Here is a 72,089-nt window from a genome sequence, read left to right as displayed (position 1 = left end):
AATTTGACAATTCTGACATTGGGAGCTGTTAATGATTTCTGTTTTTCACATAACTATATAGTGATGTGATCAGTCAAAGCAAATTAAAAGATGCTGCTATTTACTGAACACAACTGAGTAATTCTACAAGGATGTTATTGCAGTCTTCCTCAGTATTAACTACACCCCCCAATTTAGTGTCATCAGCAAATTTTGAAATTGTACTTCTGATTCCCAAGTCCAAATCATTCATGTAAATGATGAACAACAGTGGTCCCAGCACCGATCCCCGTGGAACACCACTTCCCACCTTCCGCCCGTCTGAGTAAATACCTTTAACTCATCCCGTCACTATAACTGGACTTGTCTCCATTCCCGTACCGAGGGGATTGCTGTACCAGATGGGAGGGGCAACATTTGGGGACTCTCGATTCTCCACCAATTCCCATTCCCCTTCTTTCTGGTGGATAATGGAGGTGCCACTGTGTGTAATGTGCAAGTCAGTAAGAATTGTCAGCAAGGTTTAAGCAGCACTTTCTAATTGGAGATGTTAATCAGTGGAACCTTTCAGGCATTGAATTGTACATTTTGTACCAAAGATTAATATACGATTGAAGTGAAAGTCCATAATTTTATTGTAAAATAATTCAGGGACTCTCATCAGAAATTAAGGGGAAAGATCAGACAGCGGTTCTTAAATGAACACTGCAGCCCCAACAAGTCAATCAACTTATATCCAGAATATTAAACTCCAGCCCAGTTATAGGGGTTATTAATACCAGCAGAAACAAATCCCAACTGTCAGAATGAACATGGTTCAGTCCTGGATGTGATTAACAGCAGCAACAACACCAGAATCCAACCTCTGCAGTCACTTGTGAACTTGCTGGTGTCTCAGAAGGGTGGATGACCGGGTGAATCCGTTCCCACACGCGGAGCAGGTGAACGGCCTCTCCCCAGTGTGAACTCGCTGGTGTGTCAGCAGGTGAGATAACTGAGTGAATCCATTCCCACACACGGAGCAGGTGAACGACCTCTCCCCAGTGTGAACTCGCTGGTGTAGAATGAGGTTGGATGACTGCTTGAATCTCTTCCCACAGTGAGTGCAGCTGAATGGTCTCTCATCAGTGTGAACTCGCAGATGTGTCTGGAGAATGCACAAGCGAGTGAATCCCTTCCCACACACGGAGCAGGTGAATGGCCTCTCCCTGGTGTGACAGCATTGATGATTTGTCAGCTCAGACGGGTAATTGAATCCTTTCCCACACACAGAGCAGGTGAACGGCCTCTCCCCTGTGTGAATGCGCCGATGAGTTTCCAGCTTGGATGGGTAATTGAATCCCTTTCCACAGTCCCCACATTTCCACGGTTACTCCATGGTGCGGGTGTCCTTGTGTCTCTCCAGGTTGGACGATCAGTTGAAGCCTCGTCCACATACAGAACACATGTACGGTTTCTCCCCGCTGTGAACTGTGCGATGTTTTTTCAGGCTGTGTAACTGGTTAAAGCTCTTTCCACAGTCAGCGCACTGGAACACTCTCACTCGGGTGTGGGTGTCTCGGTGCTTTTCCAGTCACAATGATGTTTGAAATCTTTTCCCACAGACAGAACAGACAAACATTTCTCCTTCCACATTCAAAGGCTGATGATATTCAGGTCCTGATGAACTGATTGACGTGATGTTTGGTTTGAGTTTCACGTCTGCAAATCCTCCCCTTCTAATACCCTGTAAAAGGGGTTTACAAAAGTCATCACTGTAAGTACAGGATAGAAATTCAGAACAGACAATTCTAGTTTCTATGGAACATTCTTTCCTCTCTTGTTCCCCCAATGCTGTAAATCCCCATCCCACACACTCTCCCTCCTCCCTGTGCTGAAATCCAAACCCATCGCACCATCTCCAACATTTCTTTCCTCGACTCCCAGTTTTCCCCCACTCCCAGTTTTCCCCCTCCCTCTACTCTGGATGGGTTCAGTTCTACACCCGCTGTGTGCAGAGTGAGAATAAAATCAATAAGTCAATGATTGTCTCTCCTGGTCACTGGGACCCTGAAGCCCCGCCCACTCCCTGTTCCTGCCCAAGATGGCTGCACATGCGCCGTGATCCCACCCTGTCCAAGATGGCGGCCGCTGACCCGGGCGGCCGGGCCTGTCACCGCGGGGCTAACACAGGGCCTGTGGACTCTTATTCGGGGCTTGAGGCCTACACCAGGTGTTCCTGAAGCTTCCCAGCCCACCCGCGGCTCCAATTCCTCCCCGAGCCCACAATCTCCTACCACCTGCCGGAAACGTGTCTCCCGATTCAATCCATCGAGACCACTCGCACTGCGCATGCTCAGAGCACTGCCCGGTCCTGTGCCTGCGCAGTGGGCTCCTGTAGTCATAGATAGGCACATTCTGCCACGCAGGGGATTCTGGGTAAAGGCCCCACGATTGAAAGCCCCAATTGGTGCAAAGAACATTTTTTATCATCCCATCGAGATTGAGGCCGGAGGGGCAATAAACAAAATTAATTTAAAAAAAGAGCCTGGTCCCTCAGCAATCGTGCAACCCTTATACTCGCTGGAGTTCAGAAGAATGAGAGGGGATCTCATTGAAACTTATAAAATTCTAACAGGACTGGACAGACTAGATGCAGGAAGGATGTTCCCGATGGTCAGGGGGTCCAGAACCAGGGGTCACAGTCTAAGGATAAGGGGTAAGCCATTTAGGACAGAGATGAGGAGGAATTTCTTCACCCAGTGTGTGGTGAACCTGTAGAATTCTCTGTCACAGAATGCAGTTGAGGCCAATTCATTAAATATATTCAAGAAGGAGTTAGATATATTTCTTAAGGCTAAAGGGATCAAGGGATATGGAGAGAAGACAGGGACAGGGTACTGAATTTGAATGATCAGCCATGATCTCATTGAATGGCGGAGCAGGCTCGAGGGGCCGAATGGCCTACTCCTGCTCCTATCTTCTATGTTTCTATGAAATGTGCTTCCGACCACACATCCGCAGCATAACAAAGACCGCCTACTTCCACCTCTGTAACATTGCCTGTCTCCACCCTTGCCTCAGCTCATCCACTGCTGAATCCCTCATCCATGTCTTTGCTACCTCTAGACTTGACTATTCCAATGAACTCCTGGCTGGCCACCCACATTCCACCCTATGTAAACTTAAGGTCATTCAAAACTTGGCTGCCTGTGTCCTAACTGGCACCAAGTCCTGTTCGCCCATCACCCATGTGCTCGCTAACCTACATTGGCTCCCAGTTAAGCAGCACCTCAATTTCAAAATTCTCATCCTTGTTTTCAAATCCCTCCATGGCCTCACCCCTCCCAATCTCTGTAATCTCCTTCAGCCCCACAACCCCCTGAGATATCTGCGCTCCTCTAATTCTGCTCTCTTGAGCATCACTGATTATAATCTCTCAGCCTTTGGTGGCCGTGCCTTTTGCTGCCTAGGCCCTAAGCACTGGAATTCCCTGCCTAAACCTGTCCACCTCACTACCTCTCTTTCCTCCTTTAAGATGCTCCTTAAAACCTACCTCTTTGTCCAAGCTTTTTGTCACCTGCCCTAATTTATCTTTATGTAGATCGGTGTCAAATTTTTTGTCTTAAAAAACTCCTGTGCAGCACCTTGGGATGTTTCACTACGTTAAATGTGCCATATAAATAAAAGTTGTTGTTGTTGTTGAAGTACGCTGGCCGCCAATTTTCAGTTATCAACTCCTACCTCAGGCTCCGCCCAGTCTGGTGTAACTTTTTTTTATTCGTCATGGGATCTGGGCGTCGCTGGCAAGGCCAGCCTTTATTGCACATCCCTAATTGCACTTGAGAAGGTGGTGATGAGCTACCTTCTTGAACTGCTGCAGTCCATGTGATGAAGGTACACACACAGTGCTGTTAGGGAGGGACCCAGCAACGATGAAGGATCGGTGATATACTTCTAAGTCAGGGTGGTGTGTGACTTGGAGGGGAACTTGGAGGTGGTGGTGTTCCCAAGCACCTGCTGTCCTTGTCTTTCTAGGTGGAAGAGGTCACGGGTTTGGGAGGTGCTGCCGAAGAAGCCTTGGCGAGTTGTTGCAGTGCATCTTGTAGATGGTACACACTGCAGCCACGGTACACCGGTGGTGGAGGGAGTGAATGTTTAAGGTGGTGGATGGGGTGCCAATCAAGTGGGCTGCTTTGTCCTGGATGGTGTCGAGCTTCTTGAGTGTTGTTGGAGCTGCACTCATCCAGGCAAGTGGAGAGTATTCCATCACACTCCTTACTTGTGCCTTGTAGATGGTGGAAAGGCTTTGGGGAGTCGGGAGGTGAGACACTCACAGCAGAATGCCTAGCCTCTGACATGCTCTTGTTGCCACAGCAATTATGTGGCTGGTCCAGTTAAGTTTCTGGTTAATGGTGACCCCCAGGATGTTGATAGTGTGGGATTCGGTGATGGTAATGCCATTGAATGTCAAGGGGCGGTGATTAGACTCTCACTTGTTGGAGATAGTCATTGCCTGGCACTTTTGTGGCACGAATGTTACCTGCCACTTATCAGCCCAAGCCTGAACGTCGTCCAGGTCTCGTTGCATGCGGGCATGGACTTCTTCATTATCTGTGGAGTTGTGAATGGCGCTGAACACTGTGCAATCATCAGCGAACATCCCCATTTCTGACCTTATGTTGGAGGGAAGCTCATTGATGAAGCAGCTGAAGATGGTTGGGCCTAGGACACTGCCCTGAGGAACTCCTGCAGCGATGTCCTGAGGCTGTGATGATTGACCTGCAACAACCACAACCATCTTCCTTTGTGCTAGGTATGACTCCAGCCAGTGGAGCATTTCCCCCCTGATTCTCATTGACTTCCATTTTACTAGGGCTCCTTGATGCCAGACACGGTCAAATGCTGCCTTGATGTCTTGGCGGAACCCAAACTGGGCATCAGTGAACAGGTTATTGGTGAGTAAGTGCTGCTTGATAGCACTGTCGATGACACCTTCCATCACTTTGCTGATGATTGAGAGTAGACTGATGGGGTGGTAATTGGCCGTGTTGGATTTGTCCTGCTTTTTGTGGACAGGACATACCTGGGCAGTTTTCCACATTGTTGGATAGATGCCAGTGTTGTAGCTGTACTGGAATAGTCTTCTCTTTTCCAGGGAAAAGAGCCACTGGCTGCTCAATCTTGCTTGATAGTTGCATCCTCCTAATTCTGGTAACATCCTTGTAAATCTTTCCTGCACTTTCTCCAGTGCTTCAATCACATTTTTGTAGTATGTAGACCAGAACTACATGCAGTGCTCCAACTGTGGTCAAACACAGGATCCATATAAAGTTAACATTACCTCCCTGCTTTTTTATTCTATTCTAGAAATTAATTCCTCTACATTCTTTGCACTCTTTATAGCCTTATCAACGAGTAGATGGAGAAATGGTACAGATCACCCAAGATCTAATTGAATGGTGAAACAAGCTAGATGGACTCAATGGCCTCCTCCTGTTCCTATGGACATCCATTTTATGATCCAAATGATTGTGAACAAAAGTGGTCCCAGCACGACACCACTTTTCACTTTCTGCCAGTCCCGTTACTACTTCCCGCTGATTTCTGTTTTGTAGCGAAAGTTCCATCCATTCTGCTCATTGGCCCTTGAATCCAAACGGCCTGATTTTGGTCATCTTGCAGATTGTGCATACCGCAGGGTTCGGGCACTGTTTTACAAAAAGAAAGTTATTTATTACTTTTATTTATTTCCCATCCGGCCCCAAACTCGATGGTTTGACAAAAAAAATTCTGTTCAACAACTGGAGCTTTCAATGGCGGGATATTTACCCAGACACCCCCGCGCAGCAGAATGTGCCCTATTATTGACGAGGAGCCCAGTGCGCAGGCGCGGGACCAGGCAGTGCTCTGAGCATGCGCAGTCCGAGTGTTCTCGATGGTCTGAAACGGAAGAGACGGTTCTGGGAGTCGGTAGGAAATTGTGGGCTGGGGGAGGAATTGGAGCCGCGGGTGGGCTGGGAAGCTTCATAGCCACCCGCTGTAGGCCTCAAGCCCCGAATAGGAGCCCACAGGCCCCGTGTTTGCCCCGCGGTGACAGGCCCGACCGCCCAGGTCAGCGGGGTCGCTGGCCGCCATTTTGGACAGGGCGGGGTCACGGCGCATGCGCGGCTATCTTGGCCAGGAACACAGAGTGGGCGGGGCTTCAGGGCCTCTGTTCCCAACCGGGTCCCAGTGCCCGGGAGATGGAGCATCCTGGGCAACAGGTTTTTAATCACCTTCACCCACTCCCAGGCCGCATGTGATGTTTGCGGCCTAGAGGAGTCCATGGGCCGTGTATATATTCAGTGTGAGAGGTTGCAGCCCCTGTATAGTTACCTGAAGGGGCTGCTCCTCAACTCTTGGTTACACTTTAGCCCCACGCTCCTAATGTTTCGCCGCTCAGTGCGGAGTGGGGTGGGTAAGTCAGAGGATCTTCTCCTGGACCTACTCTTGGGCCTGGCGAAAACAGCAATTTGTAGGTCCAGAATGGGTGGGGCCCATGGGGGGGGGGGTCACTCTGGCTGCCTGCCTCCCGTGGTCAAGAAAGGAGGGAGAGAGAAAACGGGGAACTACAGGCCAGTTAGCCTGACATCAGTCATTGGGAAAATGCTGCAATCCATTATTAAGGAAGTGGTAACTGGGCACTTGGAAAATCATAATATGATTAGGCAGAGTCAACATGGTTTTATGAAAGGGCAATCATGTTTAACAAGTTTATTAGAGAATTTTGAGGATATAACTAGCAGGGTGGGTAAAGGGGAACCAGTGGATGTAGTATATTTGGATTTCCAAAAGGCATTTGATATGATGCCACATAAAAGGTTGCTATGCAAGAGAGCTCAGGGAGTTGGGAGTAATATATTAGCATGAATAGTGGATTGGTTAATGGACAGAAAACCGATAGTAAGGATAAACTAGTTATTTTCCGGTTGGCAGGCTGTAACTAGTGGGGTGCTGCAAGGATCAGTGTTGGGGCCTCAGCTATTTACAATCTATATTAATGACCTAGATGAAGGGACCGAGTGTAATGTATCCAAGTTTGCTGATGATACAAAGCTAGGTGGGACAGTAAGCTGTGAGGAGAACACAAAGAGGCTGCAAAGGGATATAGATAGACTAAGTGAGTGGGCAATAAGGTGGCAGATGGAGTATAATGTCGGGAAATGTGAGGTTATTCACTTTAGTAGGAAGAATAGAACAACAGAATATTTTTTTAAATGATAAAAACTAACAAATGTTGGTGTTCAGAGAGGTGTCCTCGTACAGGAAACACAGAAAGTTAACATGCGGGTACAGCATTAGGAAGGCAAATGGCATATTGGCCTTTATTGCAAGGTGGTTGGAGTATAAGAGTAAGGAAGTCTTGCTCCAATTGTACAGGGCCTTGGTGAGACCACACCTGGAGTACTGTGCACAGTTCTGGTCTCCTTATCTAAGGAAGGATACACTTGCCTTGGAGGCGGTGCAACAAAGGTTCACTAGATTGATTCCTGGGATGAGAAGGCTGTCCTATGATGAGAGATTGTGTAGAATGGGCCAATACTCTCTGGAGTTTAGAAGAATGTGAGGTGATCTCATTCAAACATACAAGATTCTGAGGGGGATTGACAGGGTAGATGCTGAGAATTTGTTTCCCCTGGCTGGAGTGTCTAGAACTAGGGGTCATAGTCTGAGGATAAGGGGTCGGCCATTTAAGACTAATATAAAAAGGAATTTCTTCTCTCAGAGGGTTGTGAATTGTTGGCATTCTCTACCCCAAAGGACTGTGGATGCTGAATTGTTGAGTATATTCAAGGCTGAGAGAGAGAAATTTTTGGACTCTAGGGGAATCAAGTGTTATGGAGATCCGGCAGGAAGGTGGAGTGAAGGTCAAAGATCAGCCATGATCTTATTAAATGGCGGAGCAGGCTCGAGGGGCCGTATGATCTATTCCTGCGCCTAATTCTTATCGCCTTTTGTCTTGTCCATGCCCGAGAGGCCCTGGAGAGGGAACATTCGGTGTCCACGGGTTCACTTGATACCTTCCTCGACCGGTGGGCACCTCAGGGTACAGAATGTCTCTCAGATACTGGTAACAGCATTCTGGTTCAGTTGGAAAGGTCCCTTTGCTTTTGTTGGGACTTTGTTGCTTATTTTGGCTTCTTTTAGTTTGATTGGACCACATGTTTGTGGGAACAAGAGAAGAATGAATGTTCCATAGAAACTAAAATTGTCTGTTCTGAATTTATACCCTGTACTTACAGTGATGACTTTTGTAAACTCCTTTTACAGAGTATTAGAAGGGGAGGATTTACAGACAGGAAACTCAAACCAAACATCACATCAAGACCTGACGGAGTCACTCGATTCATCAGGACCTGAATAGTATCGGCCTTTGAATGTGGAAGGAGAAATGTTTGTCTGTTCTGTCTGTGGGAAAAGATTTCAAACATCCATGTGACTGGAAAGGCACCGAGACTCTCACACCCGAGTAAGAGTGTTCCAGTGCACTGACTGTGGAAAGAGCTTTAATCTGTTACACAGCCTGAAAAAACATCGCACCATTCACAGCGGGGAGAAACCGTACACGTGTGTGGGCGAGGCTTCAATCGATCGATCAATCTGGAGAGACACAAGGACACCCACACCACGGAGAAACCGTGGAAATGTGGGGACTGTGGGAAGGGATTCAGTTCCCCATCCCACCTGGAAACTCATCGACGTAGTCACACTGGGGAGAGGCCGTTCACCTGCTCTGTGTGTGGGAAGGGATTCACTCAATCATCCCAGCTTCTGACACACCAGCAAGTTCACACTGGGGAGAGGCCGTTCACCTGCATTGAATGTGGGAAGGGATTTAATGCTTCATCAAACCTCCTGGCACACCAGCGAGTTCACACTGATAACAGACCTTTTAAATGTTTTTACTGTGAGAAGAGCTTTAAAAGCACTAATGGTCTGCTGAGACACCAACGCAGTCACACTGGGGAGAGGCCGTTCACCTGCTCCGTGTGTGGGATGGGATTCCCTCTGTCATATACCCTGGTGAGACACCAGCGAATTCACACCGGGGAGAGGCCGTTCACCTGCTCCACGTGTGGGAAGAAATTCACTCTGTCACACCACCTGCTGAGACACCAGCGAGTTCATGCAGAGGAGAGGCCGTTCACCTGCTCCGTGTGTGGGAAGGGATTCAATCAGTCGTTCACCCTGCTGAGACACCAGCGAGTTCACAAGTGACTGCAGGGATTGGATTCTGCTGTTATTGCTGCTGTTAATCAAACCCAGGACTGAACCATGTTCATTCTGACAGTTGGGGTTTGTTTCTGCTGATGTTAAATTCCAGCCCAGTTATAGGGGTTATTAATATTCTGGCAATCTGTTTGCTTTAATCTGTAACCTTTACTCTTCAAATAAAGTCACCCTCTTCGGTCTATTCTCTAGGTTTCTTGGGATGAAACCGAACATTGATTTACTTGTACTCCTTGCAATTTAGTATATTGTATTCGCTGCTCACGATGTGGTCTCCTCTACATTGAGGAGACCAAACGCCCATTGAGTGATCCTTTTGCTGAACACCTCCATTCTCCGCTCCACTCCCACTCTGACCTCTCTGTCCTCGGCCTCCTACACAGTTCCAATGAAGCTCAACGGAAGCTCGAGGAACAACACCTCATCTTTCGATTGGGCACTTTACAACCTTCTGGACTCAACATTGAGTTCAACAATTTCTGTACCAGCCGAGAGTTGTCAGGGTCTGGAACGCTCGACCTGAAAAGGTCATGGAACCTGAATTCATTAATAATTTTAAAAGGGTGCTGGACAGGTACTTGAGGATGAGGAACAAAAGGTGTGTGTGTGGGCCTGAGCACAACTACTCCTTCAAAGACACAGGCATGACAGGTCGAATGATCTCCTGTGCTGTATGTTCCTGTGATTCGAGGAGTTGGCCATTCAATGAGATCATGGCTGACCTGGGAGGGTTCAGGTGAAGGGGAATTTAGAAAGTCAAAGAGAAAGGAGAAGGCAATAGAGCAGGGTGGGGATAGGGTTAATGTTAACCAGAGTGTGACAGGAGGAGACAGAGCGTACCAACATAAGCGGGCACCAGCAAATAGAGTCAGAGTAGGGAAAAATGGTGTAAAGAAAAAATTTAAAGCTCTTTATCTGAATGCACACAGCATTCATAACAAGATAGATGAGTTGATGGCACAAATAGAAATAAATGGGTTTGATCTGATAGCCATTACAGAGACATGGTTGCAAGGTGACCAAGGCTGGGAACTGAATATTCAGAGGTATTTGACATTTCAGAAGGATAGGCAGAAAGGAAAAGGAGGTGGGGTAGCTCTTTATCCTTAATAGAGGATGAGATCAGTACAGTGGTGAGAAATGATATTGGCTTAGAAGATCAAGATGTAGAATCAGTTTGGGTGGAGATAAGAAATAGTAAGGGAAAGAAGTCACTGGTCTACAGGCCCCCTAACAGTAGCTACACTGTAGGACAGAGTATAAATCAAGAAATAATAGGGGCTTGTAAGAAACATCATCTCCCTTTGATTTCTATTTCTGACACCAGGCAACAGAAAAAGGTCATTACAACACGACATAAATATTTCAATTTCAATGTTATTGGTCACATAACTAAATACAAGAAGTGTAATCTAGTCAGTGAAATGCTTTTTTCTTGACGAGCCGAGAGCACCAAGCAGCAAGAACACTTAGCTGCCTGGTACGCACGGAGCTCGCAAGGACGGCAGCCATCTTCATCGGCGCCATGACAAAAAAACACATACCGACATATACACGCATACATACTTTAAATATAAATAAAGCAGACATAAAATAAATAAAAGACATAAAAAGACAGCATATAAAATGAACAAGCAATAATGTAAAAAAAGTAATTTTTACAGTAATTACATTGATATTTCTACCCAGGCTTCTAGAATAATCTCTGGTTACAGGGTGGCCGCACTGGGAGAGCATCGTGAGGAACTCACAACTTATAATTAAATAAATTTAATTAATTAATTAATAAAATAAAATAAATAAAGTGCCCCCTCAGTCTTTCTCGATATTTCCATCTTGGTCTCTCGATGTTTCCCCTCTCTCTCGATGTTTCCTCTGTCTTTCTCAATGTTTCCTCTCGGTTTTTCTCGATGTTTCCCCTCGGTTTCTTCCACACACCTGGCCTGCACATTACCCCTGGCTGTCCAACTTGGCATCCTGGTAACTGGGTTCCGCTCCAGCTCTCATCCTTCAAACTGTCTCTCCAGCTCTCGACCTTCAAACTGTCTCTCCAGCTCTCGACCTTCAAACTGTCTCTCCAGCTCTCGCTCCTTCAAACTGTCTCTCCAGCTCTCGACCTTCAAACTGTCTCTCCAGCTCTCAACCTTCAAACTGTCTCTCCAGCTCTCGACCTTCAAACGGTCTCTCCAGCTCTCGACCTTCAAACTGTCTCTCTAGCTCTCGACCTTCAAACTGTCTCTCCAGCTCTCGCTCCTTCAAACTGTCTCTCCAGCTCTCGACCTTTAAACTGTCTCTCCAGCTCTCGACCTTCAAACTGTCACTCCAGCTCTCGACCTTCAAACTGTCTCTCCAGCTCTCAACCTTCAAACTGTCTCTCCAGCTCTCGACCTTCAAACTGTCACTCCAGCTGTCGACCTTCAAACTGTAACTCCAGCTCGCGACCTTCAAACTGTCACTCCAGCTCTCGACCTTCAAACTGTCACTCCAGCTCTCGACCTTCAAACTGTCACTCCAGCTCTCGACCTTCAAACTGTCACTCCAGCTCGCAACCTTCAAACTGTCACTCCAGCTCTCAACCTTCAAACTGTCACTCCAGCTCTCGACCTTCAAACTGTCTCTCCAGCTCTCGACCTTCAAACTGTCACTCCAGCTCTCGACCTTCAAACTGTCTCTCCAGCTCTCGACCTTCAATAAGGGCAGATCTCTTGCAAGATTGATTCTGGGAGCAGAGAAGAACTGCGAAATTGCACCAAAGGACAATCGTCATTCAGAAATAATTGTCAACTTTAACTTCTGTGTACAAGGGGCATGGTTCTTGCAATAATGCTGAGAGAGTTTTGCATGCAGAGTGTGAAGTTTCATTGATGCAAATTGTGTAGATGCTTTGGCCCGATACAGAATGTTGAGATATAGCTTTGCTTCATATAAATATACTCTTCAGGTGTGAGACATCAGACTTCAGAACAACACGTCTGCCAGCTCTGGCCACAAACCTCAGTACAGTCAACCTTTCAGCAGCTGCAGCCCTGATTAAATAACTAGTAGTCTAACATGCCTAGTAGAGCTTTTGTATCAAAATAGAAGAAATGTATTTTTGACACACACACAAATAATAATTCAATCACAATGTGATTGTGAGGATCGATTATCACCTCTTGATACCTTCCGTGCCCACCGGTCGAGGCAGGTATCAAGTGAACCAGTGGACACCGCCTGCTCCCTCTCCAGGGCCACCTGGGCAGGGACAAGACCACGGGAGAGAGGCAGGCAGCCAGAGTGACCCCCCCATGGGCCCCGTCCATCCTGGGCCTACAAATTGCTGTTTTTGCCAGGCCCAAGAGCAGGTCCAGGAGATGTTCTGCTGACTTATCCACCCCCCTCCGCACCGGGCTGCGAAAGATTAGGAGCATGGGGCAAAGTGTAACCAAGAGTTGAGGAGCAGCCCCTTCAGGTAACTATACAGGGGCTGCAACCTCTCACACTGAAAATATACACGGCCCGTGGACTCCTCTAGGCCGCAGAAAACACATCTGGCCTTGGAGTCCGGAAAGGAGCTTAAAAACTGTTGCTCACGACTGCTCCTTGTGACAGTCTCCACCCCAGATCCCCAATGGTGCAGGGAAGGACCCCCGCGTAGAGAGCCCTCCATTGGGGAACCTCGCCTCCGCCGGACAGCAAGATCACCCGCCAGTCTGATTGAGATTGGGCAATAAACTAAATGAATCAATAAATGATACAGAAACCTGAGTCCCCGGGTCCTCAGCCCTGGTGTGAAGTACGCTGGCCACCAATTTTCCGTTACTAACTCGCACCTCAGGCCCCGCCCAGTCTGGTTTAATTACTAAATGTTTTCTAACTCGGGTTCAGGCCTGTCGTTCTGAGGGAAACAAGGCCTCATTTATTGGTGTGTCCCACCCGAGCGGCTGTTAATGGCTTTAATAAACTGGCAGCAAGGTTGTTTTTTAAAGGTGGAAACTGGTGAAAAACGCCACTAGCGATGCCTCAAAACTCGTGGACAGAGAAATCCACTTCATCAGCGCCCCTGCCACAGGACTCAATCTCCACCACTGGTGCACTGTGTCTGCAGTATGTACGATCTACAAGATGACCACGGTCAGGCCGTGTGGAGTCAAAGGTCAGGTAAAAGAATGGATGGACAGATCGCTACAAACTTCCCTTAACTCCAACCCTCTGATTTCTGTTTTGTAGCCAGCTTTCCATCCATTCTGCTGCCTGGCCCTTCACACAGCCTGACCTTGGTCATCTTGTCGATCTTACAAACTGTTTATGGATAACAAGCTGGTTACAAAACAGGTAACAGTGAGTAGGGGTTGGGAGTAGCTAATCAGACTGACAAAAGGTGCAAAGTGGTGTTCCACAGGGATTGGTGCTGGGACCACTGTTGTTCACCATTTACAGAAACGATTTGGACTCGGGAATCAGAAGAACAATTTCAAAATTTGTCGAGGACACCAAATTGGGAGGTAGAGTTAATACTGAGGAAGACAAAATGCAAGAAGATATTAATAAATTTGAGAATGAGGGTGTAATTGGCAAATGAATTTCACTATAGATCAGTGTGAGGTGGTGTGTTTTGGTGGGAAGAATAAGGAGGCCACACACTGCTTGGACAACAAGGGGGTGAAATTGGGTTGCTTTGTGCCTCCTGCGATATTCAGCGGGAGGTTAGCGGCGGCGGTAGCCGGTAGCGCCCCGTGGCACTGCACCGCCAGCAATGACGTCATCGCCATGCGCAGCACCCCGGCTGCAACCTTGGATTGCGACCCCTGAACTATCGCCGGACGATATGTCCGACAGGGTCAGGGGTCGTTCCTGCAGCCGCAGCGCCGCCACTTAAAGGGTGGGTGTTGGGCGGCAACTTTTTATTTTGGCCGACTGCCAGCACCTGCCCCCTTCCCCTTTCTTCTTCGGGGTGTCGGCTGCGATCGCTCAGCCCGGTGCTCCTCTTGATCCGACACCTCGCTCCCGGTGGTCCAGCAGGGCCCTGGTGTGTGCAGTGCTAGGCTCCTCCCCTTTAATCAGGGAGGGAGGTCTGCTATGACGCGGTGCTATGTGCCGACGGGCGTGGCGCTGTTACATGAAGCGCTGCGAAATTCACTGGTAGCACCTCAAGAGGGAGGGGAGCGCTTCCAGTAGCACCCCGCCTCCTGCCTGGGGCGCTACCACTGAATTTAATGCACAGGGGCGCTAACTTTTTCGGGGTGCTAAAATTAGCCCCGGTGACGTTAGCGACCCAAAGGGGGCGCCACTGAATTTTCCCCCTAAGAGTCTAAATGGGCTGGAGGAGCAGAGGGATCCAGGGATACAGATACACAAATCACTAAAAGTAGCGACACACGTTAATAAGGCCATTAAAAAAAAAGCACTGGGGTACATTCCTAAAGGAGCCTTCTGTTCCATGCCTAGGCGCTCTGAACCATTGCAGAGAGTGGCTGGGACACATTTCTCACACGCCGCAAGATTAACCCACACGACGACTTTGCTGTCGGTGAAGAGAGACGAGAAAGACCAAAGTGCCGTTTGCCCCTCTCATTGTGGCCCTGAAGGACTGTGTCCAGGCTGCAGTTCTGTTCCCGCCGTACGATCCTCCCCCAGATTGTCCTTTCTGAGATCCAGCCAGGTGATGCTAAACACTCAGGTGGGAAAGACAAAAATCTACAACAATGTGTTTAAAACAAAGCTGGTTTATTTGACATATATCGAGGATATTAAACTCCAGCCCAGTTACAAGAGTTATCAACATCAGCAGAAACAAACCCCAACTGTCAAAATGAACATGGTTCAGTCCAGGATGTGATTAACAGCAACAATAACAGCAGAATCCAACCTGCGCAGTCACTTGTGAACTCGCTGGTGTCTCAGCAGGTGAGATGACTGAGTGAATCCCTTCCCACACACGGAGCAGGTGAACGGCCTCTCCCCAGTGTGAACTCGCTGGTGTCTCAGCAGGTGAGATGAATTAGTAAATCACTTCCCACACTCAGAGCAGGTGAACGGCCTCTCCCCAGTGTGAATGTGCTGGTGTGTCAGAAGGTTGGATGACTGAGTGAATCCCTTCCCACACTCAGAGCAGGTGACCGGCCTCTCCCCAGTGTGAACTCGCTGGTGTCTCAGTAGGTGAGATGAACTAGTGAATCCCTTCCCACACTCAGAGCAGGTGAATGGCCTCTCCCCGGTGTGACTGCGCTTGTTTGTCGATAGGCCAGAGGATTGGCTGAAGCCTCGTCCACACACAGAACACGTGTACGGTTTCTCCCCACTGTGAACGGTGCTTTTTGCTTACATGTTCAGAGGCCGATGATATTCAGGTCCAATGAGTCGAGTGACTCTGTCAGGTCTTGATGTGATGTTTGGTTTGAGCTTCCCGTCTATAAATCCTCCCTTTCTAATACCCTGTAAAATTAATATAAAACAGGGAGCGTGAGAGACAACCCAGAAAAACAAAGGCAGGTTGTGAAAATGTAGGCCGCAAGCCTACATTTCGTTGTACTGCACTTGTGCACTAACAATGACAATAAAAGTTGATTTGATTTGATTTGATTTGAAATTGAGCTCAATTAATCTGGTCATTTGTGGGGCCGGCACTAGAGAAAAGTGACCATGAAAGCTGACTGATTGTCATAAAAACCCAACTGCTTCACTAATGTCCCTCAGGGAAGGGAATCCGCCACCTGGTCTGGGCTACACATGACTCTAGCCTCTTTGGGAGGAGAGAGAGAGGTGGGAGTGGGAGTGGGAGGGGGCGAAGGAAAGGAACTTTACACATCTGCAACTCGACCAGAACTTTGACAGAACCTCCAAAACCTGCAGCCTCCACCACCTAGAAGGACAAGGGCAGCTGTTGCATGGGAGAACCATCATCTCCAAGTTCCCCTCCAAGTCACACACCATCCTGACTTAGGCATATTCATCGTTGCTGGGTCAAAATCCTGGAACTCCTTACCTAACAACATTGTGGGAGTACCTTCACCACATGGACTGCAGCAGTTCAAGAAGGCAACTCACCACCACCTTCTCAACGGGCAACTGGGGATTGGCCATATTTGCTGCTCTTGCGAGCAACGCCCACATCCCAAGAATGAATTAAAGCAAATCTGTAGATGTAAACTGGATTAAAAGCCTGTACAGAAATACTTGTTCCTAAAACAATACTCTTTTACATTGTGGGGACAGTGTCTGTTTAACAACCTAATCTCCCCTAGAATCCACCTCCCTTGACAGTCTCACATTGGAAATTGTTGGGTCCTCCTGGGCTCAGAAGTACTGGGGGTTAAACCCAGCAGCTCCTCCTCCATCTCCACTCCAGCTCAAACTGATGCAACAAATAGACCTACACAGGCGGCCAGGGACCTACCTTCCGTCAGCCTGCAATAAAACTCTTCCCGACAGCTGCTGACTAATGGCAGCCGCAGCATCCACATTACCAGCGCCCCAGAAACCGCTCTATCCAACGCGCCGATTTCCCCGCTGAGAGTGCGCATGCTCCCCGGGGCCGTGGGCCATTCTGGGAGCCTGGCTCCTGTCCTTTTCCCAAGTCGGACTTGGTGGAACCGGCTGAAGAAACCGGGAAGCGGTGGCTCGGATAGGGGAGGCGCTGTACCCTGGGTTTCCTGGTGCCATTGGAGTATTGTGTCGAATTCTAGGCACTGCACTTTAGGAAGAATGAAAAGGCCTTAGAGATGGTGCAGAATAGATTTACAAGAATGGTTCCAGGGATAAGGGATGAGGGACTTCAGTTACGTGGCTAGACTGGAGAAGCTGGGGTGGTTCTCCTTAGAGCAGGGAAGGTTGAGAGGAGATTTAAGAGAGTGTTCAAAATCATGAGGGTTCTGGACAGAGTAGATAGAGAGAAACTGTTACCATTGGCGGAAGGGCCGAGAACCAGAGGACACAGATTTAAGGTGATTGGCAGAAGAACCAAAGGCAACATGAGGAAAAACTTTTTTACGCAGCGAGTGGTTAGGATCTGGAATGCACTGCCTGAAAGGGTGGTGGAGGCAGATTCAATCATGGCTTTCAAAAGGGAATTGGATAAGTACCTGAAGTAAAGAAATGTGCAGGGTTACGGGGAAAGGGCGGAGAGTGGGACTTGCTGAAGTGATCTTGCAGTGAGCCGGCACGGGCTCGATGGGCCGAATGGCCTCCTTCTGTGCTGTAACCATTCTATGATTCTATAAAATATTAGAAAGTTTTTTCCACAGAAGCACGGGGTTTATCTGCTTTTATTGATGAATTTAAAAAGTCTCTATTAAAACCTGAGCCAGTGTGTTGTGAGACAAAGAGCCTTGTGTCCAATAAGGGGAATAAAGGCCCACAGCCTCCCCTGGCCCTGGGCCCTGAACAAGGGACTGGAGAAACTCGCTGCCCTGCGGATCAGACAATCAGCTGGCGCTAGTCCCACCCCTCAGGCTCCCCGATTGGTTGGAGGACCGGCCGCCGGCTTGCTCCTCCAGCCCCGCCCGCTCCCTATTGGTCGGAAGCTCCCGTCAATCAGGCCGCGGGCCCGGGTCACGTGTCCTCGAGGAGATCACGTGAACCGTCCAACTGACGCCGCTTGGTCCGGGGCCTCGCGGACTCTAAGGTTTTTCTCTTTCTCTTTATTCTCCCCGATCCACCCCACCCCCCAAACCCCGCACGATTCTCCACCCAATCGGAACGGAGAAAACTCACTTTGCGTCACCGATCACGACTCTGGAAATGACACCAAGGCCTTTCCCCGGAATGCCCCGCGCCGACTCCGTCCGACAGGATCCGAGTGCGCAGGCGCAGCTCCGAGTGGGGGAGGGGGTTGTTCTCCTCTGGGCATGCGCGGTTATTACCCTTGGTGACCGGGAGGGGTCGCTGTGCCAGACTCAGCAGAAACCGCCGTCCCACATGCGCATGCGCGGACTTTCGGCTGTCAATCAACCATCAGCCAGAAGAGGTCGCTGGTGAGACCAGTGAAGAAAGAAAGACTTGCATTTATATAGCGCCTTTCACCGCCGGACGTCCCAAAGTGCTTTACAGCCAATGAAGTACTTTTGAAATGTTGTCACTGTTGTAATGTAGGAAACGTGGCAGTCAATTAGCGCACAGCAAGCTCCCACAAACAGCAATCTGATAATGACCAGATAGTCTATCTTCTTGTTATGTTAATTGAGGGATAAATATTGGCTAGGACACTGGGGAGAACTCCCCTGCTCTTTCCCACATTACAACAGTGACTACACTCCAAAAGTACTTCATTGGCTGTAAAGCACTTCAAGACGTCTGCTGGTCATGAAAGGCACTATATAAATGCAAGTCTTTCTTTCACAAAATAGTGTCATGGGATCTTTTACATCCACCTGAGAGAGCAGATGGGGCCTCAGTTTAACGTCTCATCCAAAAGATGGCAGCTCCGACAGTGCCGCACTCCCTCAGCACTGCACTGGAGTGTCAGCCTAGATTTTTGTGCTCAAGTCTCTGGGCTGGGACTTGAACCCACAACGTTCTGACTCAGAGGCGAGAGTGCTACCAACTGAGTCACAGCTGACACTAAAGAACAAGCAGTTCTGACGACAGGTCATTGGCCTGAAACGTTAACTCTGTTTCTGTCTCCACAGATGCTGCCTGACCTGCTGAGTATTTCCAGCATTTTCTGTTTTTATTAAAGAAACGAGGGAGTGATTGCTGACAGGAAGAATGTTGGGTCATCCTGCGCATGTGCACCTCCCTGACGGCTGAGGCGAAACACCGACTCGCCCCCATCTGAGCCGCGCACGCGTACCAGATGTTGTGGCTCCGCATGCGCGCCCGATGTTCCAACCGCGGGGTTTTGTGCGCTGAGCATGCATGTTGCGGACTGATTGGGACGGGTGATTGTGGAGGAGGAGGGAGAGCGTGGGGGCCATGAGCACATGCACGGGACTCAGTCAACAGAGCGCTTTCTGGAGCGCGGGGGCTTGTGGGTATTACAGCCGCCATTTACTGCTGATCCTTTCAACCAACCTGTGCAGAAGCTGGAGCTTGAAAATCAGCTTCACTGCCCCTCGGGTCGGAAAGAGGAAAATTAAACAACAGTTTGCCTCTGATCCTTTTCTGAACTCAATTTACGGGGTTATAGAAGTGGAGCAGTTACAGACGGGAAGCTCAGACCAAACATCATGTCAAGATCTGACAGAGTCGCTCGATTCATCCGGACCTGAATATCATCGGCCTTTGCACATGGAAGGAGAAAGCAGCGATCGCAGCGATGACAAACCGCACACGTGTTCGGTGTGTGGACGTGGATTCAGCCGATTGCCTGACCTGGCAAGACACATGCACCATCACACTGGGGAGAAACCGGGTAAAGGATTCAGTTCCCCGTCTGCATTGGAAGTTCAATGGCGCAGTCGCACCAGGGACAGTCTGTTCACCTGCTCCGTGTGTGGAAAGGGATTTGTTTGTTCATCCCACCTGCAAACACACCAGCGAGTTCACACTGACGAGAGACCATTTCAGTGTTCTGACTGTGGGAAGAGCTTTAAAAGCTTCGGGGAGCTGAAGTGACACCATCGAGTTCACACTGGGGAGAGGCAGTTCACCTGCTCCAAGTATGGGAAGGGATTCACTGTTTCATCCACCCTGCAGACACACCAGTGAGTTCACACTGATGAGAGATCCTTTAAATGTTCTGACTGTGGGAAAAGCTTTAAAAGCTCCGGGCGTTAAAGTCGCCAAGGAAGATCAGCTTGTCGCCCGTTGGGACTCGGGTCAGGGATTGTTCGAGGCTGGAGTAGAATTCCTCTTTGGTCTCATCTGTGGCTTCCAATGTTGGGGCGAATGCACTGATGACTGTAGCACACTGGTTCCGGGCTAGGGTGAGCTGAAGAGTCATGACGTGCATGTTTATATCGCTAGGAGAGTCTCTGAGATGCCCAACTAATTCATTTTTTATGGCGAAGCCTACCCCATGGAGGCGGCGTTCTTCTTCAGGTTTGCCTTTCCAGAAGAAGGTGTAGCCACCACCTTGTTCCTTGAGCTGGCCTTCCCCTGCCCGCCGGGTCTCACTTAGGGTGGCGATGTCAATGTCGAAATGTCTGAGCTCCCAGGCAACGATAGCAGTATGGTGTTCCGGTCTGTCACTGTTGGGGTTGTCCATGAGGCTCCTGACGTTCCAGGTCCCGAACTTCATTTTAAAGGGTGGGAGATGCCTGTGCGTGAATTCTTTTAACGTGGGGTGGCCGTTACACACCAGCTACCACACGGGGAGGTGTGATCGGCAGAGAGGGGGTAGGGAAAGCCAACTCCAACGGTACCCTCCTCCTGTCGAAATGATTAGAACATGGCCTTGTCATAACCAACACCTTGCTCCATCAGAGAGACAAGTACAAGGCTTCATGGCAGCACCCTCGCTCCAAGCACTGGCATCTGCTGGACTACGTCATCGTCCGAGCGAGGGACCGCAAGGACGTCCGCATCACCCGCGCCATGACAGGAGCTGATGACTGCTGGACAGACCACCGCCTAATCCGCTCTGTCATCTCCATCAACGTAGCCCCAAAACAGCGGTGGCAACAGAAACAATGCCGCAGGAAAATCAATGCTGGAGCACTCAAAGACCCTGCCAAGAAAGCCCTATTCAGCCTCCGCCTCACAAACAACCTGACGACTCCCAGTGATGCAGAAACACAGAGTGTCCACAGTGCCTGGTCTCCACTCAAGGCCTCCATAATCAGCACCTGTGAAGAGACGCTCGGTCACTCGACCAGGAAACACCAAGACTGGTTCGACGAGAATGACCAGGAGATCCAGGAGCTAATAAGCCACAAGTGCAAGGCATTTCTGATCTGGAAACAGTAACATAACTCGAGAGCAAGAAAGCAGCTCTACAGACGCCTGAAGGCTGAGGTCCAACAAAAAACTTGTGACCTAAAGATCAGGTGGCGGGAGGAGAAAGCGCAGGAGATCCAGCAGCTAGCCGACAACCATGACATGTGTGGATTCTTTAGCGCAGTCAGGATCACCTACGGCCCAAGCACCCAAGGCCCTACCCCACTGCTGGCCAAGAATGGAGAGGTACTCATCAAGGACAGAGAGGCAGTCAGTGCCCGCTGGAAGGAGCACTTCGAAGATCTCCTTAACCGTGACTCTGTCTTCAATGCGAGTGTCCTCAACTCCATCCCGCAGCTTGCTACCCACCACGTTCTCAGTACAACCCCAGTCCGGCATGAGGTTGAAAAGGCCATCCGACAACTGAAGAACAACAAGGCCTCAGGAGCAGATGGGATCCCCACTGAGGCACTAAAGCATGGCGGAGAAGCACTACTGGTGCGAATTCATGAACTAATTTCTCTTATCTGGAAGGAGGAGAGCATGCCAGGGGATCTCAGAGATGCCGTAATTGTGACCATCTTCAAGAAAGGTGACAAGTCCGATTGCGGTAATTGCAGAGGAGTTTCCCTGCTGTCTGCCACAGGGAAAGTAATCTCAAGAATCCTCCTCAATCGCCTTCTCCCAGTGGCCGAAGAGCTCCTCCCAGAGTCGCAAAGCGGATTCCACCCACTAAGGGGCACAATGGACATGACCTTCACCGCACATCAATTACAAGAGAAATGCAGGGAACAGCACCAGCCACTGTACATAGCCTTCTTTGACCTCACAAACGCCTTCGACACTGTCAACCGTGAGGGATTATGGAGTGTCCTCAAATTCGTCTGCCCTCAAAACTTTGTCACCATCCTCCGCCTGATCCTGACCAACGGTTCCACCACAGACCCAATTCACGTACGAACCGGGGTCAAGAAAGGCTGTGTCATTGCACCAATGCTCTTCTCGATCTTCCTTGCTGCAATGCTCCATCTCACCCTCAGTAAGCTCCCCACTGGAGTGGAGCTAATCTACAGAACAAACGGGGAACCTCCATCGCCTCCAGTCCAGATCCAAAGTCATCCCATTCTCTGTCGTCGAATTACAATATGCAGACGACGCTTGCGTCTGAACTCACTCAGAGGTCGAACTCCAAACCATCGTCAACACCTTCACCGAAGCATATGAGAGCTTGGGCCTTACACTAAACATCCGTAAGACAAAGGTCCTCTACCAACCTGCCCCCGCCACACAGTACTGCCCCCCAATTATCAAAATCCACGTGGACCATTTTCCATATCTCGGGAGCCTACTGTCAACAAGGGCAGACATCGATGACGAAGTCCAACACCGCCTTCAGTGTGCCAGAGCAGCCTTCGGTCGCCTGAGGAAGAGAGTGTTTGAAGACCAGGACCTCAAACCCGGCACTAAGCTCATGGTCTACAGAGCGGCAGTGATACCCGCCCTGCTTTATGCCTCAGAGACATGGACCATGTACAGCAAAGCACTAGAGAGGTACCACCAATGCTGCCTCCGCAAGATCCTGCAAATCTATTGGCAGGATAGGCGCACCAACATCAGTGTTCTCGCTCAGGCCAACATCCCGAGCATCGAAGCTTTGACCACGCTCGATCAGCTCCGATGGACGGGTCACATCGTCCATATGCCCGCTACGAGACTCCCAAAACAAGCGCTCTACTCGGAGCTCCGACACGGCAAGAGAGCCCCAGATGGGCAGAGGAAACGCTTCAAGGACACCCTCAAAGCCTCACTGAAAATGTGGAACATCCCCACCGACACCTGGGAATCCCTGGCGCAAGACCGCACAAAGTGGAGGAGAAACATCCGGGAAGCAGCCGAACATTTCGAGTCTGTTCGCTAGGAGCAAGCGGAAGCCAAGTGCAGGCAGCACAAGGAGTGCACGTCAACCCAAGCACCCCACCCACCCGTCCCTTCAACCACCGTCTGCCCCACCTGTGACAGAGACTGTAGGTCCCGAATTGGACTCATCAGTCACCTGAGAACTCATTTTTACTGAGGAAGCGAGTCATCCTCGGTTCCGAGGGACTGCCTAAGAAGAAGAAGAAAAGCTCCGGGGAGTTGAAGTGACACCAACACCTACACACTGGGGAGAGGCAATTCACCTGCTCCGTGTGTGGGAAGGGATTCGCTCGGTCCTCCGACCCGCTGTCACATCAGCGAGTTCACACTGGAGAGAGACCATTCACCTGCTCAGTGTGTGGGAAGGGATTCACTGTGTCATCCACCCTCCTGTCACACCAGCTTGTTCACACTGACGAGAGACCCTTTAAATGTTCTGACTGTGGGAAGAGCTTTAAAAGCTCGAAGAGCCTTAAGAGACACCAGCGTCTTCAGACTGATCATAGAATCTAACAGCAGAGAAGGAGGTGATTCGGCCCATCGTGTATGTGCCGGCTCTTTGAAAGAGCTCTCCAATTTAGACCCAAACCCCAGCTTTATCCCCAGAACTCTGCAAACTAGTCCTCTTCAAGTACATGTCCAATTACCATTTGAAAGTTCCTGTGGAACCTGATTCCAGCATCCTTTCAGATGGTGCATTCCAGATCTTAACAACCCTCTGTGTGAAAACAATTCTCCTCATTCCCCTCTAGTTCTTTTAGCAACTATTTTAAATCTGTGACCTTTGGTTACCGACCCACTTGCCAGAGTGAACAGTTTCTCCCTACTTGCTCGATCAAAACCCCTCATCATTTTGAATAACTCTATTAGGTCTCCTCTTAACCTTCTCTGCTCTAAGGGGAACAATCCCAGCTTCTCCAATCTCTCCACATAACTGAAGTCCCTCATCCCTGGTACCATCTTGGTCAACCTCCTCTGTACCCTCTCCAAGGCCTTGACATCCTTCCTAAAGTGTGGTGCCCAGAACTGTGCACAAGACTCCAGCTGAGGCCAAAACCCTGCAGCTGTACAAAACCTTGGTTAGACCACACCTGGAGTACTGTGAGCAGTTCTGGGCACCACACCTTAGGAAGGATATATTGGCCTTGGAGGGAGTGCAGCGTAGGTTTACCAGAATGATACCCGGACTTCAAGGGTTTTAAGTTACGGGGAAAGATTACACAAATTAGGGTTGTATTCCCTAGAATTTAGAAGGTTAAGGTGTGATCTGTTCGAAGTTTTCAGGATATTAAGGGGAACAGATAGGGTAGATAGAGAGAAACTATTTCCGCTGGTTGGGGATTCTAGGACTGGGGGCATAGTCTAAAAATTAGAGCCAGACCTTTCAGGAGTGAAATTAGGAAACACTTCTACACACAAAGGGTGGTAGAAGTTTGGAACTCTCTTCCGTAATCGGCCATTGATGCGAGATCAATTGTTAATTGTAAATCTGAGATTGATAGGTTTTTGTTACCCAAAGGTATTAAGGGATATGGGCCAAAGGCGGGTGTATGGAGTTAGGTCGCAGATCAGCCATGATCATATTGAATGGCGGAACAGGCTCGAGGGGCTGAATGGCCTCCTCCTGTCCTATGTTCCTAACTAGTGATTTGTAAAGGTTTAGTGTAACTTCCTTGTTTTTGTATTCAATGGCCCTGTTTACAAAGCCAAGTATCCCATACGCTTTCTGTACCGCCTCACCAACTTGTGTGGCACTTTCAAAGATTTGTGAATATGGACCCCCAGGTCCCTCTGCTCTTGCACCCCCTCAAAATAGTCCCATTTAGATTATACGGCCTCTCCCTGTTGTTTTTCACAAAGTGCATCACTTCACACTTATCCTCATTTAATTTCATCTGCCTTGTGTCTGCTCATTTCACAGTCTGTCTCTGTCCTCCTGAAGTCTGCTACTACTGTGCTCACTATTTACAACGTTGCCAAGTTTTGTATCCTCCGTAAACTTCAAACTTGTACACCTATACCCAAGTCCAGGTCAGTTATATATAACAAGAAAAGCAGTGGTCCTAATCCCGACCCCTGTGGGAACCCACTGCATACTTCCCTCCAGTCAGAAAAACATCCCTCAGCACTGCTCACTGCCTCCTCTCCCTTAGCCAATTATACCCAAATTACCATCAGCCCTTTAATTCCCTGTGCTTCTATTTTCTGAGTAAGTCTCTTATGTGGTACTTTATCAAATGCCTTTTAAAAGTCCATGTATACAACATCTGCTGCACTACCTTCATCAACCCTCTGTTACTTCATCAAAGAACTCAATCAGTTTAGTCAGACACGATTTACCTTTAACAAATCCATACTGGCTGCCCCTTATTAACCCATGCTTCTCCAAGTGAGAATTAATTTTGTCCTTGACAATGGTCTTTAGTCGTTCACCCATCACTGACATTAGACTGATTGGCCTGTAGTTACCAGGTTTATCCCTCTCCCCTTTTTTGAACAGAGTGTAACATTTGCAATCCTCTAGTCTTCTGGCACCACTCCCATATATCTGAGGGAGATTGAAAGATTGTGGTCAGAGCTTCTGCTATCTCCACCCTAGCTTCTCTCAGCAATCTAGGATGCATCCATCTGGACTGGGTGACTTGTTAACTTTGAGTGGTGATAACCTACTTAGCACCTCCTTTCTATCCATTTTTATCCAATTTCTCTACTCCCCCCTCCTCTACTGCGACATTAACTTCATCCTTTTCTTTTGTGAAGACAGATACTAAGTACTCATTGAGTACCTCAGCCACGCCCTCTGCCTCCGTATGATGAGATCCTATTTGGTCCCTAATCGGCCCCACCATTCCTTTAACTATCCTTTTACTTTTCATACGTTTATAAAATATTTTTGGGTTCCCTTTTACGTTACCCACTAATCTTTTCTCATAGTCTCTCCCTTGTGTCAGCTGTGTCTCAGTGGGTAGCACACTCGCCTCTGAGTCAGAAGGTTGGGGGTTCTAGTCCCACTCCAGGGACTTGAGCACATAAAGTTTGGCTGACACTCCAGTGCAGTGCTGAGGGATCACTGCACTGTCAGAGGTGCCGTCTTTCTGATGAGACTTTAAACTGAGGTCCCATCTGCTCCCTCAGGTGGATGTAAAAGATCCCATGGCACTATTTTGAAGAAGAGTAGGGGAGTTATCCCCGGTGTCCTGGCCGATATTTATCCCTCAACCAACATCACTGTTGCCTCACAGCGCCAGGGACCCGGGTTCAAATCCGGCCTCGGGTGACTGTCTGTGTGGAGTTTGCACATTCTCCCCGTGTTTGCGTGGGTTTCCTCCGGGTGCTCCGGTTTCCTCCCACAGTCCAAAGATGTGCGGGTTAGGTTGATTGGCTATGATAAATTGACCCTTAGTGTTAGGGGGATTAAATACGTGGGGTTACGGGGATAGGCAGGGATATGTTTTGGTCTAGGGGTTACGGGGATCGGGTGGGATATGTGTCGGTGCAGGCTCGATGGGCCGAAATGGCCTCTATCTGCACTGTGGGGTTTCTGTGATTCTGTGATAACAAAAACAGATTATCTGGTTATTATCACAGTGCTGTTTGTGGGAGCTTGCTGTGCGCAAATTGGCTGCTGTGTTTCCCCCATTACAACAGTGACTCCACTTCAAAAATTACTTCATTGGCTGTATAGAGCTTTGAGATGTCTGGTGGTCGTGAAAGGCGCTATATAAATGCAAGTCTTTCTTTCATATATCCTTTTTCAATTTCCCCCGCACTCTCTGTATTCTCCTGGTTTTTGACTGTATTCTGTACCTGACATTTGTCGTAAACCTCCTTTTTCTGTTTTATTCTAACCTCTACATCCTTTGTCATCGGGAGCTCGAGCTTTGGACGCCCCATCTTTCCTCCTTATGGGAATATGCTTGGTTTGTACCTGGTGTCAAATTTTGTTTTATAACGTGAAGCGCGTTGTGACATTTTACTACATTAAAGACGTTATATAAATAGAAGTTGTTGTTATTGTCTGAAACTAACAAATTCCACAGAGGAAAAAGAACAGTATTTTTACTCCCAAATATTAAATATTTTGTTCCACGGGGTTTATCTGCTTTTACTCATGAATTTTAAAAGCCCATACTAAAACCTGAGCCAGTGTGTTGTGAGACAAAGAGCCTTGTGTCCAATAAGGGGAATAAAGGCCCACAGCCTCCCCTGGCCCTGGGCCCTGAACAAGGGACTGGAGAAACTCGCTGCCCTGCGGATCAGACAATCAGCCGGCTCTAGTCCCGCCCCTCGGGCGCCCCGATTGGTTGGAGGACCCACCGCCGGCTCGCTCCTCCAGCCCCACCCTGCTCTTCCTATTGGTCCAAGCTCCCGTCAATCACCCGGGCAGTGTGAGCTGAGCATGCGCGGACCTTGGCAGCAGCCACTGACACATCAGGTGAGAGAGCTCAGGGAGCGGGTTCATGAACCCCGGGGGGGGAGGCTGCGAGATTCTCAGCAGCTCAGCTCTGCTCGGTGCTGTGTGAATGGGCTGCTCCACACCCCAGCTACTCACGGGGATTGCCAGTGCGGAGGGCCCAGTGCAGAAGGCCCAGGGTAGAAGACCCAGAGGAGAGTTTCCTAGGCGGGAGGCCCAACACGGAGGACCCCAGGCGGGGGGCCTAGGGCGGAGCAGCTGGTCGCCAGAAGCGGAGTCGGGAGATGCTGTGGGTGAGCATGCTGCACGGTTTCTAAAGGTGAAGAGCGGTCTCCGGCCCGAATGAGTTCCAGCGGCCCCACCTGTGCTCCATCTGGTGGCTGCTGTGAGGCTTTGTTTCGGTGATGGGATCGGGTTTGTGCGCCGCCATTTGGTGGAGGAAAGACAGACTGTTCCCATCTATAGTATGGTGCTTGAACAGCCATAAGATGGGAAAAGAGAATGGGATAAAAGTAAAAAAGGAAAATAAAAGACAAAACAAGGTATATCAGCAAGGAATAACGAATGTCTTGATGGTTGGGTCCTGTGAGTGATAACAGCAAGAAGGGAATTTGAGTAGTCGTTTTCCTCTTTTACAGGATTTGAGAAAGTGGTCGGCTTCTTTTCTGTGGAAAGGTTGAAGACTGTGGATAAGGATTATGACATTATATGGTTGGATAACATCAAGTGAAGGCGAGGAGTTATTAGAGTGCCAATAGGACTGGCGTTGAACTGGTATTACTTGTTTTTGAAGAAGTTTCGGGTTCTGGTTAAAAGTAGTTTACTTGAAGTCTTAATTGATTTTTTGATATGGTTGTGGGATTTTCTATATTGTGGTGTTATTTAGTGTTAAAGCCTTCCTTAATCGAACGAACGAACGCTCTAGTGAACGCACACATGCGGATACAAATATATGCACGCGCGCACGCATACACAATGGAACTTACGTTCGACCGAATGAAGGGCCCTCGCTCTCCAGGATAGGGGTCATTCGGTGAGCGTGAGGCCTGCCGGATGGATGAACGGACGCACGCATGCACACAGGTAGACAAATGATACGCACGCTTACACAATGGAACATACGTTCGACCGAATGAAGGGCCCTCGCTCCCCAGGTGAAAGTCGGCTTGGTGAGTGTGAGGCCTGCCGGACAGATGAACGAACACATAGGCATGCACGCAGATAGAAACGGCACACGTACGCAGTCATGCACATGGAACTTACGCTTGAGCGAACGAACGGACGAATGAATGACTGAATGATTGAACAATGCCAGTTGGACTGGCGTGTACGGATTCTTGGTTTATTAAGTAGTTGCAGTTTGTACTGTAAACATTATTGATTTACCTGTAAAATTTATTGTTGTATTTATATTGTTGACCATAATTGGTCAATGAATGTAATGGATTTACTATGTAACTGTTGACTTGTATGAGTACTGTTGTACTTGAATGTTAAAATTTAAAAAAAAGGACAACAGGTTATACCAAGCAAAAATGAAGAGTTACTAGATTGCCAGTAGGACTGGTATGTATTGTTTTTTTACTATGGGTACCTGTATTGTTGACATTGGTTTTGTCTGAAAAAATTTATGATTGTATTTGTACTGTTAATCCTAAAGCTGTTTCTTCTAAGGCTTAGCTTTATTGTGGTTAATGAATGTAATGGATTTATCATGTAATTGATGAATTGTAACAAGTACTACCAGATTTAAACAAAAGATTAATGAACAGCGGGGGGACGTGGGCTGCTCACACCCCGAGCTCAGGGGGCGGGTTCATGAACCCCGGGGGAGGCTGCGAGATTCTCAGCAGCTCAGCTCTGCTCGGTGCTGTGTGAACGGGCTGCTCCACACCCCGGCTGCTCACGGGGAACGCCAGTGCGGAGGGCCCAGTGCAGAAGGCCCAGGGTGGAAGACCCAGAGGAGAGTGTCCTAGGTGGGAGGCCCAGCACGGAGGACCCCAGGCGGGGGGCCTAGGGCGGAGCGGCTGGTCGACAGAAGCGGAGTCGGGAGATGCTGTGGGTGAGCATGGTGCACGGTTTCTAAAGTTGAAGAACGGTCTCCGACCCAAATGAGTTCCAGCGGCCCCGTCTGTGCTCCATCTGGTGGCAGCTGTGAGGCTTTATTTCGGTGATGGGATCGGGTTTGTGCGCCGCCATTTGGTGGAGGAAAGACAGACTGTTTCCATCTATAGTATGGTGCTTGAGCGGCCATAAGATGGAAAAGAAAACGAGATAAAAGTAAAAACGGAAAATAAAAGACAAAACAAGGTATATCGGCAAGGAATAATGAATGTCTTGATGGCTGGGTCCTGTGAGTGATAACAGGAAGAATAAGGGAATTTGAGTACTCGTTTTCCTCTTTTACGGGATTTGAGAAAGTGGTCGGCTTCTTTTCTGTGGAGAAGTTGAAGACTGTGGATAAGGATCATGACATTATATGGTTGGATAACATCAAGTGAAGACGAAGAGTTATTAGAGTGCCAATAGGACTGGCGTTGAACTGGTATTTACTTGTTTGTTGAAGAAGTTTTGGGTTCTGGTTAAAAGTAGTTTACTTGAAGTCTTAAGTGATTTTTTGATGTGGTTGTGGGATTTTGTATATTGTGGTGTTATTAGTGTTAAAACCTTCCTTAATCGAACGAACGCTCTAATGAACGCACGCATGCGGATACAAATATATGCACGCACGCACAATGGAACTTACGTTCGACCGAATGAAGGGCCCGCTCTCCAGGATGGGGTTCAGTCGGTGAGCGTGATGCCTGCCGGACGGATGAACGAACGCACACAGGTAGACAAATGATACGCACGCTTACACAATGGAACTTACGTTCGGCCGAATGAAGGGCCCTCGCTCCCCAGGTGAAAGTCGACTTGGTGAGTGTGAAGCCTGCCGGACAGATGAACACATGCATGCATGCAGATAAAAACAGCACACATGTACGCAGTCATACACATGGAACTTACGCTTGAGTGAACGAACTGACGAATGGAGGAATGAATGACTGAATGATGGAACAATGCCAGTAGGACTGGCGTGTACGGATTCTTGGTTTATTAAATAGTTGCAGTTTGTACTGTAAACATTATTGATTTACCTGTAAAATTTATTGTTGTATTTATATTGTTGACCATAATTGGTCAATGAATGTAATGGATTTACTATGTAACTGTTGAGTTGTATAAGTACTGTTGTCCTTTTTAAAAAAAAATTACATTGAAGTACAACAGGTTATATAAAGCAAAAATGAAGAGTTACTAGATTGCCAGTAGGACTGGTATGTATTGTTTTTATAAAAAAAAAAGAACCCCGGGGGGACGCGGGCCGCTCACACCCCGAGCTCAGGGAGCGGGTTCATGAACCCCGGGGGGACGCGGGCCGCTCACACCCCGAGCTCAGGGAGCGGGTTCATGAACCCCGGGGGGACGCGGGCCGCTCACACCCCGAGCTCAGGGAGCGGGGTCATGAACCCCGGGGGGACGCGGGCCGCTCACACCCCGAGCTCAGGGAGCGGGTTCATGAACCCCGGGGGGACGCGGGCCGCTCACACCCCGAGCTCGGGGAGCGGGTTCATGAACCCCGGGGGGACGTGGGCCGCTCACACCCCGAGCTCAGGGAGCGGGTTCATGAACCCCGGGGGGACGCGGGCCGCTCACACCCCGAGCTCAGGGAGCGGGTTCATGAACCCCGGGGGGACGCGGGCCGCTCACACCCCGAGCTCAGGGAGCGGGTTCATGAACCCTGGGGGGACGCGGGCCGCTCACACCCCGAGCTCAGGGAGCGGGTCCATGAACCCTGGGGGGATGCGGGCCGCTCACACCCCGAGCTCAGGGAGCGGGTTCATGAACCCCGGGGGGACGCGGGCCGCTCACACCCCGAGCTCAGGGAGCGGGTTCATGAACCCCGGGGGGACGCGGGCCGCTCACACCCCGAGCTCGGGGAGCGGGTTCATGAACCCCGGGGGGACGCGGGCTGCTCACACCCCGAGCTCAGGGAGCGGGTTCATGAACCCCGGGGGGACGCGGGCCGCTCACACCCCGAGCTCGGGGAGCGGGTTCATGAACCCCGGGGGGACGCGGGCCGCTCACACCCCGAGCTCAGGGAGCGGGTTCATGAACCCCGGGGGGACGCGGGCCGCTCACACCCCGAGCTCAGGGAGCGGGTTCATGAACCCCGGGGGGACGCGGGCCGCTCACACCCCGAGCTCAGGGAGCGGGTTCATGAACCCTGGGGGGACGCGGGCCGCTCACACCCCGAGCTCAGGGAGCGGGTCCATGAACCCTGGGGGGATGCGGGCCGCTCACACCCCGAGCTCAGGGAGCGGGTTCATGAACCCCGGGGGGACGCGGGCCGCTCACACCCCGAGCTCAGGGAGCGGGTTCATGAACCCCGGGGGGACGCGGGCCGCTCACACCCCGAGCTCGGGGAGCGGGTTCATGAACCCCGGGGGGACGCGGGCTGCTCACACCCCGAGCTCAGGGAGCGGGTTCATGAACCCCGGGGGGACGCGGGCCGCTCACACCCCGAGCTCAGGGAGCGGGTTCATGAACCCCGGGGGGACGCGGGCCGCTCACACCCCGAGCTCAGGGAGCGGGTTCATGAACCCCGGGGGGACGCGGGCCGCTCACACCCCGAGTGCGGCCCCAGGCCCCATTATTAAAACACTCAACATTATCCGCTTCACAAACACCCGGGGTGGGCCTCAGGCCCCAAACAAGAGCCTCCGGGCCGGGCGTTTGCCCCGAGCGGGGCGGCAGCTGCGGGGCTTTCTCCTGGTGACAGGCCCAGGTTAACGGCCGCCATCTTGAGAGGCTCAGGGGGCAGCAGGGCGCATGCGCGGCCCCCTTGGCCAGGAACCAGGAGGAGAGAATCTTGTCAATTTCTATCCTGGACTCACAGTGATGGCTTTTGTAAACTCCTTTTACGGGCTGTGAGAAGGGCAGCATTTACACACCGCAAACTCAAACCAAACATCACATCGAGATCTGACAAGAGTCACTCCATTCATCAGCACCCAAATATCATCGGCCTCTGAATGTGGAAGGAGAAATGTTTGTCTCTCCTGTCTGTGGGAAAAGATTTCAAACATCAGTGTGAGTGGAAAAGCACCGAGACACCCACACCCGAGTGAGAGTGTTCCAGTGCACTGACTGTGGAAAGAGCTTTAACCAGTTACACAGCCTGAAAAAACATCGCACCGTTCATAGTGAGGAGAAACCATACACGTGTTCTGTGTGTGGATGAGGCTTCAACTGATTTTCCAACCTGGAGAGACACAAGGACCAGGTACTGAAATTGGATGATCAGCCATGATCGCATTGAATGGTGGAGCAGGCTCGAGGGGCCGAATGGCCTACTCCTGCTGCTATCTTCTATGTTTCTGTTGCAGCTGTTAATCACATCCAGGATTGAACCATGTTCACTCTGACAGTTGGGATTTGATTCTGCTGATGTTAATATCTAGAATAACTGGGCTTGATATTAACATTCTGGACAAATCTATATCTATATATATATAAATCGGTACTTCTGTCTGTCTGTCTGTCATTCTGTCTGTCATCGCGTGTGCGTCTGTCGGGTATGCGCTCGAAAGTTACAGGGCGTACCTACGCACGCGTTACCTCCAAAGAAAGCTTACGCTTCCGAGACGGTTTTAAGCGTATTTACGTTTCGGCCGGGCTAAAATCGCGCCCGCGGTATCCCAAAAACGTTAACGTTCCGCTCATTAGCATCTCATTATCCGCTCATTAGCGACAGAGTGACCTCGAGCTCGACCAATCGTACGCCGGGTTGCTGGCATGTGCCGCCGGACCAATCGGTGCGTGTGTGGCCGGGCTTTATCCTTCTGAACTGAGGTGAGTCGCCGCCATCTTGATTCCAAACTTTTCCTTTCTTTTTCCCGCTTTCTGCGTCTTAAAAAAAAAACGTTGCTTTTAAAACACATATTGTTTTTCAAAAAAATGATTTAGAAAGTAATTAACTTATCTAATCTCATTAATTTTCCTACCTTTCCCCGTTTTTCCAGGTAGGCCTAGAAGCCTCGGCGTCTCCTCTGCACCCACACCCGAGCTAGGCACCTCCCGGCCCCACTCGAAGGCTGGAGGGCCGAGCCTCAGCCCGGCGCCGCTAGGGTGCGCGCGCAGCAGGAGCTGAGACGCGGCGTGTCTCTCTGGCTCAGCCGGGGGGCGGGGCTAGCTGAGCGTCCAGCGTTACCCTGGCAACCGGGCCGGCCGGCCGTCTCACAGCCGCAATCGGCGGTCTTGAAGCCAGCTCGGGAGGGCGGGGCTCCGGAGGGCGGTGGGCCGTGCTCGGAAGATCGGGCCTCCGGAGTTCGGTGCTTGGGGTGGGTGTTGGGGTTGGGGGGGCGGGGCCAACCTCGGGAGTTCGGGGGGGGGGCGGGGATCAGGGGGCTCGGGAGTTTGGGGGGGCGAGCCTCAGGGATCAGGGGGCTCGGGGAGTCTCCCCCTCCTCTCTCTCCCTCCCCTCCCTTCCCCTTCACCACCTCCTCCCTCTTCCCCCCAGTCGCTCTCTCTCTTCCCCCGTCGCTCTCTCTTCCCCCCAGTCGCGCTCTCGCTTCCCCCCAGTCGCGCTCTCGCTTCCCCCGTCGCTCTCTCGCTTCCCCCAGTCGCTCTCTCGCTTCCCCCCAGTCGCTCTCTCGCTTCCCCCCAGTCGCTCTCTCGCTTCCCCCCAGTCGCTCTCTCGCTTCCCCCCAGTCGCTCTCTCGCTTCCCCCCAGTCGCTCTCTCGCTTCCCCCCAGTCGCTCTCGCTTCCCCCGTCGCTCTCTCGCTTCCCCCCAGTCGCTCTCTCGCTTCCCCCCAGTCGCTCTCTCGCTTCCCCCCAGTCGCTCTCTCGCTTCCCCCCAGTCGCTCTCTCGCTTCCCCCGTCGCTCTCTCGCTTCCCCCCAGTCGCTCTCTCGCTTCCCCCCAGTCGCTCTCTCGCTTCCCCCCAGTCGCTCTCTCGCTCTCTTCCAACAACATGCCCCCAAAAGACCCTCGGCACCGCCAGGCACTTCAGCTAGTCTATATATATAAAGCGATACTTCTGTCCTTCTGTCTGTCTGTCCTTCTGTCTGTCCTCACGTGTGCATCTGTCTGGTATGCGCTCGAAAGTTATAGAGCGTACCTACGCGTGCGTTACGTCGAAAGAAATCTTACCTTTCCAAAACGGTCTTAAGCGTATTTACGTTTCGGCCGGGCAAAAATCGCGCCCGCGGTATCCGAAAAACCTTCAACATTCCGCTCATTAGCATCTCATTATCCGCTCATTAGCGACAGAATGACCTCGAGGTCGACCAATCGTACGCCGGGTTGCTGGCACGTGCAGCCGGGCCCTCCTACGGTCAAGTGACGGGACGATTGACCAATCCTACGCTTTGGTCGACCGTCAGGTCACCAATCGGTGCGTGTGTGGGCGGGCCTTATCGTTCTGAACCGAGGTGAGTAGACGCCCTCTTGCTTCCATTCTTCTTCCTGCTTTCTGCGTCTTTCTTTTCAAATATACATTTCCAGCAAAATAAAATTGTTTTTATTAAATTGTTTTAAAAAAAACTAGATTCATTTGTAAATATTTTCTCTAACCTGAAGATTCTTTTTCCTACCTTTCCCCGTTTCTGTTAGGCCTGAAAGCCTGGGCCTTTCATGCCCAGCCAGGCCCGAGCTAGGTAATTGTCCCACGGCTTCTGCTAAGCTCCTCACCCCGCCGGTGTCACGTTACCCGGGGCAACGGCGTCAGCCATGAGGGTCAGGGTGCGCGCACAGCAGGAGCAGCTGCGACGCGGCGTCTCTCTGTTCCCCGCTCGGCTCGGGCGGGGGGGCTCTCGGGAGTGCGGATCTCGGCCGGGGCTTGGTGAGCGGGAAGGGTTACCCCGGCAACCGGGCCCGCCGGCCGGGGCATCGGCGTCAGCCACGAGGGTCAGGGTGCGCGCGCAGCAGGAGCAGCTGAGACGCGGCGTCTCTCTCTGTTCCCCACTCGGCTCGGGCGGGGGGGCGGGGCTCTCGGGAGTGCGGATCTCGGCCGGGGCTTGGCGAGCGGGAAGGGTTACCCCAGCAACCGGGCCCGCCGGCCGTCTCTCACAGCCGCAATCGGCGGTCTTGAAGCCAGCTCGGGAGGGCGGGGCTCCGGAGGGCGGGGGGCCGGTGCTCGGAAGATCGGGCCTCCGGAGTTCGGTGGTTGGGGGGCGGGGGGGGGGTGGGGGGGGTGAGCCTCGGGGGGGGGGCAGGGATCAGGGGGCTCGGGAGTTCGGGTGGGGGGGGCGAGCCTCGGGGACTCTCCCCCTTCCCCTCCCTCCCTCCCCCCCTCTTCCCCCAGTCGCTCTCTCTCCCCCCCAGTCGCGCTCTCTCTTCCCCCCAGTCGCGCTCTCTCTTCCCCCCAGTCGCGCTCTCTCTTCCCCCCAGTCGCGCTCTCTCTTCCCCCCAGTCGCGCTCTCTCTTCCCCCCAGTCGCGCTCTCTCTTCCCCCCAGTCGCGCTCTCTCTTCCCCCCAGTCGCGCTCTCTCTTCCCCCCAGTCGCGCTCTCTTCCCCCCAGTCGCGCTCTCTCTTCCCCCCAGTCGCGCTCTCTCTTCCCCCCAGTCGCGCTCTCTCTTCCCCCCAGTCGCGCTCTCTCTTCCCCCCAGTCGCGCTCTCTCTTCCCCCCAGTCGCGCTCTCTCTTCCCCCCAGTCGCGCTCTCTCTTCCCCCCAGTCGCGCTCTCTCTTCCCCCCAGTCGCGCTCTCTCTTCCCCCCAGTCGCGCTCTCTCTTCCCCCCAGTCGCGCTCTCTCTTCCCCCCAGTCGCGCTCTCTCTTCCCCCCAGTCGCGCTCTCTCTTCCCCCCAGTCGCGCTCTCTCTCTCTCTTCCAACAACAACATGCCCTCGAAAAAGCCTCGGCACCGCCGGGCACTCCAGCTAGTATTAAATAAATCAGCTTTGTTTCAAACACGCAGTGTGTCTAATATTTGATTTCTCCATGATAAGAGGAGTCTAATTGATGTTCTGTTACCGACTGTTCCATTTTTGGGCCTTTACATTAGATTATTTCAGTTCTCATCTAGCTCACCTTCTACCACATCAAACCCCAAACTTGCTCCATTTGTGTACACGGCTTGTGGGTGTCATAGACTGAACTGTAGTGTCTCACTTACACTCATCTGAAATTCCTTTGAACCACCCCTTTACAGAACCATCTTGCACAAGATTTGAAATCTGTTACCTTCTGTATCGTTTAACCTCTTTTGGATCCGATTCAGTAAAACACCTCCACAAATAATGCGTATGCCAGCCTTTGAAATGTTCTGATCTTTGTAATTGTCATTGCTGATTTTGATGGTCTCTTTGATTTAATCTCTTGTTACTAACATACCTTGCACTATTTCTTTTATCGAGATAATTGTTTCAAATACTTCCTTTATCAGGTCTTTAGCTCCTCCACTGATTTCTGTCAATAATCCTTGGTCAGGGGCTGGGGTTAAGGTGTAGGAATGGGGTTAGTGGTTGGGGCTAGTGGTTATTGGTTAAAATTGGGGTTAGTGGTTGGGGCTCGTGGTTATTGGTTAGGATTGGGGTTAGTGGTTGGGGCCAGTGGTTATTGGCTAGGATTGGAGTTAGTGGTTGGGGATCGTGGTTATTGGTTAGGATTGGGGTTAGTGGTCGGGGTTAGTGGTTATTGGTTAGGATTGGGGCTCGTGGTTATTGGTTAGGATTGGAGTTAGTGGTTGGGGCCGGTGGTTATTGGTTAGGATTGGGGTTAGTGGTTATTGGTTAGGATTGGGGTTACTGGTTGGGACTAGTGGTTATTGGTTAGGATTGAGGTTAGTGGTTGGTGTTAGCGGCTATTAGTTAGGATTGGGGCTAGTGGTTATTGGTTAGGATTGGGGTTAGTGGTTGGGGTTAGTGGTTATTGGTTAGGATTGGAGTTAGTGGTTGGGGCTAGTGGTTATTGGTTAGGATTGGGGTTAGTGGTTGGGGCCAGTGGTTATTGGTTAGGATTGGGGTTAGTGGTTGGGGCCAGTGGTTATTGGTTAGGATTGGGGTTAGTGGTTAGGGCCAGTGGTTATTGGTTAGGATTGGGGTTAGTGGTTGGGGTTCATGGTTATTTGTTAGGATTGGGGTTAGTGGTTGGGGCTAGTGGTTATTGGTTAGGATTGGGGTTAGTGGTTGGGGTTCATGGTTATTTGTTAGGATTGGGGTTAGTGGTTGGGGCCAGTGTTTATTGGTTAGGATTGGAGTTAGTGGTTGGGGCTAGTGGTTATTGGTTAGGATTGGGGTTAGTGGTTGGGGCCAGTGATTATTGGTTAGGATTGGGGCTCGTGGATATTGGTTAGGATTGGGGTTCGTGGTTGGGGCTAGTGGTTATTGGTTTCGATTGGGGTTAGTGGTTATTGGTTAGGATTGGAGTTGGTGGTTGGGGCCAGTGGTTATTGGTTAGGATTGGGGCTCGTGGATATTGGTTAGGATTGGGGTTCGTGGTTGGGGCTAGTGGTTATTGGTTTCGATTGGGGTTAGTGGTTGGGGCTAGTGGTTATTGGTTAGGATTGCGGTTAGTGGTTGGGGCTCGTGGTTATTGGTTAGGATTGGGGTTAGTGGTTGGTGCCAGCGGTTATTGGTTAGGATTGGGTTTAGTGGTTGGGGCTCGTGGTTATTGGTTAGGATTGGGGTTAGTGATTGGGGCCAGTGGTTATTGGTTAGGATTGGGGTTAGTGGTTGAGGTTAGTGGTTATTGGTTAGGATTGGGGTTAGTGTTTGGGGTTACTGGTTATTGGTTAGGATTGGGGTTAGTGGTTGGGTCAGTGGTTATTGGTTAGGATTGGGGTTAGTGGTTGAGGTTAGTGGTTATTGGTTAGGATTGGGGTTAGTGTTTGGGGTTACTGGTTATTGGTTAGGATTGGGGTTAGTGGTTGGGTCAGTGGTTATTGGTTAGGATTGGGGTTAGTGGTTGAGGTTAGTGGTTATTGGTTAGGATTGGGGTTAGTGTTTGGGGTTACTGGTTATTGGTTAGGATTGGGGTTAGTGGTTGAGGTTAGTGGTTATTGGTTAGGATTGGGGTTAGTGTTTGGGGTTACTGGTTATTGGTTAGGATTGGGGTTAGTGGTTGGGTCAGTGGTTATTGGTTAGGATTGGGGTCAGTGGTTGCGGCTAGTGGTTATTGGTTTGGTTGGGGTTAGTGGTTGGGGCTAGTGGTTATTGGTTAGGATTGGGGTTAGTGGTTGGGGCTAGTGGTTATTGGTTAGGTTTGGGGTTAGTGGTTGGGGCCAGTGGTTATTGGTTAGGTTTGGGGTTAGTGGTTGGGGCTTGTGGTTATTGGTTAGGATTGGGGGTTGTGGTTGGGGCTAGTAGTTATTGGTTAGGATTGGGGTTAGTGGCTGGGGCCAGTGATTATTGGTTAGGATTGAGGTTAGTGGTTCTGGCTAGTAGTTATTGGATAGGATTTGGGTTAGTGGTTGGGGCTCGTGGTTATTGGTTAGGATTGGGGTTAGTGGTTGGGGCTAGTAGTTATTGGTTAGGATTGGGGTTAGTGGTTGGGGCTCGTGGTTATTGGTTAGGATTGGGGTTAGTGGTTGGGGCTAGTAGTTATTGGTTAGGATTGGGGTTAGTGGTTGGGGCTCATGGTTAGGATTGGGGTTAGTGGTTGGGGCTCGTGGTTATTGGTTAGGATTGGGGTTAGTGGTTGGGGCTCGTGGTTATTGGTTAGGATTGGGGTTTGTGGTTGGGGCTCGTGGTTATTGGTTAGGATTGGGGTTAGTGGTTGGGGCTCGTGGTTATTGGTTAGGATTGGGGTTAGTGGTTGGGGCTAGTAGTTATTGGTTAGGATTGGGCTTAGTGGTTGGGGCCAGTGGTTATTGGTTAGGATTGTGGTTAGTGGTTGGGGCTCGTGGTTATAGGTTAGGATTGGGGTTAGTGGTTGGGGCTAGTAGTTATTGGTTAGGATTGGGCTTAGTGGTTGGGGCCAGTGGTTATTGGTTAGGATTGTGGTTAGTGGTTGGGGCTAGTAGTTATTGGTTAGGATTGGGGTTAGTGGTTGCGGCTCATGGTTATTGGTTAGGATTGGGGTTAGTGGTTGGGGCCAGTGGTTACTGGTTAGGATTGGGGTTAGTGGTTGGGGCTCGTGGTTATTGGTTAGGATTGGGGTTAGTGCTTGGGGCCAGTGTTTATTGGTTAGGATTGGGGTTAGTGATTGGGGGGTAGTGGTTATTGGTTAGGATAGGGGTTAGTGGTTGGGTTTAGTGGTTATTGGTTAGGATTGGGGTTAGTGGTTGGGGCTAGTGGTTATTGGTTAGGATTGGGGTTAGTGGTTGGGGCTCGTGGTTATTGGTTAGGATTGGGGTTAGTTCTTGGGGTTCATGGTTATTTGTTAGGATTGGGGTTAGTGGTTGGGGCCAGTGGTTATTGGTTAGGATTGGGGTTAGTGGTTGGGGCCCTGAAGTTGCTGACTCTGGCTGGGTTCAGTTCTACACTCACTGGTTCCCCTCCCTCTCCTCCCAGAAGGTGCTGACTCTGGCGGGGTTCAGTTCTACAATCACTGATTCCCCTCCCTCTTCTCCCCTGAAGGTGCCCACTCTGGCTGGGTTCATTCTACACTCGTTGGTTCCTCTCCCTCTCCTCAAGGTGCTGACTCTGGCTGGGTTCAGTTCTACACTCACTGGTTCCTCTCCCTCTCCTCCCCTGAAGGTGCTGACTCTGGCTGGGTTCAGTTCTACACTCACTGGTTCCCCTCCCTCTCCTCCCCTGAAGGTGCTGACTCTGGCTGGGTTCAGTTCTCCACTCACTGGTTCCCCTCCCTCTCCTCCCCTGAAGGTGCTGACTCGGGCTGGGTTCAGTTTGACACTTGTACTAAAGTATTGCAGCTGCTGTAAACCTGAAATAAAACAGAAAATGCCGGAAATACTCAGGCAGCATCTGCGGAGACAGAAAGAGTGAACATTTCAGGTGAATGACCTTTCATCAGAACTGGAAAAATGATGAGATGTAACAGGTTTTAAGCAAGTTCAGGGGCAGGGAAAGGGAGAGAGGAGGAAAGAACAAAGGGAAGGCCTGTGATAGAATGGAAGGTCTGTGATAGGATGGAAGAACAAAGTGAAGGTCTGTGATAGGATGGAAGAACAAAGGGGAAGGTCTGTGATAGGATGGAAGAACAAAGGGAAGGTCTGTGATAGGATGGATGGCAGGAGTGATGAAATGACAAAAGGGATGATTGTACAAAGCAAAAGGAGATGTTAACGGGACAAGCAAAGAAACAAAAGATGGGTCTAGAGGAGGTGTAACTGGGAATAGCAGAATCATCAACAGCTGCCGTACTAAAAAATGGGAGCAGTGGTTATGATCTGAAATTGTTGAACTCAAGATTGAGTCCGGAAGGCTGTCAAGTGCCTCATCGAACGATGAGGTGCTGTTCCTCGAGCTTACATTGAGCTTCATTAGAACAGTGGAGGAGGCTGAGGACAGAGAGGTCAGAGTGGGAGTGGTCCGGAGAATTAAACTGACAGGCGACTGGAAACTCAGGGTCACACTTGCGACTGAACGGAGGTGTTCCCCAAAGCGATCACCTAATCTGCGTTTGGTCTCTCCAATGTAGAGGAGCATTGAATACAGGATACATAATTGAAAGGAGTTCAAGTAAATCGCTGTTACCCCTGGAAGGAGTGTTTGGGGCCCAGGACGGTGGGAAGGGAGCAGGTAAAAAGGCAGGTGTTGCATCTCCTATTGTAATGTAGGAAATGCGGCAGCCAATTTGCGCACAGCAAGCTCCCAGAAACAGCAATGTGATAATGACCAGATAATCTATTTTAGTGATGTTGATTGGGGGATAGTCAATGGCATTACCATCGCTGAATCCCCCACTATCAACATCCTGGGGGTTACCATTGATCAGAAACGGAACTGGACCAACCATATAAATACTGTGGCTACAAGAGCAGGTCAGAGGCTGGGTATTCTGCGGCGAGTGTCTCACCTCCCGACTCCCCAAAGCCTTTCCACCATCTACAAGGCACAACTCAGGAGTGTGATGGAATACTCTCCACTTGCCTGGATGAGTGCAGCTCCAACAACACTCAAGAAGTTCGACACCATTCAGGATAAAGCATCCCACTTGATTGGCACCCCATCCACCACCTTCAACATTCACTCCCTCCACCACCGGCGCACTGTGGCTGCAGTGTGTACCATCTACAAGATGCACTGCAGCAACTCGCCAAAGCTCCTTCAACAGCACCTTCCAAACCCACGACCTCTACCACTTAGAAGGACAAGGGCAGCAGACGCATGGGAACATCACCACCTACAAGTTCCCCTCCAAGCCACACACCATCCTGACTTGGACCTGTGTCGCCGTTCCTTCACTGTCGCTGGGCCAAAATCCTGGAACTCCCTTCCTAACAGCATTGTGGGTGTACCTACACCATATGGACTGCAGCGGTTCAAGGCGGCGGCTCACCATCTTCTCAAGGGCAATTAGGGATGGGCACTAAATGCAGGCCTAGCCAGCCAGCGACGCCCACATCCCATCAATGAATGAAAAATATATATATTGGCCAGGACACTGGGGAGAACCCCCCTGCTCTTCTTCAAAATAGTGCCATGGGATCTTTTACATCCACCTGAGGGGGCAGATGGGGCCTCGGTTTAACGTCTCATCCAAAAGATGGCACCTCCGACAGTACAGCACTCCCTCAGCACTCATGGGACCTAAATCTGGGGCCCTTCTGTTACAATTCTGTGGGATGTAAACCGTAACCCCGGCACTGACCAGCGCCTTCGAGAGACGGTGAGAAACCCGCTGTGTGCAGAGTGAGAATAAAATCAATGGGCCAGAAATTCCAGGCCAGAAGAGTGAGTACGGTTGGCTTACTCACGCTTCTGGCCGTTGGAAATGCCGGCGTTCAGCATGAACAGCGCATGCGGGGAACGCCGGCATTTCCAGACCTCGAGCGCGTGCGACTGCACAGGCAGCGCTTGCGCAGTGAACTTCGTGGATTTCATTCATGAAATCCGTGAGGTTAAGTCCTTAGAAGTTACACTTGAAAAAAGCAAGTGTAAAGTTGTTCATTGGCTGCGGAGGAAGATATATTTTATCGTGGAGCTTTTGAAATGCAATATTTTTGTTTGGGAAAGGGAGGGAAGTTATTTTAAGAAATTTTAAGTAAGTTTAAAAGTTTAAATTTTTTTTTATTTTTTAAAAAAGGGTTTTCAGAACGGTAGGTAGAAGGAGCAATTGTGGCTGTGTGAATGGAATGTGAGAATGAGTTATGTATGTATGTCCACATATATTCCTTTATGTATATGTATGTATGTTTTATATTCCTTTACTATGAATGTATGTTTTTAATTATGATTTTCCAGTAAGTTACTTTCTCTGAAAGTCATAATTAAATAATACATTCATACACATAAGTAAAGGAATATATACATAACACGCAAAGGAATATATACAGACATACATACTTTCAGAAGCTCCACGATAAGAAATATTTTCCTCCGCAGCCTCTGTAGCAACTGTACCCATGCTTTTTTCATGTGTAAGTTGTAATGACTGGACCTCACTGAAAGCATTAATGAAAGCGGCGAATTATACTGCGCACGCGCTGCCTGTGCAGTCGCACGCGTTCTGCCTCTGAACCCCTTCGTTCAGAGGACAGGAAATGCCGGTTTTCCCCACATGCACTGTGCATGCTGAAAACCGGCATTTCATCCGGCCAGATGCGTAAGTACCCCGACCGTACTAGCGCATTTGGAAGGGAATTATTGGGCCAACATTTTACATGTCAATAAAATAAAAAATTTAACAATTGCATGACTTGCCCCCTCGCATCTGCGACTGAGGGTCCAAGGAGGTGCATTGCGCAAGAGGTCATCATCGGACGTATCCTCACACTGTTCCCTTTGGGGAACTGTATGAAGTGGTGGAAGGATTTATGGCCGTGATTAACGCTCATTCCGTGACCGTAACCATCTTTGAACCAGCCATTAGGGTGGTTAGTCCTATGGCGGGAGGGTTTTACGGGCTCCCACAACCCATCTGAGGCGGGGGGGGGGGGCCACCAACACCCACGGACGCAAGTATCCCGCTGGATGTCCACCCAGAATTTAAAGTTGGAGCTCCGACTCCACTTGCCGGGACTGTCTGGAGTGGGGTTCAAAACCCTACTCCTTCTGGCCCAGCGGCGGGGATGCTTACTGCTACGCAAAAGGCCCACTCCGCACAAAAGGTGACACCCATACGTTTCCTGCGCCTTTTCCCTCCCCGTGACTGGAGCCCTATGCTGCCATTTCACGTTGCTAATCGGATTGGGCCTTTGTCATAGCGGTAGGATCCCCGTCGCTGGGCCAGATCAGGGTAGGGTTTCGAACCCCGCTCCAGACAGTCCCGGCAAGTGGAGTCGGAGCTCCGGCTCTAAATTCTGGGTTGACATCCAGTGGGATATTTGCGTCCGTGGGTGTGGGTGGCCCCCCCTCCTTGTATAGCTTGTGGGAGCCCGTAAAACCCTTCCGCCATAGGACTAACCGCCCTAATGGCTGGTTCAAAGATGGTTACGGTCACGGAATGAGCGTTAATCACGGCCATAAATCCTTCCACCACTTCATACAGTTCCCCAAAGGGAACAGTGTGAAGACACGTATGACGACGACATTGCTAAATAAATAAATGGAATTTAAAAAATTCTTTTAGGGCTTTTAAAAGTCTTTAAATTGCTTTAATTCTCTTTAAAACTACTTCAGATTACTCAAAATAATGTAAACATTTAAAAAAGTTTATAAAAGTTACCAAAATCTTCAAAAAACTTCCAAAAACCTATTTAAACTGCTGCTTTGCATGTAAAAAAGCAAAGCAGCTTGACAGAAACATTGGGGGCGTGTCCAGTGAAACTGAGACCTCAAGGGGCGTGTCTCACTTACACTGCACGCTCCTGGCTCCGCGCTGGCTGCACTCCTGGGCGGCGTGACGTCATACGCTGCCCGGGATTCCTCTTTCAGTTTCTGCAAGTGCAGGCGTCCCTGGAGCTGATCGGCAGGAGCGCGGGGTAAGTGCAAATACGGGGCTTGCACGCGTTGCAAGCCCCGTTCTGGAATTTCTGGCCCAATGAGTCAATGATTGTCTCTCCTGGTCACTGGGACCTTGAAGCCCCGCCCACTCTGGTTTTGGCCACAATGGCCGCGCATGCGCGGTGCTACTTGATAAATCATGATGGCGGCGCACAAACCCTCCCGCTTTCCCTCACAAAGATGGCGGCCGTTAACCTGGGCTTGTTTTCAGGAAAAAGCCCGGTAGCTGCAAACGCGGGAGCTGTAGGTTATTCTTCGGGACTTGCCACCTACCGTAGCTGTTGATGAAGCCTTTCCCCTCCACCCGCCAGCTCCATTACTGCGCTGCGCCTCATCGCTTCGTACCCGCTGCAAAATCGCGCTCCTGACATCAGCCCGCCTGCAACCTCTGCCCGTCTCCCGTACACCGCACTGCGCATGCTCCAAACACAGCCCGGTATCGCGCCTGCGCACTGGGCTCCTGTAGTTTGGGTGCGGCACATTCCCCACCGCGAGGAATGCTGGGTAAAAGCCCAGCTTCGTCACTAGAACATGATTTACTGTGATTGTATTGAGGACTAAACCATGTTCATTCTAGCCGCTATGGTTTGTTTCTGATCATCTTAATAACCCCTATAATTGGCTGGAGATTAATACTTTTTATAAATATGTAAAATAAATGTTTGTTTTAAACGCAGTGTGTCGAATATTTGATTTCTCCATAAGAGACTAATTTAATGTTCTGTTACCGACTGTTACATTTTTCGGCCTTTTCTTACTCTATTATTTCAGTTCTCATCTCGTTTGCCTTCTACCACATCAAACCCCAAGCTTGCTCCGTTTGAGTACATGGCTTGTGGGTGTCACAGACTGTAGTGTCTCACATGGCTTGTGGGTGTCACAGACTGTAGTGTCTCACTTACACTCATCTGAAAGTCCTTTGAACCACCCCTTTACAGAACTATCTTGATGGTCTCGTTGATTTAATCTCTTGTTACTAACATACCTTGCACTATTTTCTTTAATTGAGATAATTGTTTCAAATACTTCCTTTATCAGGTCTTTAGCTCCTCCATTGATCTCTGTCAATAATCCTTGGTTAGGGGCTGGGGTTAGGGTGTCAGTTTAGGGGTTAGTGGTTGTGGTTATTGGTTAGGATTGGGGTTAGTGGTTGGGGCCCGTGGTTATTGGTTAGGGTTGGGGTAGTCAATAGGATGTTGGCGTTAGGGATTAGAGATAGAAACCACTATTAACAACGCCAATGTAACTGGACACGTCCTTTTTCATTTTTTTAACCTCATGTAGACGAGTCACGAAACAGTCTCATGAATTGTTCATTCGAGGAATCTTCTTTCTGGCCAGAGCCCAATTTTACCCCTTCTTTCACATCTCTACATTTCTCACAGAACAAGATATCAGTGACAAGAACAGGTGGATCCAGGTTTTGCGCAGATTACGTCCAATCATTGGCCTGCCTGAAAAGGGTTTCTGACAACCCACCACCAGTTGCCATCTGTTCCACCGTCACATCTTCATCCATTAGCGGCCTTTCACCCTCACTAGAGATGGAATCACCATTATGACCATTCCCCATACTGAGGCACTCTGATTCCCATTTTACAGTCTCAGTGTACGTGGTCCCTGGATTTGGTGTCTCAATGTAAGTTGTCCCTAGATTTGGTGTCTCAATGTAAGTGGTCCCTGGATTTGGTGTCTGTACTCTTGTTGGGTACTTTAAACAAATTTGACTGTAAATTAAACAAACTATAAATGAAACTTAAACAAATCAAATTAAAATTGTGTTGGCCGGGTTGATGATGTACTCCAGTCCCCGCGGCGCCCACCGGTCGCGGAAATACTCAAGCGTGCCGGTGGACACCACGTGCTCCATCTCCAGGGCCACCCGGGTGCGAACATGGCTGCGGAAGAGAGGCAGGTTGGTGTCAGTGTAAGTGGTCCTTAGATTTGGTGTCTCACTGAAAGTGGTGCCTAGATTTGGTGTCTCACTGTAAGTGGTCCCTAAATTTGGTGTCTCACTGTAAGTGGTGCCTAGATTTGGTGTCGGAGGAAGCTCACTGTCTCCACCCACCCATCCCAGTCCATCTCTCAGCAACTTTTGATCTTTTTCTCGGCTCTCTTTTCCCAGTCTTGTTGTTTTACTCCTTTTAATGTGGGGCAAAGCGGGAGATCTCCCTGCCGAGCCCCCTCTGCTGCTCTGTTTCCCTGCTGCACCTATTGTGCTCGGATATTTCCCATTGAAAAGGGTGTTTAGCTGCAGAGCAAAGGAGCTGAGGCCCCGCTGCAGAGTGAGTGAAGGGGACTGAAGGACAGGTGCGGGCTGAGCACTCAAACCCCGCGGGGAAAGAGAGTGGGAAAAGGTAGGACCAGCGAGCATGTGTGGGAGGAGCAGGACTCAGTGCTCACCCCAGCTCCTCTTTCACCCTTACTCTCCAACCCCCTCACCCCAGCTCCTCTTTCACCCTTACTCTCCAACCCCCTCACCCCAACTCCTCTTTCACCCCTACTCTCTAACCCCCCTCACCCCAACTCCTTTCACCCCTACTCTCCAACCCCCTCACCCCAACTCCTCTTTCACCCCTACTCTCCAACCCCCCTCACCTCAACTCCTCTTCCACCCCTACTCTCTAACCCCCCTCACCCCAACTCCTTTCACCCCTACTCTCCAACCCCCTCACCCCAACTCCTCTTTCACCCCTACTCCCCAACCCACCTCACCCCAACTCCTCTTTCACCCCTATGCTCCAACCCCCTCACCCCAACTCCTCCTTCACCCCTACTCTCCAACCTCCCTCACCCCAACTCCTCTTTCACCCCTAATCTCCAACCCCCTCACCCCAAATCCTCTTTCACCCCTACTCTCCAAACCCCCTCACCCCAACTCCTCTTTCACCCCTACTCTCCAACCCCCCTCACCCCAACTCCTCTTTCACCCCTACTCTCCAACCCCCCTCACCCCAACTCCTCTTTCACCCCTACTCCTCTTTCACCCCTACTCTCCAACCCCCCTCACCCCAACTCCTCTTTCACCCCTACTCTCCAACCCCCCTCACCCCAACTCCTCTTTCACCCCTACTCTCCAACCCCCCTCACCCCAACACCTCTTTCACCCCTACTCTCCAACCCCCTCACCCCAACTCCTCATTCACCCCTACTCTCCAACCCCATCACCCCAACTCCTCTTTCACCTCTACTCTCCAACCCCCCTCACCCCAACTCCTCTTTCACCCCTACTCTCCAACCCCCTCACCCCAACTCCTCTTTCACCCCTACTCTCCAACCCCCCTCACCCCAACTCCTCTTTCACCCCTACTCTCCAACCCCTCTCACCCCAACTCCTCTTTCACCCCTACTCTCCAACCCCCCTCACCCCAACTCCTCTTTCACCCCTACTCTCCAAACCCCCTCACCCCAACTCCTCTTTCACCCCTACTCTCCAACCCCCCTCACCCCAACTCCTCTTTCACCCCTACTCTCCAACCCCCCTCACCCCAACTCCTCTTTCACCCCTACTCTCCAACCCCCCTCACTCCAACTCCTCTTTCACCCCTACTCTCCAACCCCCTCACCCCAACTCCTCTTTCACCCCTACTCTCCAACCCCCCTCACCCCAACTCCTCCTTCACCCCTACTCTCCAACCCCCCTCACCCCTACTCCTCTTTCACCCCTACTCTCCAACCCCCCTCACTCCAACTCCTCTTTCACCCCTACTCTCCAACCCCCTCACCCCAACTCCTCCTTCACCCCTACTCTCCAACCCCCTCACCCCTACTCCTCTTTCACCCCTACTCTCCAACCCCCCTCACCCCAACTCCTCCTTCACCCCTACTCTCCAACCCCCCTCACCCCAACTCCTCTTTCACCCCTACTCTCCAACCCCCCTCACCCCAACTCCTCCTTCACCCCTACTCTCAAGCCCTTCTCTCGTCTTCCATTGACTTCAATGGAACGTACACTGACAATTGATGTGTCAGGATTTGAAAGATATTTACAAATGATTCTGGAGGTCCTTCGAGTTGGTATCTTTCTTTATTCTGTCCACTCGAGGAGTGTGATAACAGACTTTCTCCTGTGAATATAGAGCTGGAGTATTGGGCCGTGATGTGTTTACTTGTTCATCTTGATGACTCTAAAAATTGAGTCTTGTGGTTTCAGACACCAGATAATCAAGCTCACAACAACAGATTGTCTTTTACTGACTTTATTAACAGCACTGCAAAGATACAGACAGAGTAGTTACCCGATCCGGAGAACAGGGATAATACAGTGGATTCAGAGTGCTCTTCTCCCCAGGTCTGTTCTAACAAGCTGCGACTACACTGGCGATATTTATATTTAACTTGTTTACTACATTATTGACCTGGCCCTGCCCAAACCATAACCACAAGGATATCTGTCATTGTTCTGACTGACCACAATGCTGTGTCACTATCACACACACACACCGTTTCCTTGTTTCACATCTCCTTACACAGACCATCTCTTTACACATCCCCTTTCTACACAATTGCAGCCGATTTGAGCAAGGACGTGAGGCTCATTAAAAGACACACTCATTTCATGACACCAAAGGTTATGCTGGGACTAATCTTCAGTTATTTTCCATTGCAGGCACAATGCAGAGCGGTCCAGCAGCACATGGCACCATAACAGAGTCTCATCGGCCTACAATATAGAGCTGGAGGATTGGGCCGTGATCTGTTTACTTGTTCATCTCTTGTTCAATACATTTGCTGAGTGCATTTAAATTGAAAACCAGGTTCTGAGCCATGATGCTCTATTCACATATCGAAGGTGAGAGAGATGCTGTGGGTCACACGCTAAGTCCAGTAGCTGAAAGTGATTAACAGACTGGGTTTTGTGTTTAGTGATCCCGGGCGTGTTACCGATACCTTCCCTGGATACCAAGGCTAGGAGAGGCACTCTGGAAGGTATGGGGAGCTGGGACTTGTCCATGAGACTAACTGAAGGTATGAGAACTGAAAAAATCTAGATTTAGAAAGGAGAAAAGGCCCAAAAATGGAGCAGTCTGTAACAGGACATCAATTAGTCTCCTCTTGGAGGAAACAAATACTCGACACACTGTGTGTTCGAAACAAAGCTGATTTATTTGGCATTGATCCAGAATATTAAACTCCAGCCCAGTTACAGGTTATTAACATCAACAGAAACAAACCCCAACTGTCAGAATGAACATGGTTCAGTCCTGGATGTGATTCACAGCAGGAATAACAGCAGAATCTAATCCATGCAGTCACTTGTGAACTCGCCGGTGTCTCAACAGGTTGGATGTAAAAGTGAATCCCTTCCCACACACGGAGCAGGTGAATGGCCTCTCCCCAGTGTGAACTTATTGGTGTGCCAGCAGGCCGGATGACAGAGTGAATCCCTTCCCTCACACGGAGCAGGCGAATGGCCTCTCCCCAGTGTGAGTGCGTCAGTGTCTCAGTAGGTGGGATGAATCAGTGAATGCCTTCCCACACACGGAGCAGGTGAACGGTCTCTCACCAGTGTGAACTCGCTGGTGTCTCAGCAGGTGGGATGAACGAGGGAAACTCTTCCCACACATGGAGCAGGTGAACGGCCTCTCCCCAGTGTGAGTGCTTTGGTGTGTCAGCAGATCCTTACTTCTTTTAAAGGTCTTCTCACATTCAGAACATTTAAAAGGTCTCTTATCAGAGTGAACACGTTGGTGTTCATGGAAGTGGGATGACTGAGCGAATCTCTTCCCACACACGGAACAGGTGAACGGTCTCTCCCCAGTGTGAACTCGCTGGTGTGTCAACAGATCATTACTTCTTTTAAAGGTCTTCTCACATTCAGAACATTTAAACGGTCTCTTATCAGAGTGAACACGTTGATGTTCATGGAAGTGGGATGACTGAGCGAATCTCTTCCCACACACGGAGCAGGTGAATGGCCTCTCCCCAGTGTGAACTCGCTGGTGTGTCAAAAGTTCGTTTGAATGAGTGAATCCCTTCCCACACACGGAGCAGTAGAACGGCAAATCCCCAGTGTAAATGTCCTCGTGTCAAAAAGTGGGCTAAACGAGTGAATCCCTTCCCACACTTGGAGCAGTTGAACGGTCTCTCCTTGGTGTGAACTTGCTGGTGTTCAGCGAGTTGCAATGACTGGCTGAACCTCTCCCCACAGTGAGAGCAACTGAATGGATTCTCATGAGTGTGAAGGAGCTGGTGTTCAGCCAGACGGAATGACTGCCGGAACCTCTTCCCGCAGTAAGAGCAACAGAACGGTCTCTCGTCAGTGTGAACTCGCTGGTGTTTAATCAGTTCCTCGGCGGTTTTAAAGCTGTTCCCACAGTCAGAGCATTTAAAAGGTCTCTCATCAGCGTGATCAAGTTGGTGTGCAGTGAGGTGGGATGAACAAGTGAATCCCTTCCCACACACTGAGCAGGTCAATGGCCTCTCCCTACTGCGATCTCGCTGGCGTGTCAACATGCTAGACAATTGAGTGAATCCCTTCCAATAAAAGGAGCTGGTAAACAGCCTCTTCCCAGATTCCAGCTAGGACGGTTAATTGAATCCCTTCCCACTGTCCCCACATTTCTCCATGGTGCAGGTGTCCTTGTATCTCTCCAGGTTGGACGATCAGTTGAAGCCTCGTCCACACACAGAACACATGTACAGTTTCTCCCCGCTTTGAATGGTGCGATGTTTTTTCAGGCTGTGTAACTGGTTAAAGCTCTTTGCACAGTCAGTGCACTGGAACAGTCTCAGTGTGGGTGTCTCGGTGCTTCTGCAGTTACACTGATGTTTGAAATCTTTGCCCACGGACAAAACAGGCAAACATTTCTTCTACATTCAAAGGCCGATGATATTCAAGTCCTTATGAATCGAGTGACTCTTATCAGATCTTGACAGGATGTTTGGTTTGAGTTTCTCGTTTGCAAATCCTCCCCATCTGATTCTTTGTAAAGGGAGTTTACAAAAGTCATCACTAAGTACAGGATAGAAATTCAGAACAGACAATTCTAGTTTCTATGGAACAATCTTTCCTCTCTTGTTCCCCCAAAGCTGTAAATCACCATCCCACACACTCTTCCCTCCTCCCTGCGCTGAAATCCAAACCCATCGCACCATCTCCAACATTTCTTTCCTCCACTCCCAGTTTTCCCCCTCCCTCTACTCTGGTTGGGTTCAGTTCTACACCCGCTGTGTGCAGAGTGAGAATACAATCAATGAGTCAATGATGTAGTGTCCGAGTATAAATAATACACGGACTGCAGGAGAACAATAAAACAGGTATTTACTGAACAGAGGGTACTCTTTTTGTTTGGACCCAAAAAAAACCCAATTGGACTGTAAATAAACAAAAGTTCAACTAAAACTTAACAAATCAAATTAAAATTTGGTTTTCCGGGTTGATAATGCACTCCAGTCCCCGCGGCGCCCACCGTTCGCTGAAATACTCAAGCGCGCCGGCGGACACTGCGTGCTCCATCTCCAGGGCCACCCGGGCGCAAACATGGCTGCGGAAGAGAGGCAGGCAATCCGGCTGGACGACCCCCTCGACCGCCCGCTGCCTGGACCAATTGATGGCTCTTTTAGCCAGGCCCAGGAGCAGGCCCACAAGGAGGTCCTCCAACCTGTCAGCTCCCCTCCGCACCGGGTGACCGTAGATCAAGAGCGTGGGACTGAAGTGCAACCAAAAATCGAGGAGCAGCCCCTTCAAGTAGTGAAAGACGGGCTGCAACCTCTCACACTCCATATAAACGTGAAACACGGACTCCTCCAGGCCGCAAAAAATGCAGGCGGCCTGGGAGTCCGTGAACCTACTTAAAACCTTATTGCACGGGACCGCTCCGTGCAACACCCTCCAGGCCAAGTCCCCGATGGAACAAGGGAGGACTCCCGCGTAGAGAGCCCTCCATTGAGGACCTCCGCCACCGCCAGTCTGCAAGATGCCACGCCAAGGCGTGTCCGGACGGTAGATGAAGATGGCAAAGTGGAGAGTGTGCAGGAGCAGCCCGTACAGGAAACCCCTCCGCGCGGAATGAAAAGGCACGGAGGGTATTTCCTCGAGACGGCTCAAGTTGTGAGGCGCCGGTTCCCGAGGGGAGTTTCGGGGCCGGGCACCGATGAGGAATTCCGTCTGAACAGGGGTAAGCTCGGACGGGATCGCCCCACGTGCTTGAGCCACCTCGATACACCTAGTAGAGTCGGGGCCCAGTGCTGCTTTCACCGATTCGATGGCTTCAACCGCGAGCCGGACGTTGGCCCAGGACAGATGCCGCGCCAGCTCCTCCGGCGCAATCCAGCCCGCTCCTCCGCCATCAAGCAGGTCCCCGACTCTGGTCACCTTGCCAGGCACAGCCCTGCCCTCCTCCAGCCGCCCGAACCCGCGTTTGTGGAGGTGCGGATTCCTGAGCAGCTGCTCCCGAAGGAGAGCCGCCGCTCCTGACGGGGGAGAGCTCCGCCTAGAAGCGACGTAGTTCCAAACCCATAGTAGTTCCTGGTAGAAGACAGGCAGCTCCCGCAGACCGGCATGCCTGCCGCTCACTTTCGCAAACAGGAGCTGCGTGTCATAATTGAGGCCATGCAGCTGGCGGAAGAAAAACGTCGCCAGCGCACACCATCTCGGAGGATTCTCGACGTACAGGTATCTCTGCAGCGGCTGAAGATGGAAAGTCGCAGCCTGGGTGCGAAGGCACACCAGCGCCTGACCGCCCTCCCTAAGCGGGAGACACAGAACCGCAGCAGAGACCCAGTGCTTCCTTTTGTCCCAGAAGAAGTCGATGAGCTTCTTCTGCATCTTGGCGACAAATGCAGGGGGAGGGATCAAAGTGACCAACCGGTACCACAACATGGCGGCCACCAGCTGGTTTATGACCAGCGCTCGACCCCTGTAGGACAACACTCAGAGCAGTCCTGTCTAGTGTCCTAGGCGAGCAGTGACTTTGGCCTCCAGCTCTTGCCAGTTCGCCGCCCAGGCGTCCTCGGCAGGGCTAAGGTAGGCTCCCAAATAGAGGAGGTGCATGGTGCTCCAGGCGAAAGGCCTGAACTCCTCCGGCAGGGAGTCCACCCGCCACTGACCCACCAGGAGTCCAGAACATTTCTCCCAGTTGATCTTGGCGGAGGATGCGTCCGAGTAAATCTGCTGGCATTCCCGCATCCTCCACAAGTCAGCGGGATCTGTGACCATGAGGAGCACGTCATCGGCGTAAGCCGAGAGGACCACCCCCACGCCCGGCCCTTGCAGAGCCAGTCCCGTCAACCTCTTCCGCAAGAGGCGCAGGAATGGCTCCACGCAAACGGCGTATAACTGACCGGACATGCGGCATCCCTGACGCACCCCCTTCCCGAAGTGAAGGGGCGCCATCAAGGACCCATTAACTTTAATCAGACACTCCGCGGCGGCGTACAGAAGTCGGATCCGGGCAACGAAATTCGTCCCGAACCCGAATGCGCACAGAGTCCCAAAGAGATACTCGTGATCCACCCTGTTGAATGCCTTCTCCTGATCCAGGGAAAGGAAGGCGACCGACAGACCAGCCCTCTGGGAGTGGTGGACCAGGTCCCGGACCAGATGGATGTTATCGTGGATGGTCTGGCCCGGGACCGTGTAGGACTGGTCGGGGTGGATCATGTGGGCCAGCACGGTGCCAAGGCGAGCAGACATGGCCCTGGCAAAGATTTTATAGTCCGTGCTGAGGAGGGAGACCGGGCGCCAGTTCTTAAGGAGGCGGAGATCACCCTTCTTAGGCAGCAGGACAATGACCGCCCTGCGCCAAGAGAGGGGCATCTCCCCGGTCGCCAAACTTTCCCCCAGGACCCGCGCGTAGTCACCCCCCATGACGTCCCAGAACGCCCTGTGGAACTCCACGGTCAGCCTGTCCAGCCCCGGGGACTTTCCCCTAGAGAGCTGGCGGAGGCCGCCGGTCAGCTCCGCCAGGCTTAGCAGAGCGTCCAATTTTTCGACGCCCTCTGGGCTGACCTTCGGCAGGTCCTCCCACAGAACTCTGCGCGCATCCTCGCTGGACGGATCCGAAGAGAACAGAGCCCCGTAATAGGCGCGGGTCTCCGCGCTGATTCCCTCCGGATCCGAGACCAGAGATCCGTCATCGGCCAGCAGCCCCAAGAGCTGCTTACGGACCCCCCGTCTTTTTTCCAGCGAGTAGAAGAAGGGGGAGCCGCGGTCCAGGTCTCGCAGGAGCTGGATCCGCGACCTCACGTACGCGCCTCGGGACCCGACAAGCTGCAGGTCCTTCAGCGCGCCCTTCTTCTCTTCGTACACCTTCCGCAGGGCCGGGTCTTCGACGACCTGACCGGGACGGGGCTCCAGGTCGAGCACCTCCTTCTCCAATCGCCCGACCCGGGCCTCCCGCCTCTTGGTCGACCCCTTCGCGTACTCCCGACAGAAGAGACGGATGTGAGCCTTGCCCACGTCCCACCATAGCCTCAAGGAGGGGAAGCCCCCCTGCTTCCTTCTCCAGTCGGCCCAGAACCGACGAAAAGAATCCCGGAACCACGCGTCCTCCAGCAGCAGGTTGTTAAAATGCCAGTGCGCGGACCCCCCCCCCGCGCGCGCAGCGGAGCGAGCTCCGCCCACACCAGGTGGTGGTCCGTGCACGGCACCGGCCGCATGGAAGCTGCCGGAACACAGGAGACGTACGCCCGGGAAATGTAGAGGCGGTCGATTCTGGACCTTCCTCCCGCAGACCTCACATGAGTGAAGGCGCTGGAGTCGGGGTGGAGATTTCGCCAGACGTCCACCAAGTCGAAGGACCCAACCAAATCCCTCAACTTCTCCATCACTGCCGGGCTTCGCGGGGGACCCGAACGGTCCCTCGCCTTGAGGGTGCAGTTAAAATCCCCCCCGGGATGACGCACTTGCCCACGTCGACGGAGCCCAAAAGAGCGGGCACTTCTTTGAAGAAGCGCACTTGCTGCACACCGGTCTGAGGGGCGTACACGTTCACTGGATGAAGCGGCACACCCCCCAGGCAAACAGTGACCTGGAGCAAGCGGCCCGGCACGTGCTCCTTGACCCCCAAGATCTCCGGCTGAAAATGCGGGGCCAGCAATATAGCCATCCCGCTGGAATTGTTGGAGAGGTGACTCATGCTGACCCCTCCTTGCCACTCCAGGAGCCACGTGGCTTCGTCTCCCGGAACGGTGTGGGTTTCTTGCAGGAAGCACACCGCATACTTCCTGTCCTGAAGGACCGAGAAGTTATTGAATCTGCGGCGCGCCTCCCTGCTGCCGTTGATGTTGAGGCTGGCTATGGTTATCTTCATGTCAGAAGCATAGTGCAACCTTTACCTACACCTAACGGGGGGAGGAAGCGCAGCCGCTGGTCAGCCGCCACCTCCTCAGCAGCCCAGTGAGGAACGTTCTGAGCCGACGCAGCTCGAGCGGGTTCACGCCCTCGTGCGCGCCCATGATCTTAACGGCGGCGCGGATGGACACGATGAGCAGCGCCAGCTCCGACCACCTGTCGAGGGCCAGCCGGACCTTATTGCGCCAACCCAGGCACGTGGCCATAAAATCCTGGAGTTCCCTTACGGGAATGAGGGGAGACTCGGCAAGGGGCACGAGGTCATCCATCGCCTCGTCGGCCGGCGCTGGAGTCCGAATCGTCCTCCGTGCCCATCACCAAGTCCCCATCCTCCTCCAGGGGGTCGTCACTAGCGGCCAACCCGTCCACCGCGCAGTGCGCAGCGAATGGCTCGGCCGCACCAGCCAGCCCCGCCTCTGCCCGGATCCCACCCCCAGGATCGGCGGCAGAGGATTCCTCCCTGGGCTCCTCTAGGGGTGCTGGGCCAGAAGACGGCGGCGGTTCAGAGCTCCCCTCCGCCCCAGACGCCGGAACGACCGGAGAAACCGGGGCGAGAACAAATCCCAGCTCCTCCAGTATGTCCGGCACCAGAGACATAGCCAGGGGGCCATCCTCCTCCCCGCCACCAACCTCCGACCCAGCGGATGGGGTGTTTTGAATTAAAACCTCTACCAGGTCGAGCAGCCCCTGGGAGATGTCCGGGTCGCATTGGGTGAGCTCATTTTCCTCGAGCTCGCCCAACCCAGACCCCAGGCCGCCCGACCCGGCGAGGGGTAACGGCACCGATAAAATGTCAATTTCTGCCGCAGGTTGTTCCGTGACCTCCCCCCACGGGCAGGGTCTCGTCCCCATCCCCGGGAGGCATGCGCCGGACAGACACATCTGCCTCAGCCTCCCGAGGGACAGGTAACCCCTGCCAATCGCTGGTGATGATGACAGCGGGGGGGGGGGGGCACAGTACCCACGGCGGACGACGACTCCCCCTGCTCGGAGGGACCGTCCTCCTCCCGGTCCTCCTCCTCTTCCAGGGGGTCGCGCCTTCTTTTTAGCATGAAGGGAGCGAGGGAGACCTCCATGTCTGCAGAGGCCTCCTCCTCAGCTCCCTCCGGCGGAGCAGGTTTGTCGGGTTCCACGGGCCCGAGCCCGGCCGCAGGTATTGGCGTTTCTGCTACGGCGGTTGCGGCCACAGGCTCGGGCACGAGGCCCCTCCCACTCGCGTCTGCACCGATTAACTCCGCAAGGAGCGCGGGTGTAAGGGGCTCAAGGGGCAAGGGATGGCCCCCCATGGGGTGACCCGCCCTAAGGTGTTTAGATTTATTCCGCGCCTTCTTTCCGGCCGGACGCGCTCCCTCCCCCCCGCCGGAGGCCTTGGTGGCATCGGCCTCTGACGTCGACCGCGCATCAGCGGTTCCCGACGCGCGGGCAGATCCGGGGGGAGGAGCGGCGGTGGCGCCAGCCTCGGCCGCACGAGATGATCCGGCGGCCTTGGAGGCGGGGCAGTTTTTCCTGATGTGCCACACCCCCTTGCAGGCGTGGCACCGCACACCGTTCGACGTCCAAAAGATGCGATAGGCGGTCCCCTCGTGGAGGACGACGAACGCCCCATCGGTGTCCTCCTCCCGCGCCAGCTGGATAAACAGCTGGCGCCGGAAGGAGAAGACGTGGCGAAGGCTAGCCTCCCGGAAGCCGAGCGGGATGGGTGTGATCCCCGACCTCACCTCCCCAAGTTGGCGTAAATGGGGAAGGAGGAGCTCACCAAGAACATAGGGCGGGACGTTGGAAATTGACGATCCTCTGCGCGGTGGCCTCGAGAGGATCCACCGGCAGGAAGGTCCCGCCCACGGTGAGCCCCTTGGCGACGGCCAGGGACACCGCCCGCTCCGACCCCAGGAAGAACACAGCCTTCCCATACATTTTTGAGGCCGCGACGATGGCTGAGGGGCTGACAACCCCAGCCATGGCTTTAACGCAGGCCTCAATGGTCATAGTGGGGTGAGTGTAGCTCTTCACCCCAAGCTTTTTTGTTATCAATCTGAAAGGTGACGGGGCAGCAGAAGCAGCGGGAGCAGCTGTGGCTGTGGCTGCCACTCCCACATAAGTCCTGGCTGGCCCCGCCATCGGCGAAGATGCAGTCGCCATTCTGGGGTGTTTTCTAAAAAGGGCTACACTCACCCCAAGTCACAGGCTTGCAGGTGTTAATTGTGGCCTCAGGTATTTTTTTTGGTCCTCTATTGAGCAGAGGGAGCTGTTTAAATTGAAGGCACACCTCTCCCCCTTATTGATTGACATTGGGAGAGGGGCCTTCTCCCCTCTGCTCAATAGGCAATTAATAAATAAAGATGAAAGGAGGTGCCTCAGAGAGAAAGGCAGAGAAAGACAAAGAGAGAGAGAGAGGGGGGGTGGGAAGGAGGGAGGCCGCAAAGGCAGGGTCGCCACTCAGGATAGTGGGTGGGTGGGTGTCGGCAGGGGTGCACTCTCCGATGAAAAATTAAAGTCTTTGAAGGTGGTCTTCTAGCAGGGGGAGAAGATGTCTTCACCTGGGAAAGCTGGAGATGCCCCAGGCTCAGTCCCACACCAGGTCTTAACGATGTACAATTGGGCTGTTCACCTAGGCAGCTCCAGCTATCCCAGGTCAGGCAATAGGAAGGGGTGCTTAATTAGTGGTGTGTGTGGCCTAGTGTTTTACAAGAGCCACACACACACACCCCTTGATGATCCAGCCCTTTTTTCTTCTTTTCTCCCCCCACCTAAAATACAAAGGCCTAGAAATTCACTATGGCCCCCCAGCTGGCTAGCGCCCAAAAGTTAGTGCTGGGCGTGGAGCCATTTGCGACTGTCAGATATTCACTTTTTGCGCCCCAAGTCGGAACCGGGCGCTATTCCAGGGTGTGCCCACCCCCGCTTGGGGCGCTGAAACTGAATTTCAGCGCTCTAGGCGCTGCTGCGCCACCCGCTGCGGAGCGGCAGGCTGCGGTACTGCAGGCCTCCTCCTTCTCTTAAGGTGGAGGTGCCTGCAACGGGGAGATCACCGCTGGATAGTGCTGGCAAATGAGCCCGGCACCACGGAGAAGTGCCGGGTTCGCGGAAAGCAGCCGGCAATGCCGCTGGGGGGGGGTGGTGGAGGATGCCGGGGAAGGAGGTGCGGGCAGGCGGCTGCCGAAAAAGCGGCCGGCCGCACATCCACCTTAAAGCACCCCACTAAGGCTACAGTACGGCCCCGTTTTCTGGTCGCTGTTTGCGGCCGCTGCGGAAGAGGCGGCCGCAACTAAATATGGGGATCGGGCCGGTATCGGGGCGGAACCGGGGCACTGCACACACCGATGATGTCATTGGTGCCGGCGCAGCGCTAACGGCTACTGCCGCCATTACAGCTGCGCTGAATATCAGCACAAACTCCTGCATTGGCGCAGAAGCCCTCTTTAGGCGGTAACTGGGCGCAAAGCTGGCAGCGCCTTACTGAATTTCTAGGCCAAAGTCTTTGGGAGAGTGCACCAAATAACACCCACCTGAAAGATGATGTTGTTCTTCCCTCCTTCCAAACAGTTGGTGGTTGTTGGTTGTTTCTCTCCCCTCTCTCCTGGAATGGAGGCCAATTTCGGGAGGCAGTAATGGGAAAGGCCTCTCCCCTGGTTGGTGTTGTTGCTGGCCTCCTTTCTCCTTCTCCTCCTCCGTCCGCTCTCTCCAGGCACCTCAGTTGATGTTATGATGATGGTGGAGTTGGTGGTGGTGGTGGTGGTCCAGCAATCTCCTCCTCTTCCTGGTCAGGGGACCACCACTTTAGTCCACTCTCCTAGTCTGGCTGCTCCTTCTCCTTCTGCTTGCTGCTGCACAGCCAGCAATGCTGTGAATGAGGTACTGAACAGAGGGGAACTTAAGACTGAAATACAGAAGCCTGCTACGGCTTTAAATACAGGGGTGGTCACTGCCGGTACTGCAGTATAGAATCAGTTCTTCTCTTAAAGGTACATACACAACAATTCCTCCCCTTTTAGATAAACAGTACATAACATTCATTTAACAACTAAATAATAACTGATTACAATTACAATTTTCTCTGTACTGTATACATCAACTGAAATAATCATTTATAAGTTCAGTCTTTGAGGAGGCTTCCTGATCCTGACTGGATAGCGCCTTTCTCGAGTATCCTGTTCTTGTGGTGGAGTTGATTCTGGCTCATTGTCATTGGTTGGTTCGTCAGCTTCCAATACCACTGCTTCTGAGGTAGACGCAATCTGTACTTCGTGTTGATTACCAGGTGCACCTGCTCGTGGTATGGGTTTGGCTTGTTCCTGTGACTCTAGAATCTGGTCAGCATGGCATCTCACGATGCTCTCTCCAATGTCCACTGTGTACATTAGTGGTCCCTGCTGTGTGCATATCGTTCCTGGCTGCCATTTTTCTGTTCGGTAGTCGCGGGCCAAGACTGGTTGCCCTATCTTGAAGCTCCTGGTTGGCTTCTCATTTATGTGCTGGAATCGCTTATCCTCAACATCTCGTCTTATGTTTGGTTTGAGCAAATCCAGGTGACATCTTAGCCTTCGGTTGAAGAACATTATGGCTGGAGCTTGGTTGGTGACTGCATGTGTCGCATTCCGGTAAGCAAACAAGAAATTATCCACCTTGTGTTGTAGGGGTATGTTGTCATTATGCATTGCCGTTATTGCCTTTTTAAAGGTCTGAACAAACCCCTCAGCCAATCCATTTGTGGCTGGATGATATGGGGCAGATGTGTAATGTTTCACCCCATTATTCCTCAGAAACCTCCGGAAATCCTCAGACACAAACTGTGGCCCATTGCCAGAGCAAATCTGTTCTGGCAAGCCATTCCTGGCGAAGATGGTCCGTAGGACTGCAATAGTTTTCTCCGTGGTGGTGGAGGACATTTTGATGACCTCTGGCCATTTCGAATGGGCGTCCACAGCGATTAGCAACATTGAGTCCATAAATGGACCAGCAAAATCAATGTGTACCCGTTGCCATGGAGATGAGGGACACTCCCATTGATGTAGCAGGGCCTGTGGTGGAGCGTTTTGGACCTTCTGGCATCCTGTGCATCTCTTGGTCATATCCTCGATTTCTTTATCGATTCCCGGCCACCACACAAACGCCCTGGCTAGGCTCTTCATTTTTACCCCTCCCAGATGACCCTCATGAAGCTCATTGAGCACTCTATCTCTCAACTTGGGTGGAATTACCACTCGGGATCCACGCATCAAGGTCCCCCGGCACACTGACAGCTGTTCTCTCCTTGGCGAGAATGCTGGCAACAGTGAGTCACCATGTGCTGGCCATCCCTTCACCGTCAAATCATAGACCCGAGAGAGTGTTGGGTCATTTCGGGTTTCCTTCTCTATACTTGAGTTTGTAACAGGTAGACATTCGACTATGGTCGCATGGAATATCTCAACAGGGTCCACTGCAGGTGCTTCCTCTACCGTAGTCAACGGTAGGCGCGACAGCCCATCAGCATTTCCATGCTGTTTCGTACCCTTGTACTCTATGTCGTACTGATGTGCCCCTAGAAAAAGTGACCATCTTTGCAGCCGTTGCGCCATCATCACCGGAACGCCCTTCTTTGGGTTAAAAATGGAGACCAGGGGCTGATGATCAGTCAGTAGCGTCGGCGGGAATTCTGAGCGGCAGAGCAGGGCTATAAAAGTCCCCAGAGACCAGGTAAGGCCGCACAGCATCGGCGGGAATCCTGAGTGGCAGAGCGGGGCTATAAAGTCCCCAGAGACCAGGCAAGGCCTCACAGCGTCGGCAGGAATCCTGAGCGGCAGAGCAGGGCTATAAAGTCCCCAGAGACCAGGTAAGGCGCACCAGTCTCCAGTCTGGAAGGAGAGAGGTAAAAAGTAATCCAAGTGTGACGTCACCAGAAAGCGGGTAAGTGATTGGTTGGTGAGTATTTCTCCCTTTTAAGCTTAAATCACTTTGGTTTATAGTTTCTAAGGTGTGATATTCACCATCTAGAATCGGGGCAGAGGATATTTAAGAATAATATTAATAAATTTAATTAATTACATAGAATGGGAGATCAGGTGATGTGTTGCTGCTGCAATATGTGGGAGCTGGTGAACACCATTGATGCTCACGGTGATCACATTTGCAGTAAGTGTTGGCTGCTCGAGGAACTCCGGCTCCGTGTTGAAGAGCTGGAGTCCGAGCTTCAAACACTGAGACACATCAGGGAGGGGGAGAGTTACCTGGACTCTGTGTATCACGAGGTAGTCACACCAATTAGATTAATTAATTCAGATGTAGTCCGTGGCCAGGATCAGGATGGTGTGACTAGAAGTGAGGCAGGTACGGGGATCCAGGAGGTAGTGTTGGAGGAGCCGCAGCCCTTGCACTTGTCCAACAGGTTTGAGGCTCTTACTCCCTGTGGGGACAGGAGCAGAGACTGCAGGGAGGATGAGCAACCTGGCCACAGCACCGTGGAGCAGGGGGCCATTCAAGTGGGGTTGTAATGATATCAGCAAATAGTGATGTTATTTGCCTGTTTGATTATCATGCCTTACCAGCATAATTGCATGTATTGATTGCTTGTGCCTGACCAGCAGAAGGAATGTGACCGAGACAAGCAAGGCAGTTTAGTTTAGTTTCAGTTTCATTCTAGATGCATCACTAGCATCGTGTCTCCTGAAAAGCTGTATAAAGAGTTGAACAGACTTTAGATTAAAAGACATTCTCTTTCATAAATGTCTCGTCATTGAACCCACAAAGAAATCAATACATGGTGTCAGAAGTGATTGAAAGAGATGAAGAGCAAAAATCTGAAGTTAAATCAGCTCTCCACAAATTAGCAAGCCAAAAGAGAACATCGTTGCTTACCATTGGAGAATAGCTAACGAAGTGAAAAAATGGAAGGTTTACACCCACCGGCGACGCTTCAGTTGACAGGTAATGTGGCTGAAAATTGGAGGAGATTCAAACAACGTGTAGAGTTGTATTTAGCGGCAATTGGAGCTGATGAGAAAAGTGATAATAAGAAATCGTCAGTGTTCTTACATGTCGTGGGTGATGAAGTGCTGGAGGTGTATAATAACTTCACATTCGCTGTTGATGGAGCCAAAATGAAGCTAGATAAAATAATGGAACAGTTTGAGGCCTACTGCATACCTAAACGTAACGTGACGTTTGAGAGGCACAGATTTTTCACGTGTACAGAAAACGGGTGAGACTATTGATCAGTATGTGACTGAACTGAGAAACAGAAGCAAATCGTGTGAATTTGGGGGACTGACAGACTCGCTGATAAAAGACAGACTGGTGTGTGGTATTCCAGATAATGGTCTAAGGGAAAGACTGCTAAGAGAGCAAGATCTAGACCTGGGAAAAGCCATAGCACTGTGTAGGGCTACAGAGACTGTGAAGTTGCAGGCAAAGGAGCTGTTCAGTGACAGTAGCTGCAACGTGGATGCAGTGAGAAAGAACGGACACAAACCGTTTAACTAAAAGAGCGCCCATGTGGAAAAAGAGGCGTGGAACGAAAATGAAAGGGACAATCGAAAGATATGTAGTCGATGCGGTACACAGCATCCACCAAAAGAGTGTCCAGCATATGCTAAAAAATGCAATAGTTGCAACAAAAACAACCATTATGCCCGTTGCTGTAAGAACCAAGCGCAACAAAGCAAGGTCCATGCAGTAGATGAAAGCGGGATAGAGGAGTTCAATGTGGATGTTGTGTCTGAAAACAAAAAAGAAGAAAGAGACTGGATGTTGACACTAAAAGTGAATGACATACACATTCCATTTAAATTGGATACTGGAGCATAAGTTAATGTGATATCAGAGACTGATTTTAAGAAAATTAGACCCAGACCAAAGGTACATGGAATAAAAGTGAAAGTGACAGGATACTCAGGTACTGATATACCAGTGAAAGGAAGATGCATCATCAGGATTTTGGCAGATGAAATTGGACAAAGCAAGTTCAAGACTGTGCACGTTCAACAGTCCATTTGGCAGATACAGATTCCTAAGGTTACCATTTGGCATTGCCTCAGCTCCTGAAGTGTATCACAAAACTATCCATATGATCTATGAGCACCTGGAGGGAGTTGATACATCAATGGATGACATCATAGTATGGGGAACCACGAGAACTGAGCATGACGAGAGACTGAAAAAAGTGCTGGAAGCAACAAGGAAAACAAACCTGAAGCTGAATAAAGAGAAATGCCAGCTCGGGGTGACAGAACTGACATTCGTGGGAGATATCCTTAGCAGTGAGGGCGTCAGACCAGATCCCAGAAAGGTGTCCGCCATTGAGAATATGCCAAAGCCACAATGCAAAAAGGACATGCAGAGGTTTAATGGAATGATCAACTATATGGATAAATTCATAGCCAACCTCTCAGAAAAGATGGCGCCACTGAGACGACTAACTGAAAAGAACATAGAATGGGAATGGAATCATGAGCATGAGAAGTCATGGAGCGATCTAAAGAAACTGCTCACAGAGGAACCAGTTCTGAAGTTTTATGACCCAGCGAGACACCCATCAAGATATCATCAGATGCATCACAGAGTGGGCTCGGTGCCGTTCTTCTGCAAAAATATGACTACTGGCAACCTATTGCATATGCATTGCGCTCAATGACAGATGCGGAGACGCGATATGCTCAAATAGAAAAGGAGCTGCTCAGCATCACATACGCCTGTGAAAGATTTCACCAGTTTGTGGCAGGACAAGCAATCAGTGAAGAGACTGACCATAAGCCCTTGATTGCATTGTTCCAAAAGCCACTAAATAGCTGTCCGCTTAGAATACAAAGAATGATGATCAGGCTGCAACGCTATACACTGAATGTTGCGTACACACCGGGTAAGCTGATGTATACAGCAGACACGTTGTCCAGAGCTGTTGACCCAAGTGAGCCCACAAACACCACAATGGATGAAAAAGTGAACGCCTACGTGGACATGATCACAAGTGCACTGCCCATAGCAGATGCAAAAATGGAGCTCATAAAGACTGAGACAAACAAAGATGAAACAATGAGACGACTGAGGAAAAGCATCTTGGATGGATGGCCCAACATGAAGCAAGACTGCTCACCTGACATGGCAGAGTACTGGAACTGCAGGGCGGAACTATCAGTGGTCGAAGACATCATCTACAAAGGAAGTAAAATATTTATCCCAAAGAGTCTGAGAAAAGAGAAGCTAAAAAGGATCCATGGAGGACATCTGGGAATCGAAAAGTGTAAGAAAAGAGCACGAGAGGTGATGTACTGGCCACGAATCAACCAAGATGTGACAAATGAGGTGTCAAACTGCACAATATGCCTGAAATATCGAGCAAGCAATCCAGTAGAACCATTAAAGGCACACCCAGCACCAGACAGACCTTACCAGAAGGTAGGCGCTGACCTATTCGTATGTCAAGGGAAGGACTATCTTGTAGTCACAGACTATTACTCCCTGTATCCAGAGGTTTGTAGACTGTACACCACCACTGCAGATGCTGTGATAAGATGTATGAAAGCCATATTCTCCAGACATGGCGTGGCAAGCAAGGTCTTCACAGACAACGGACCTCAGTTTTACAATGCAAGTTTCCGACACTTTGCCAAAGAGTGGGACTTTGTCCACACAACGTCAAGTCCTCACTATCCACAGTCCAATGGTCTAGTGGAAAAATCGGTCCAAACAGTGAAAAGACTGATGTACAAGGCAACAGACAGTGGAACTGACTTCTACCAAAGCATGCTTGTATACCGCACAATGCCGCTCGAGTGTGGTAAGTCACCAGCCCAACTCCTGATGGGACGTTGGCTAAGGTCAAACCTACCCATCCCGGAGAACCTCCTGAAAACAAAAGAGGGGGAGAAAGTGAGGAAGTTCAAAGAACAACAGAAAGAAAAGCAAAAGTACTACTATGACAGAGGAACACAAAACCTACCTGAACTCCACACTGGTGACCAAGTAAGGTTCAAAGACAAAACAAACACATGGACTCAGAAGGGAACTGTCCTGAGTGAAGTTCAACCAAGATCATGCACCATTCAGACAGATGAGGGTGCTGTTCTGAGAAGAAATCGTCGAGATCTTCTCATGGGACCAGCCACAGCAGGTCAAGAGACTGATACTGTTGAACAACCTGATCACACAGCTGAGAACCAATCATCTGAGGCAACAATTCAGATTCAAGGACAATCAATCAGAAAATCCTCAAGACACGTGAAGCCTCCTGAGAGACTCATTGAGCAAGTTTAAGGACTATTGTTATAGAAGGAAGTAATGTTATCTTATTCTTTCTTCAAGTTCTAGTGTATTTACATATTTCATATGAATACACAAAACAAGGTTAAAAAACCTTGATCATGATAATGATAATGTAAGTTCATTAAGTGTTACAGTTAAAATGCAGATTAATACAAAGAAAACATGTTGTTAGTTAAAAGTAAAATACTTCTGTTTTAAGAAAGGGAGATGTAATGATATCAGCAAATAGTGATGTTATTTGCCTGTTTGATTATCATGCCTTACCAGCATAATTGCATGAATTGATTGCTTGTGCCTGACCAGCAGAGGGCATGTGACGAGACAAGCAAGGCAGTTTAGTTTAGTTTCAGTTTCGTTCTAGATGCATCACTAGCATCGTGTCTCCTGAAAAGCTGTATAAAGAGTTGAACAGACTTTAGATTAAAAGACATTCTCTTTCATAAATGTCTCGTCATTGAACCCACAAAGAAATCAATACAGGGGGAGTTGAAAGAAATGTTGTAGTGGTAGTGGATAGTATCGTTAGGGGGATAGATAGAGTTCTTTGCAGCTGAGAGCGAGAGTCCCGAAGGCTGTGTTGCCTGCCCGGCGCCAGGGTTAAGGACATCTCCTCTGGACTGGAGAGAAACTTGGAGTGGGAGGGGGAGGATCCAGTTGTTGTGGTCCATGTTGGTACCAACGACATAGATAGGACAAGGAAGGAAGTTCTGCTGAGGGAGTTGGAGCAGCTAGGGGCCAAATTAAAAAGCAGAACCACAAGGGTAATAATCTTCCTGAGCCACGAGCGAATTTGACTAGGTCAAATAAAATTAGAGAGTTAAATGCGTGGCTCAAAGACTGGTGTGGGAGAAATGGGTTTTGCTTCCTGGGACACTGGCACCAGTACTGGGGCAGGAGGGAGCTGTTCCGTTGGGATGGGCTTCACTTGGCCAGTGCTGGGACTAGAGTCCTGGCGGATCATATAACTAGGGCTGTAGAGAGGGCTTTAAACTAACTAGTGGGGGGGAGGTTCCTAGAGAGCAAATAATAAAAATGACAACAGAGAAGGTCATAGACTTAGGTAGCAGTGGGGAAATTAAAAACCAGAGCATGTCAGGAAGGGGCAGAAGGTATGGAGTAAAAGGTAAAGTAATAAAAAGGGCAAAAGCAGGAACTAAGTGTCACAAAACATCTTTGAAAGTTCTCTATCTGAATGCACGTAGCATTCGTAACAAAATAGACGAGTTAATGGCACAAATAACTACATATGGGTATGATCTTGTGGCCATTACAGAAACATGGCTGCAGGGTGACAATGCCTGGGAATTAAACATACCAGGTTATTTAACGATCAGGAAGGACAGGCAGGCAGGAAGGGGAGGTGGGGTGGCTATGTTAATAAAGGAAGGAATCACTGTAATACAGAGAAATGATATTGGGTCAAAAGATCAGGATAATGAAACAGTTTCGGTGGAGGTAAGGAATAATAAGGGGAAAAAAACACTAGTGGGCGTAGTCTATCGGCCTCCAAACAATGGCAACTCTGTGGGACGGAGTATCAATCAGGAAATAGTTGAGGCTTGTAATAAGGGAACATCTATAATTATGGGGGATTTTAACTATCATATTAATTGGACAAATCAAATTGGGCAGGGCAGACTTGAGGATGAATTCATTGAGTGTATTAGGGATGGGTTTCTTGAGCAGTATGTAACTGAACCGACCAGGGGGCAAGCAACCTTAGATCTGGTCCTGTGTAACGAGACGGGATTAATTAAAAATGTCCTAGTAAAGGATCCCCTTGGAATGAGTGACCATAACATGGTTGAATTCCATACTCAATTAGAGGGTGAGAAGGTTGGATCTCATACAAGCGTGCTAAGCTTGAATAAAGGAGACTATGAAGGTATGAGAGCGGAATTGAGTAGAGTGGATTGGGAAAATAGATTAAAGGGTAAGACGATACATGATCAGTGGTGTACATTGAAAGGAGTTATTTTACAACTTCCAAAAAAATATATTCCACTGAGAAGAAAAGGGTGTAAAAGAAAAGACAGCCATCCGTGGCTAAGTAAAGAAATTAAGGATAGTATTCGACTAAAAACAAGGGCATATAAGGTAGCCAAATCTAGTGGGAGGATAGAGGATTGGGAAAACTTTAAAAGACAGCAAAAAATAACAAAAAGATTGATTAAGAAAGGGAAGATAGATTATGAAAGTAAATTAGCAAAAAATATAAAAACAGATAGTAAGAGTTTTTATAGTTATATAAAAAGAAAAAGGGTGGCTAAAGTAAATGTTGGTCCCTTAGAGGATGAGACCGGGAAGTTAATGGTGGGAAATATGGAGATGGCAAAAACACTGAATGAATATTTTACATCAGTCTTTACAGTAGAAGACACTAAGAATATCCCAACACTGGACAAACAGGGGGCTAAAGGGGGGGGGGAGGAGCTAAACACGATCAAAATCACTAAGGAAGTGGTACTCGGTAAAATAATGGGACTAAAGGCGGATAAATCACCTGGACCTGATGGCTTACATCCTAGGGTCTTGAGGGAAGTGGTGGTAGGGATTGTGGATGCATTGGTAATAATTTTCCAAAACTCCCTGGACTCGGCAAAGGTCCCGGCAGACTGGAAAACTGCTAATGTAACACCCTTATTTAAAAAGGGCAGTAGACAGAAGGCTGGAAACTATAGACCGGTTAGCCTAACATCTGTGGTAGGTAAAATTTTGGAGTCCATTATTAAAGAGACAGTAACAGGACATTTGGATAATCATAATTTAATAGGACAAAGTCAGCATGGTTTTATGAAGGGGAAGTCATGTTTGACAAATTTTCTAGAGTTCTTTGAGGAAGTAACATATAGGGTGGATAAAGGGGAACCAGTGGACGTAGTGTATTTAGACTTCCAAAAGGCATTTGACAAGGTGCCACACAAAAGATTATTGCTTAAGATAAAAAATGACGGGATTGGGGGTAATATTCTGGCATGGATAGAGGATTGGCTATCTAACAGAAGGCAGAGAGTTGGGATAAATGTTTCATTCTCAGACTGGCAATTAGTAACTAGTGGTGTTCCACAGGGGTCAGTGCTGGGTCCCCAACTCTTTACGATCTATATTAACGATTTGGAGGAGGGGACCGAGTGTAACATATCAAAGTTTGCAGATGATACTAAGATGGGAGGGAAAGTAGTGAGTGAGGAGGACATAAAAAACCTGCAAGGGGACATCGACAGGCTAAGTAAATGGGCAGAGATTTGGCAGATAGAATAAAATATTGGAAAGTGTGAGGTTATGCACTTTGGCAGGAAAAATCGTAGAGCAAGTTATTATCTTAATGGCAAGAAACTGGAAAGTATTGAAGTACAAAGGGATCTGGGGGTCCTGGTGCACGAAACTCAAAAGGTTAGAATGCAGGTGCAGCAAGTGATTAAGAAGGCCAATGGAATGTTGGCTTTCATTGCTAGGGGGATAGAATATAAAAATAGGGAGGTATTGCTTCAGTTGTACAATGTATTGGTGAGACCGCACCTGGAATACTGCGTACAGTTTTGGTGTCCATACTTAAGAAAGGACATACTTGCTCTCGAGTCAGTACAAAGAAGGTTCACTCGGTTAATCCCGGGGATGAGGGGATGGACATATGAGGAGAGGTTGAGTGGATTGGGACTCTACTCATTGGAGTTCAGAAGAATGAGAGGCGATCTTATTGAAACATATAAGATTGTGAAGGGGTTGGATTGGTTGGATGCGGGGAAGATGTTCCCGATGATGGGTGAAACTAGAACTAGGGGGCATAGTCTTAGAATAAGGGGCTGCTCTTTCAAAACTGAGATGAGGAGGAACTACTTCACTCAGAGGGTGGTAGCTCCATGGAATATGCTGCCTCAAAAAACTGTAGAAGCTACATCATTACATAAATTTAAAACAGAAATAGACAGTTTCCTAGAAGTAAAGGGAATTAAGGGTTACGGGGAGCGGGCAGGAATTTGGACATGAGTCTAGGTTCGGATCGGTCATGGCCCTGTGGGTAGCGGAGCGGGCCCAGGGGCCGTGTAGCCTGCTCCTGCTCCTATTTCGTGTGTCTAATTCTGTTAGATTCAGGAGATGGTTCTGTGATAGTGGATTGGCGGTTAGGATCAGATCAGCCATGATCTTATTGAATGGCGGAGCAGGCTCGAGGGGCCGATTGGCCTACTGCTGCTCCTATTTCTTATGTTCTTATTTCTGCCCGTGCAGATAGTGATTGAACTTCTTCACCCCCCACACCAGGCTGAGGGCCTCCCTGTCAATCTCGGCGTAGTTACGCTCGGCTGAGGTTAACGAGCGTGACGCAAGGGCTATTGGCCTCTCTGAACCGTCAAGGAATTTGTGTGACAGCACCACTCCGATGCCATAGGGAGATGCATCACATGCTAACTGAATAGGTAGTGTTGGATTGTAGTGTGCCAATACTTCTTTTGAAGTGATTAGGCATTTACATTTCTGAAAGGCACGCTTACACTCATCACTCCATTTCCATGTTACTCCAGTTTGCAGCAGGGCATTCAGTGGGTGCAGAATTGTAGATAAATTCGGCAAGAATTTATGGTAGTAGTTCACCAACCCGAGGAACGACCTCAGTTGCGACACATTTTCCGGTGCTGGAGCCTTGACTACAGCCTCAATCTTGTCCAGCGACTTATGCAACCCTTCCTCATCAATCATGTGGCCACAATACGAGATTTGTCTCCTGAAGAACTCGCATTTGGGGTGGTTGGCTCGTAGCCCATATTCCTGTAATCTCGTGAGCACCTGCTCCAGGTTGCCAAGGTGTTCACTGTCATTTTTGCCCGTAACCAGGATGTCATCCAAATAACACTGGGTCCCTGGGATCCCTTCCATCACCCTCTGCCAAATAGCCGGGGCTGATGCTACCCCGAATACCAGTCGATTGTACTGGTAAAGGCCTTTGTGAGTGTTTATCGTGAGGTATTTCCTAGATGCTTCTTCCACCTCCATTTGTAGATACGCTTGGGCCAGGTCAATCTTTGTAAAGCGTTTCCCTCCAGATAGTGAGGCGAAAATATCTTCTATCCATGGAAGTGGATATTGTACTGTGTGCAGGACTGGGTTCACAGTTACCTTGAAATCCCCACAGATGCGAACCTTCTTTGGTTCCCCAGGCGTGCTGCTCAATGATTTCTTCATTACAGGAATGATGGGTGTGGCCCACTCGCTCCAGTCCACCTTGGACAGCACACCCGAATGCTCCAGACTCTCCAGCTCTGCTTCAATGGCTGGGCGGATCACGTAAGGTACTGGTCTGGCCTTAAAAAATTTTGGGTTTGCGTTATCTTCGATTTTTATCGTTGCCGTTACTCCTTTTAGAGCCCCAAGTCCTTGTTGGAACACCTCTTTTGCGTCAGTTAGAATCTTTGACAGTTGTCCAGGTGTGGCATCATCATCCTTTTTATCAGTCACAGTTAGCGCCTGAATGGAATGCCAATCCAATTGTATTTTTCGGATCCATTCACGTCCCAATAATGGTGGTCCTCCATCTGGTAGTATATATAGATACAGTTTCTGTGTTTCCTTGCCGTTGTATTCAACTGGCACCCTTATTTTTCCTCTGGGGTAGACTTTTTGCCCTGTGTATGTCTTCAATACAATGGACGTGTCCTTCAAGGGTATGTGTGGGAATAGCCGCTCATAGTCTCGTCGATTCATGACAGTTAGGGCTGATCCTGTGTCCAATTCCATCTTTACTGGGGACCCTGCTATCATGAGGGTGACCCAAATGGTTCGGTGATCCTCCTTTGTGATCACGTTGTGTAACTTTAGACAACTTAGTCTCCTGCTCCCGGAGTCCTTATCACTCTCCTGATCTTCCGAACTACTGTCTGTCAATTTCTTTACTTTCTTGTACTTTCCCTTAGTAGTTCTTGTAGTGTTGGTTTTGTTTCCCGACCTGCAGACTCTTGCTATGTGTCCCATTTTCACACATTATGCCTGCATACTTTGTCCTTAAACCAGCAGTCCTTCTGATCATGGGTTGTTCTGCCGCAGCGATAGCACTTTTCTGCTCCATACGCCATTTCGTTAGCGCGGTATTCTTGTGGTTTCTGTTGTATTTCCGCAGCTCCCCGTGCTGCTGCTTCATAGGATACTGTCACACTG

At 50.4% G+C, this 72,089-nt stretch overlaps 1 pseudogene; it reads right to left on the bottom strand.

Annotated features, from left to right (window-relative positions):
- Nucleotides 1-14,920: 14,920 nt before the first annotated feature.
- LOC147118565 (uncharacterized) lies at nt 14,921-50,866 on the bottom strand (annotated as a pseudogene).
- Between the last annotated feature and the right edge of the window lie 21,223 nt (nt 50,867-72,089).

Source organism: Somniosus microcephalus, chromosome 4 (genome assembly GCF_052327205.1).
Source record: "Somniosus microcephalus isolate GS21.2 chromosome 4, FLI_Smic_1.0, whole genome shotgun sequence".
Lineage (NCBI taxonomy): Eukaryota > Metazoa > Chordata > Chondrichthyes > Squaliformes > Somniosidae > Somniosus > Somniosus microcephalus.
This window is presented reverse-complemented; position numbering and strand designations above follow the sequence as displayed.